Source organism: Amia ocellicauda, chromosome 8, assembly GCF_036373705.1.
Source record: "Amia ocellicauda isolate fAmiCal2 chromosome 8, fAmiCal2.hap1, whole genome shotgun sequence".
Taxonomy (NCBI): domain Eukaryota; kingdom Metazoa; phylum Chordata; class Actinopteri; order Amiiformes; family Amiidae; genus Amia; species Amia ocellicauda.
Window position 1 is genome coordinate 44,790,274 of NC_089857.1, and position 71,867 is coordinate 44,862,140.

A 71,867-nucleotide genomic window follows, 5' to 3' on the forward strand; every position below is an offset into this window, starting at 1 on the left:
ATAACGTCCAGCATTTCTAAGATGAAGCAGTAAAATAAAATGGCTCGAGTGGCTATAATTGCTTGTAATTCACTTAATCCTAATTAGGAAATGAATGGAACAACAAAGGCCGACGAAGGTGATTCATTGTTACTGAGGACTGCGAAGTGACAGGAAGTCGTTTTCGGGAATCTGCTGTAACAAACGCCGTGTGGCAAATATCCAAATGCAACGGATTGTTTTTATTGTAGTTGTTGATTGGTGTTTTTGTTCAAGTATTAAACTCCTTCTGTTAGCAAGCCATGCCACTTGATGCCGGAGAACCTCGGCGTCTCCAGTCCAGGTGGGAGTTTATCTCTATGCTGACGCCCGCGATTCAGATCAGGCCATAGAAGCCGATCACCGATCACTTTCCGTTGCTTTAAAAACACCTTCGGGTATTTGTTTTCACCTGTCAGTCTTATTTATTACACCACATATTGACTGAACACACAAATGCCACTTACAGTAAACACCAGCAGGCGAATTACACTTGTTTCGGAGGGTGTTCAGACTTTATTTAGACTCGAAGGTGAGAAGAAAACAAACAAACAAAAGGCGTGTGAAGGCTAAGGTCTGTTAAAGCGTTGGGCCTCGTTCCAAGGCATCCTACACCAAAGGCAATTTTAACATTTTGCCAGCATGCCAACACGAAAGCACCAATCAATCACATGGTCATTAGCAAAACCCGAACAGCTGGATAGACACGATTATAAATAGCAACAACCACTTCCAGGCCATCTCTTCCGTGAGTAACACACAAAATGCGATATGCTTGTCATTGCAGTGATGAATCTTCATTATTAATGAGTCATGATGTCTCCAAAAATTAAAACAAACAACATTTGATTCCACGTCAGTCAGGGTTTTCACTAAACAGACAACGGGGAGCCGCCACAATATTTACTACCTTCTTACACAGCGAAATCATTAAGTTTGTATTATTATATTTAAAGAATAAAATAAAAGAGGACAATAAATTCAGGTTCTGTGTGTTGGGTACTGAATAAAGACTGACTCTTTCTGTGGAGAGTAAAGTGGATTTAGTTGTCATGTGTTCTTGGTTAATCATTTAGGATGAAGCACAAAACCACCTTCACACACAGACCCAGAAACCAAACAATCACACCGTTATTTGCCTTGATCTCCTCGTTCCTAATTTTAATACACAGCGTTAGGTTTCATTTACCCCCCCCCCACACCTTCCATATCTTCCTAATTGCAATTCACCGCTCTATGTGTCTATGGGCAGAAAGCAGCCTTTACGGATACTTGGCTAACAAATCAGCTATCCCGGGCCTTGGAAATTGGTTTTAAAATGCTAATGATGTGCTATTTATTTGAAAACAGTCCAACGAAATCCCTCCATGGAAATTATTTCTGAGACAATGAAACAGACAGCAATCTGAGTAAACTGTTCACAGAGTAAACGTCACCCAGAGGCGGCGGGTCATGAAAACACAAGTCTCTCTGTGAAGTCAAAGACTCGATATTGAACACGACTGCATCGTATGGCCTAGAATTCATCAGAACATAAGAAAGTGTCCAATCGAGAGGAGGCCATTCGCCCCATCGTGCTCGTTTGGTGTCCATTAATAACTTAGTGATCAAGGATCCTATCCAGTCTGTTTTTGAATGTTCCCAAATTGTCTCTTCAGCCACATCGCTGGGGAGTTTGTTCAGATTGTGACGCCTCTCTGTGTGAAGAAGTGTCTCCTGTTTTCTGTCTTGGCTATGTTCTAAGCCCCACCTTGTGCGTGTTATATGACTCACAGCCCCTGTTAAGTTGGTTTATGACCATTGTCCGCAAGGCTCTTAAAGGATTCCTGCCTGCGATGCACAGACCACCCTAGACAAACATGTGCTCTTCCACTCAGGGAGCAATGTCAGCTCAGCTCCCACCCTGCCTTGTTCACACACTACATGTGTGTACAAATTGTAAAGGCATCACTGTTGCCTGCAGACACTCATTCGTGTACTGCTCTCCAGCCCTTCGGCAAACAAACTGCCTTCTGCTACAGCCAAATATTTCACATTTTGACTCATCAGTCCAGAGCACCTGCTGCCATTGTTCTGCACCCCAGTTCCTGTGTTTTCATGCAAAGTTGAGTTGCTTGACCTTGTTGCCATGTTGGAGGTATGGCTTTTTGGCCACAAGTCTTCCATGAAGGCCACTTCTGACCAGACTTCTCCGGACAGTAGATGGGTGTACCAGGGTCCCACTGTTTTCTGCCAATTCTGAGCTGATGGCACTGCTGGACATCTTCCGATTGCGAAGGGAAGTAAGCATGAAGTGTCTTTCATCTGCTGCAGTAAGTGTCCTTGGCCGACCACTGCGTCTACGGTCCTCAACGTTGCCCGTTTCTTTGCTTCTTCAAAAGAGCTTGGACAGCACATCTGGAAACCCCTGTCTGCTTGAAATGTCTGCCTGGGAGAGACCTTGCTGATGCAGTAGAACTGCCTTGTGTCTTGTTGCTGTGCTCAGTCTTGCCATGTATGACTTTTGACAGTAAACTGTCTTCAGCGACCTCACCTTGTTAGCCGAGTTTGGCTGTTCCTTATCCAGTTTTATTCCTCCTACACAGCTGTTTCTGTTTCAGTTAATGATTGAGTTTCAACCTACATATTGAATTGATGATCATTAGCACCTGTGTGGTATAATTGTTTAATCAGACACCTGACTATTTGCCTACAAAATCCCTGACTGTGTGCAAGTGAACCTAGAAGAACTGATGCTGTTATGAAGGCAAAGGGTGGTCACACCAAATATGGATTGATGTAGATTGTTCTTCTGTTCACTCACTTTGCATTTAGTTAATTGATAAATATAATCTAATAACATGCCTATTTTTGAAAGCATTCTTACTTTACAGCATTTTTTCACACCTGCCTAAAACTTTTACACAGTACTGTATATAGAGAAGAGAATAAGGTATGAAATACAGCAGCTCCACCAGCGTATTGACTACAATTGAGGTACAAAACCATTCAATTCAAGGAACACTTCGGGAAACGCAGGTTGTATAATGGCAATCTGATTCTTTCTGTTTTGCCACAGGTCTCTCTCGCTCTGTTTCCTGTGTGGGGAGCTCTGGTTATTTAGGCTTTGAAAGCACCAGCTTCTGCAGAGTCAAAGGGGTTGGGGGGGCAAAGCGGTGGGCCATCAGTGTGCAGCCTGAAGCTGTAGTTGAGGCGAGAGCTCATTTAGTTCGCTCTTGTCCTGCGGTCCTCGGGAAGGCAGTGCTCTTCTCTTGGATTTCATTAAAGTCATTCTCGTCTGGCTGTGTGTTTGGCCCCGCCGCTCGCTTGACCTGAACCCCAGATTAATGGGCTGATTAGGACCAGACTGGCAGGAAAACATGGCAGGAACATGCAGGCGAACAAAAACACCTTCTCTGTTGCGTTTTCCTTCCCAAAAGTTAATGGTGTTCCTCACGAATCTAAATCACTCTGACTCTGACTTCTACCTGTTTTAATTGTTTCAGGTGCACAGCTCGATTCAAGTCCCTGCCTTTTAGTCAGTATACATTTTTAGTGTGGTTATTTATCATAGGTTTTTAAATTAGTAGAAATATGTCAATAAAACCGTATCTTATCAGCTGTAAACTGTAAGCAGTATCTGCAGTTGTAAGCTGTAGTGTAAAGGTGTTGAAAGGGGCAGCAATGCAATTGATTTGCTTCCCGGGTTTCTGTCCTTTCAATCTTTCTGCATTGGGATGTGTCAATATGGTTTCATATTTGTGGCTGTTAGCCCTGGAGATGGTCAGGAATGCAGCAGCGTTGGAGGCATGGCTATTAAGCTGGCCGTGTTGCACCCATATGATCTGTGAAAGATCTGGTTTTATTGTTTACTGACCCTCATAGTATCATGAATGGCTGTTTTAAAGCCGCATTGACTCTGAACCTGCTGTATTATTTATGTGCGTCAGCCTCCCCCATATCTGGACGGTAACCTAGCCAGGAGAGATGTATCAACAGAGGGGGATCTGCTTACTTTCACAGAGACTTCTGTAAAAGTGCTTTCTTTCCAGGGTAATTGTGCTTTTATGATGTTTCTGTTTATTTTTTCGCTGTTGCTATTATTTGTATGATTATGATGATTATGATTACTATGGTTATTTCTCATTAACGGAGGCACTGTGATCACAGCAGGGGTGGCACACAAATGGCTGAACTTAACTCTTCAATTTCGAGCGATTAGAGGCCGGCGCTGGTGGAAGGGGACGTGCCCGAGGGATGGACTCCAGGGACACTAATAATAGACTTACTGAACCTCTAAAAGGTATTCAATTATGTAAGTGATATACTTTAGCAAGGAACTATACGGATGAAAGTGGCCGACTAGACATCAAATGGCTGTTTGCCAAGTAGCTAAGAGGTGTAAGAGTATACCTCGTCTAGCAGATGGTAGACTGCCTGTTCTGTTGTACTTTGTATGGAAAAGAGATTTGATGACTCCAAGATCTTCTTTCACTTCTTTTTGATGACTCTTATACAATACGTGTTCAAAGCACAGAACAGATGTTTAGCTTGCAGCTACCTTTTATTAAAAGACCAGAAATTTAATTTATTTTTAACAATGTGTAGCTTCATATTAAATTGACACAGGGGAGTACACACTTAAAAAACAAATGACACAAGGACTAATTTGCAATTCCATGTTTCTGTTTTGCACAGATTCATGTTGTAAATAAGCTGCTGTGGAAAGTACAATGTTTGTCTTTTCACATTTTAATAAATCGATATCAAAGTTGAGTTCGAGTGCAGGTACTTTTGAAAAGGAATTTGATCTTTTGACATCTTCCCTCAAGTCCTCAGGATCCCGCTACATTTTTTTCTGATTAGTCTTTTCCATCGATCACTGAATATTGATTATATATATATATATATATATATTTACTGGTCTAAATATCCACTGTTCATTTTAATATCCAGTGCCATTTTGGTGTGAGATTTTCTCATTAAAATATCAAACCTTATATTTAAATCGTGGTTTGTTTAAGCAACAGGTTTGTGGGTTTCAGTTGCCATTTTCCTCTTTTCTTTCTTACATCTCAGTCTATCTTAACACACTTACTGTCAGTCTCGAGTTGGAAAGCAAGATCTTTATCCCCAATGACCTTTGCATGCGACTGAAGAATGTTTTACTGTTTCTCCCTTCAGTTAATCATCATCGTCATCATCATGTCTTCTTTTAGTAAAGCATCGACCACTGTTTGCATCTGATAACTTCGTCCCAGCCACTTTAATTTCATTCAGTTTTCCTCAAACAGGTGCACAATGAACAGGACTGTCCCCTGGAGCGGTCCAGAGCAGACAGCCTGATGCTACAGTCACTTGCAGCATGTCCCTTCAGCACTGGCAAGGGCCACAGCTAGGCATGGCGACACCATCAACTGCAGTGAGTGTAATATACCTCACAGCCCACTTACTTGCTGTGCCATGGTCCTGAAGGCTCAAACAGATTTCCAACTGTCAACGCACAGACCACCCCATACTAGTAACACATGCTTTGGCACCGGAGGAATAATAAGTAGGTTTTAACACTGAGCTTATAACTGCAACTTTCTGCTTCATCCGTTCTGTCAAAGGTATCTCTCGCTCCATTTCCTGTTGTGTGGAGCTCTTGTTATGTGGACTTAAAAGTACCAGCTATCTGGAGAAGCGCTTTGCGGCATCTGAAGCTGCAGGTAAGGCAAAATCCCATTGTGTTTGCTGGTGCACCAGCTCCGGTACACGGTTCTGTACACAGTGACCGATGCGGGCAGCGCCCTGTCTAGAGGTCAAAAATATTGTATTCGCACCATTGTTACAGCAAGGTTGTGTAACCCACGTCTGAATGTAAGCTTTGTGTGTCGCTGCGGAGAGGTCGCCTGTTCTGCGGAGCTGATATTCAGAAAAACATTTTCATCCAAGGCCACAGCGAGAACAGAAGACAAAGGAGATGCATGTCATAAAGTTTGCGCTCCTCAGTGACCTCATGCGGTTGCCCGGCCACAAAAGTGATCTTCAGAAAAACTCGAGATGCGTCTTCACGACCGTCTGTCTGTGGAGAGCTCCGCTAGAACTGAATTAACAATTGCTGGTATTATTCTAATTAAATCCGGCCCTGAGTGTTCTATTGAGGAAGTAAATGTCTTCCTATCAGAGACCAAATAGGTCACTATCGTTATCAACCTTTCATGCTAAGTAGCAGAGTTCCTTATATAATCACATACAAACCTGTAATATCTCCCCACGCTTTCCGAATCGCTCTCACGTTCTCACTAATGAATGATTTCGCTCCCCTGGTTGCAGTGGACAGTGCTTTTTTTGTGCAATAGTTTTTTATTTTATTTTACGAAGAGAGAAGCACAATACTAGTTGGTTGTCAATATTCCAAGTAAAATAAACCATCAAGCACAGGTCCCACAATAAACATGTAATGAGAATATACATGGTATTGTAACTTTAATGTTGCTCTGAGGCAACTGGCTTTTCCGACAGTGTTTTCCCATATAATAGATTTATGCTTCTGTCATCAGAATATTGCGGGTGAAGCAGGTTGTCATTTCGGCGCAGGTGCGAGAGCACAATGCACTCACTCCAAAGACTAATACTAATGCATACACTTAGCTGATTCAGGGCTTTATGCAGGAGTATATACACAGTCTGCAGAGGCATATCTTTGTCAATTCTAATGCCTGAGATATGTTCTGTAAATAATAATCATATTCCAAGAATGCATTGTGAATATAACTAGGCGATAAAACGGTGGTGGCAGCCAAATGCAATTTAGTGTTTTTGGCCTCTAGGAGAGAGGTTGCCATTGCTCATTGGCACTTTTCATATTCAATTGATGGGGGATTATTATTTTATTTTCTTACACAGTTAATTTTCTGTCTGACTGGGCACTCGATTAGCCTTTCCCCTGCACTGCGATTTGGAAGAAATTGACTTGAACAATCTGCAGAGACAAAGGCTTTCTATCTCCACGTAAACAGGCGTCCCTAAAACTCCAGCCTGAATAATAACAGTCACAAGCCTTAAAAAGTTTACTTGCGCAGGAAGTAGTTTTGTTTCATAAGCACTTACAATGACAGTGTAATAGACAGCCTGTATTAATAGATATTAACGCCAGACAGTGTTGCTGCAGAAAAACAGCCGCTCAGCTTGACGCTCCGCTTCCACAGCGAGGGTGTTCTCTCTCTGGGGCCTCTTGCTTTATCGCGGCTCCACAGATAAAGGCTCGGACGGTTATTTATTTTCAGCGTTGGGCGGGAAATACAAAGCACTTGTGCTGGTTCTGTCCAGAGTGAGAAACTATTTGTTCGATCCTCCCCGTGAAATATGCGGCTCTCGAGCAGCCATGTGGATGCGTCAGGAGTCTGTGTTGGGTTGTTAGTATGCTGTGGGGTTGAGGTTTCCCACATTCGTTAAGGATGGAGGAACAAATTAAATGAAAACCCTCTGAAAACCCTCTGGGCCCACTTATTTCACCAGGGCTGGGCGGCAGAGGAAGGTTTGTAGATCCGTTCTGGATACCGGATACCCCTGGGGACAGAGCACCAGACACGAGGCCTTGACCGTCTGCTCTCCATGCTAAAAATCTCAATTTTGAGTCGAGAAAAGTTGCGTTGAGGTGTCAACCATGATACCCCGTTGCATCTCTTTTAGGATTGTTTGTACAGTTGCGGTATTTGCCGTCTCTCAGGCGCGTCCCCAGTGGCCCACAGCCCTCGCATTTGTCCGTTGCACATTACCGTCCCTGCACGCTGTAGTATGTGCCGTTTATGAATAACTCTGTAAAAAACACTCGGTTGTTTAACCTTGTGTTTGTATAACTCTTCTCTTTGAGATACTGGTGGAGATACAAGCGCCAGATGAGTATGTTATTTATAGGTTATTTTTCCGTTTTGTTTGTTTTGTTGTCCATTGAGAGAACTGGGATATATAAAGATGTAGGGCAACACAAAAACCACTCAGGCATTAACAGGCGAGTTGTAAAGGCAAATGGACACTGCCGGAATCTATGGAATAGCATTAACAGTGGGCCTCCCCTCCTCCCGGCCTCTATGCGATGTCAAAACCGGTTAACACAAACACAACCACACAAAACCTATTCATTATGAAAAGAGACCAAAATATGTATTTAGAGCTCTAATCCCCGGGCTTGTTGAAGGCTCTTCTCTCTCAGCGACACTGCAGATCTCTACAGCTCTCTGTCGTTGTGTTACAAAGCCTCTTTAAGAACATTAGAAAGTGCACAATTCACCCCATCGTGCTCGTTTGGTGTCCATTAATAACTAAGTGATCAAGGATCCTATCCAGTCTGTTTTTGAATGTTCCCAAATTGTCTCTTCAGCCACATCGCTGGGGAGTTTGTTCAGATTGTGACTCCTCTCTGTGTGAAGAAGTGTCTCCTGTTTTCTGTCTTGAATGCCTTGAAGCCCAATTTCCATTTGTGTCCCCGGGTGCGTGTGTCCCTGCTGATCTGGAAAAGCTCCTCTGGTTTGATGTGGTCAATACCTTTCATGATTTTGAAGACTTGGATCAAGTCCCCACGTGGTCTCCTCTGTTCCAGGGTGAAAAGGTTCAGTTCCTCAGTCTCTCAGTAGGACATTCCCTTCAGACCTGGAATAAGTCTGGTTGCTCTCCTCTGAACTGCCTCTAGAGCAGCGATATCTTTCTTGAAGTGTGGAGCCCAGAACTGTCCACAGTATCCAGATGAGCTCTAACTAGTGCATTGTACAGTCTGGACATTACTTGTTTTAAATTACTTCTCTTCCCTTTGAAAACGGTGTAAGATATTATTTGTTAGAATATATGTTTCTATGGGAAATTCTATACCATCTGGTTTGGTAGAGGAAACAGACTTCCTCCCTTTTCTCTGGTAACCTCTGGTAGCCTCTGGTAACCTTATCTGTATGTCCAGAAGACCAAAAGGGACCTGTCCTCTTATTGGCTACTAGTCAAATTCTAAATGACCCCCACTTCTAAATTACTTTAGCATAAGGCACCCAAGTCATGGTGGTGGCAAAATGCTATTGGTTGGAAGGAAACCTTATAAAAGGGAAAACAAAGAGAATTTGAGTTTCTCTTAACTTCTTCATCCTGCAACGAGACACAAGACAGAGCTGGAGAGTAGAGACAGAGAGACACACCGCTTCCTGCCTGACCAGACGGGCCTATAAGCTGTACTGTGAGGAGAAAGAAGAAAACGGGTATTATCTGTTTCTTACTGTAATCCAAGCTTAATATTACTTATTTTCAGTAATATATTTGAATGATATTAGTTTCCTATTTTTGTCAACATAAATGATTATTGCACATCTGTGACTTGACCGCAATCTCCCTCAAAAAAGAATCTTAAAAGAGAAACCAATTGACCTATGAGTTTTCAGTTCAACTATTTATTTAGATTGACTGTAAAACCAAGCATTCAAATTCTCTTACAACGGGATACAGTCTTGTGCGTACGGTCTATGTCTTGGGCACAACAGTATTAATTGAAAATCTGCGTCTCTTTACCCGCTTGGCTGGAAGGGTCTGAGGGAATGATTTGTGTTAGAAGATACTCTGGTGAGGGATGAATATTTTAGCTGGATATTCACTTCTACTACCTTCAATATGCTGCTGGTAAAAAGGCGTAACCTATATTTAATTGTCAGGGCACTTCGTCCATAGAATAATGAAAAACCACGACTTCAGATGCTAAAGTGCAGCCCAGTCTGCAGGTTTCTCTAAAGGGGATGTTTGCCCCCATCCCCTCTTCCCATATTACAATCGTGCTTCCTTTGATCTCGTCTTTTGTGCCTCAGCCAATTGAAACCTAATAGGACTAGCCAGGCTGGTTATCTGAAAAACACACGAACCTCATTCAGAAGGGAAACTTGATTAAATTAATGTAACTTTGTGTTGTGCTTTAGGAAGTTGAAGTCATTAAAGTCGGCATGAACTGCCAGCAACAGCCTAATTGGATCTTCTTAATAACGTCCTTGTGAAGCGACCGACTCCCTCGTGCGATTCTTGCCAGCAGATGTCGCTCTGGAGTGTTACGGCACGGACAGCTTTCAACAGCCCAGCGCAATTAAGACAATTAAATAGGCAGCATGCTCACTCTCTCTTTCTCTCTCACACCAAGATCCAAGTGTAATCAAACACAAAGCTCTTGCGATTTATTATTGTAGACGCATTTTATTTAACACTAATTATAAACTGCTCGAGGCAAAGTGTGAGACGACCGCCTGCGCCTGGATACACAGGAGGAAATACAATTTGGTTCGCAGTCCCTCCAGGCAGGGATTACATTCTCCACTCACGTGTGTAAAGTGAGAGTACAAACACCATCATAATGTCATAAAATAACCCCAAACCCTGGGCTGGAGTATTCAACTGATTTGCATGTTCAAATCCAAATGTGAATATATGGAGCAAGGTGACTTCAACAACAAAACAGCAACAGCAGCAACAAGCAAACACAAACTCTCTCTCGTGTGTGAACGAGGAACTGAGGATGGATCAATAGTGTTTAATTGTGTTAACTGAATAGTAGAGTAGGGAGTGATTTTACAGGTTAAGAATCCCTGACCCGTTGTTGGAGTTGCACAGCTCCACAATCTATCCTCCATTTGTGTAACTGGTTACTATGCTGATGTGAAGACACAATAAAACACACAACCCTGCCCGTAAAAGGGGCGAGTCTGTGGGGCACCGCTATCAGTTATTGCCACACGGACAATAAAGTTCACTATAAAAGCAGTATTGAATGGCATATTGTCTATTACGGACAGAAAAGGCCTCCGTAGGCTTGTCCACAGTGTGATATAGAGTAATAAACCAGTACCCAGATCAATTCTGCAGCACCCTAACCAGCACCACAAGAAGTTACGCACAAAAGCTACATGATTTCAGACATTTTATAGATCAGATTCGTTAAAAAATTAAAATGATAAAAATATAGTTTTTGAAGCATTCGATGTGGGGAAGCAATAAAAAGGCAAACACAATGCTAGGGTATATTGTCAAAAGTGTAGAGTTGAGAACAAGGGCAGTAATGTTCAGACTGTACAATGCACTAGGGCTCCACACTTCAGGAAAGATATCGCTGCTCTAGAGGCAGTTCAGAGGAGAGCAACCAGACTTATTCCAGGTCTGAAGGGAATGTCCTACTGAGAGACTGAGGAACTGAACCTTTTCACCCTGGAACAGAGGAGACTACGTGGGGACTTGATCCAAGTCTTCAAAATCATGAAAGACATCGACCATGCTTGTTATTGGCAACACAAGCTACTTAGAGTCTCCTCACAGATTGAGTGAGTACATGCCTCCTTATATCCAAATCTGCGATCGATTAAATTTCAGCTGATGCCTAAGGGAATCAGTCGATACTCAGCGCTGGGTGACGGGGCTGGTCAGCCACAATATGTGTCAAAAGTATGTTTTTTACAGATCTGTAGACCCAGAGAGTTTTTCCAGATCAGCAGGGACACACGCACCCGGGGACACAAATGGAAATTGGGATTCAAGGCATTCAAGACAGAAAACAGGAGACACTTCTGCACACAGAGAGGCGTCACAATCTGAACAAACTCCCCAGCGATGCCAGATCATGGCAGGTTGTGGGCAGAGGGTTCATAAGCTCAGGAGCCTATATCCATCACGTTTTCCTGTTTGTATACCGATCGCTTTACTATTGTACCTCAAACCCGCTGCACATTTGTTTTACATACACATATCGATGATACTGTTCCTTCCTCCCCTTATGTCCTTCCTTTCAACTAAAAACATGGCTTATCTTTTCAAGACTAGACTCTATCCATCTCTTCAGCACACTCAAAACACAACAGCAACTCAACCGTATATCATTGCAGTAAATATGCTTTATTTATAATTAGTTCAATATATATAAAAACATTTATACATTTTTGGCACATTTTTAACAGAGCAATTTATTACAGGAAACCGAGATCCAACCGAACCAGCAGAGAAGGGAAGTATTGCAATTCTGCTTCTCCAAACCCGATCCAAGAACAATTTCACATCCGTGCGTAATTCAAACTGAGCAGCGAGTGAATGCAGGACCAGGGGGCTGCGATCACAAAGACCCGACTGCTCTCTGACACACAAGCGAGACGGAGGAGGTCTGGATAAGAATAATTTAACAGCTTGACCAAGACTTCAGCCTTCGAGGTCTTTCCATTTAGACGTGGTTTGAGAAGAGGAACAAAAACATAAAACGCCCCCGACTGACTGGAAAAACGGTTCATTTTTAAACCTGAAAGAGCACCTCAACGATATTCACTGTGTTAGAAATGCAGCAAAGTGGTCTGATGGCGCGTCTCTGATTACAGTTCTCGTAGCTTTGAAAGCATCTACATATTAGATGGACATGAATTTCTGGCAATATAGTACTGCTGTGTAAATATAATTGAACATGCTTTAAAATCGCTAGTGTTGGAAAGCGCCCGGTCTCGTTTTAGGCCTTCCGTCATTGGCTTATGACATTTTAGGATCGATGTTAAATAAACAAAACTGCCGCGCAAAATGAGAAACGCACTGCGTGTGCGCCACTCACAGCCAGTCATTACACACTGATTTTATACCAACATGACATTCAAAGACAACCTCATCAGGATACAGGTAATCTCAAACACTGATGCATTTTGAATACGTACAGTTTTAGTACGAGCTCTGATGCGCGTTTGTTCGGAAGTGTGTTGGATACACAACAGTTTGCAATCCAGCCGTTTGAGAGAGACGGCGGACGCGTGGTTCATGTGGAGCAGACCTGCGCCGTTTTCATTCTCACACTATCATTCATCGCGATTTGACAAGGACGGCGTAGGAGAAGCAGGCAGGTCAGTGTTGTCCAGGAAAATAGGCAGAGATTGTCTGGGGCTTCCCTGGATTAGAAACCATGGATTTATTTCGTCCTGAAAAGGAAAAAAAAAAGGTAATATAGCAGGATCCCTTCCTTCTCGATTAGGAGAAGCGGGAGGCGTCTCAGGCGTGAGGAAGAAAGAAGTAAATCTGTTTTACACAACAAAGCAAATCTGCAAAGGAATCAGAGCGGCAGTGTGAATGTACCTGTTGATAAGGGGTTGGAAGGCTTGGCCAGTTTATCTGGAGCCGTCTTCTGCAAATACTTCATCGCCAAGCGCGGGACTTCACTGCAAGTGAGGATTCACACAGGTTTAGTAAATCTCCCCGGGCAGCAGCAACATCAACATCAACAACAACCACCACCACAACCAGCTTCCTTTGCTACGGGAGGAGTGGTTGGGGCTCCAGATCTGCAGGTTCAATTTCCAGGGAGACTCCCTTGAGAAAAGGTGCTCCAGCACAAACCCAGCTGTATAAATGGGCCCCATGCGAGTCACTTTAGATCAGCAAAGCATTACTACCGATAGGAATATGGCGACACAATGAAGACAGGAAAGCGATGCCGTAGTGACCCGACCTGCTGGAGGAGTGAGGCAGTATGGGAGTGGACGTGGCCGGGCCAGCTCTCGTGTCCAGGCCCCCGGGGGCCAACAGGGGGCTGAACCGCACCTGCGATTCAGGAAACAGGTATGAGACACAGCAACGCTTTAACACACCTTCCTCTGGCACATCCGACAAAAAAGGAAAAGTCTTTCCAAACGAGATGGTCTAAGCCACTTAAAAAAAGAAATATTTTTAGTTTTTAATCACAGGGAGATTCTGTTGTGGAAAAAAAAAAAAAACTTTTCATATCTCGTTCATTTAAAGCAAGTGCCCAAAAGGAAAGGAAAAAGAAAGGAGAGGGGTGCCTGCCTAGGGCCCGTTTCTAATCGCACTGGGGCCGAAAGCCAGGGTCTGCAGTTCAGGGAGGGGGGCGCGGGGCTGCGGAGACGGGCAGGGGCACCGGGGGCACGGAGAGGGATTGGGGGTGCGGAGCCAGGGGCAGCCGCTGCGGTTGAAACGGTACAGTTAAAAGCAGCCTCGATCGCTACGAGAGGCAAAGGGAAAAAAATCATTAAAATGACGATTAAACGTGCTGCATAGTTCTCAGCTCTGCACAGAACGGTGTAACTGTTTCATCTCTATTAAAAACTCCCGCCAACCTCTCGCCTCAACACACAAGTCCCTTCCAAACAAACCCAAATAAATACCCATCCTTCCTGTGTGGAGCTCATTAAAGGCTCTGTACGTGATGGCTGTTCTATGTTTGTATCTGTACAGCTGCGTATTCACCTCCCCCCCACTCCCTGTACCCTGGATCTCATCAACGCTCCTCAGTTCAACGCTCTGGGACGGCGTGAGGCGGAACGCCAGACCGTTTTCTTTTCTTGCTCAACACTGTTGTGATCAGCAGATATTCCTCAAATCCTGGCACCACAACTGCCGAGTCATCATTCGGGCTTTGGCGGTCTCATGACGATTAGATTTCAGTTATTAGGATTATATTACAGAACGCTGACTAAGCGCTATATACCACAAAATGCTTGTGTCATGGGTCTTTATTGTATATTGACTAAAAAACCCTTAAGTACTTCACTGACGGGATATTTTTGAAGGTACCGCTATCAGCTCCTGCAAAAGGTTAACCTCAAATCAATATGGACCCCTCCAATTATGTTTTTATTAAATCCCTGATAAAGCATAACTAGCAGCTGAAAAACTGTCAAAAGAAATAAATGTACATTCAGTATTTCTCAACCAATTGAGATGCACCTCAAAAACTTATAGCCATCATATTTGTATATACCAACAGCTGGTCTGTAACAATATTTCTGTACATGGTGTCAGTTGTGATCGTGGATGCAGAAGAGAGAAACCCAACTTCCTGTACAATATGATCCCCGGAGGCCCGCGCTGTTGTTCTGACCCCCAATTCATTACAGAACAGGACGTCCTGCACGTGTCCTGCGAGTGAGCGGCGAAGCGCCCATCTGTCCCACGCCGCTGTGGGGAATGTGTGCAGCGGATTACGTGCGGCAGTAAATCATGAAATCTCTAGTCGGGGGGGGGTTGGGGATAAAGCAGTATTTACAGTGGAATAATTTGATGTCATAAATTATATGCTCTTTTGTGGCACTGCCGTGATTAAGTGCTCTCAGAGTTAGAGACTCGTTGCTTACGTGGAGAAACACACATTAGTCATCGCAGTTAATTACAGAGCATTCTCGGCTCGGCTCTGAAAACTAAGAGATCCTGCGGGAGGATTTCCACAAGGGATGAAAGCAGCCGCACTGCAAACTCAGAGGGTCAGAGGTTTGTAAGTCACGCCCAGGAGCTGTCCATGCAACAACCATATTATACATTTTGATATATTATTTATATGATATATATATACCTTGATACAGGGTGTCATTCCATCCATCCATACTGTAGAACCATTTGTTCCAGTACAGGGTACGGGGTGTTAATGCGTTTTAAAATTAGCAATTACATTAGAAAAGTAGTGATCGGGACTCACACAGGGGAAACGCCAGGACACCACAGGATTCGTTACAGTAGGTAGATAGTTTAGGTTTAAAGCCGTAGCGCTGAAACTGCAGGGCAGACGACACAGACGCCAAACCATCAAAAACTGTGGACAATATCATACATTATGACAAGCCATTGTGACATTTAATCCATAATTGAGATCAAAAATACAATTGCTGATATCAAGAATGAACTGCTGTTGTCGATATCAACAATGCATACTAATTAACATGCAGTTTCCTTACTTTTGAGCAATAGATAAATGCCCCGCTGTCCAACGAGCTTTGGATCTTGAACGTGCGGCAAAGAGCTGCAGGTCGGCGGTTTGCCATGTTGAAGCTGCTCTGAGTAGATGTTAATAATTCAGAGCAGTTCCTGTTGATTTATTTGTGTGTAGCAACTTGATAGTCTGCGCCATATGCATTTATCTCATATCAAATGAAAGTAAAAGTTGTGGCCTTTCCTATTATAAGGGTTAATTGTCTGACAAAAAAAAAAAAAACACGCAGGCATATGCAAATTAGTCCTGACTGTACACTATGAGAAATGTGCGATTTCATAAGTCTGTAGCTCAGGACCTACATACACGAGTCAGATGTTGTTTCAAAGCTCCCGGTCTCTAGTTTATAACAAGCCATGAACCGTTTCTGCATATTTTGTAGTTTTTATAAAAATACAACTTATTTCTCGGATCGTGGATGATCTGAAAATAACGGGGCAGAGTGTAAAGGAAGTCACCGGATGTTAATTTGTATGCAGTTGCGATATCAAAAATGCATCTGTTGATATCAAGAATTGGCAGTAAATTCTTGATGTCAGCAGCTGTATTCTTGGTATAAAAAATGCATACTAATTAACAAGCAGTTAATGATTGACAGTCACAACAGTGTGTCATGAATTGCTGATAGCAGTAATTGTATTTTTAATACCAGTAATAATGGATTAAATGTCAAAACGGCTTGCCATAAGCATAGTAAAACAATTTGCTTTCTAGTCAAGTATACGACTTAACTGCAAAAATATAAAAAGAACATAAAAGTCCACTGCACCATAAAAAAAATATATAAAGTACAACATTTCAGAGTGAAAACGACAGCAAAAATAAACAGGGAATCTGAAATTGAACAGGAGCCCTAGTGTTGAGCACAGCCCCCCCTTGCATTTCAAACACCATGGTTGATTTGCTGGATTGGCTCCTACAGACATCAATCCATGAGTGAAGCACGCAGTCGTTTTATTTTCATTATTGACAGTGGTGTGTGTGTGTATTTGAACGTGGGCAGTGCCCGGACATGGCAGGGTCCAGTCACTTGCAAGCACAGCGCCCATTCAACACCAATCCCAGCTCCTACACTCACCAGGCTGTTCGGCAGCTTCGCGGAGCCACTGGACACGTTGGCGGCCGGGTTCTGCATGGCGACCATCTTGCTTTCGTTTAGCTGTTTGTGTAACCAGGATATAACTGCAACGACAGGACCGGGGTCACTCGTCAAACGCGACAGTTAGAGGAAAAACAGGCCGAGCGGACGAGGCCGAGCGGACGGCGCGCACACCGTTCTCATTGGTCTTCAGCAGCTGTCTGCTCTCGTCCAGCTTCTGGGTCGTAGCGTCCAGCTGTTCCTGCAGCTTCGAGGCCTGGAGGAATCACAGACTGAATGGGTAAACGGAACAGAAATCGTGGAATTTCATTTTTCATAGCGTTAACTTAACTACTACCAATATACTCGCCTCCTCTTCCTTTTGCTTCAGCACGGACTTCACACCGGCCAGCTCCTGTCTCTCCGTCTGAAGGCTCACTTCCCTCTCTCCTAGAAGCTTCTCTTGTTGCATGGTGACATTATTCTTTACTTTCACTTTGTCGACAAGCTTCTTCACGTCTCCTTGCAGCTTTTTTATAATTTCATTGGCCTGTCAAAGAAAGCATTGAACATCACAGGGAAACCCAAAACCACACTGAACGCACAAGCAGCAGAGACACGGAAACGACCGTCACCTTCAGCAGCTCCTCCGAGAGCGATTTCACCGTGGTTTCCAGTCTCCCGATGGCCGCCTGCTTCTGTTCCACTGAGTCCTCCAGCCTCTTCTGCAATGGTCCACAACCAGAGGAACATTTGAGAAAGCCATCCACAATGTCACACACATTTAAATAGAGAAGATGGACAGATACCATGAACACAGATGAGAATACAAATATACGTTCATACCATTTCCAATTTTTTATGTTTGGCTTTTCATTTAACTGAAGCACCATTATGCAGAACAGGTCCAAAGCAGAACTCAATTTTAATTTCAAACGCTGCACTCACAGCGAGGAAACTGAGCACTTCAGCGAGCCAGCATGGTTCCAATATAGTCATTAAATCACTATTACAAACTACCCAACTTCTGACAGGGGTAAGAAATACTTTAACAATATAGCCCATGATTCTTTGTGAATGTCGAGAGGAGGAAACTCGCGCACCTTGTGCTCCTGGGCGGTCTCGAGGACATCCGTGGTCCTGGTGACCACCTGCTCCTTGTCCCTCACTTCCTGTTCCAGGACAGCCGTCCTAGTCCGGAGCTGGTTCAGGAGTTTGTCTTTCTCGTGGCACTCCGAGTCCAGGCTGGCGTTTACCCTCCTCAGTGACATCACTTCCTGCTTAGATCGATGATACTCCTGACAAACAGGAATTCACTCTGATGAAAATTCTCCGCCGCAGATCTAAAACCAATACACTTGCACAAACTTCTTCATTTATATTTTCATTTCCTGGGTCAGAAACCCACGGCTTGGAACATGATGGTGTGATTATTTACCCATTACCTGTGCTTGTCAGTCCTAATGCTGAGGAAATGAGAACACGTTCAAGAAGGACTTGGATTACAATACGAGTTACCCAACTGAAGCCACGTGTGACACTGCATTTGTTTCCTAGATTTACAGGGCTTTGTTATTTATGTTAATTGGAGTAGTAAACATTTCAGACAGGAACGTTACTCTCCACTTTATCACTGGCTTTGGCATCATCGCAGACTGCCGAGTGAGGAGTGATTGGATCTCGTAGGGAAGGTAAATATAATAAAATAGATTGTAGTATTAGGAGAGAATCACCATTAACATATTTTTTTGTAACAAAAGGGTAACCGTACCCAAGAAACCGTTCCCGCTGGGCGAAATATGAACCCCATGGAAAAGCGGTTAGAATATCCTGATTTTGATGGTCCTGCATTATGCATTAACAGTCCCCCACTGAAAGAGACTGCAGAAACAGCGAAAGGACTCTCTGCTGAATCTTAATCCCAAACGGACGGCTCTGCCTAGCAGAGCACGGGGCTGTGCTGCTTACATCCTCCCGGCTGGCGAGTTTGGCTTGCAGCTCTCGTAAGGAAGACTCCGCTTTGTACTTCTTCTCCAGTAGCTCTTTGTTGGCGCCGTCCAGCTCCGCAGCTCTGCTCTGCAGGTGCTGTGTTGCTCTCTGGTGCGCGAGCTCCGTCTCCCTGCTCTGGTGCTTGTACTGGTGCTGGGCCTGGGACTGCATCTGACAGGGACCCATGCGAGAGAGAAAACATGCTACATATAGGAGCCCACGTACATGCGTGCAGCTGCGGCCACGGGGAGAAAGGGATCAGGATCTCAGGGCTGGTACTGAGTGCTCCAGTAAAAATACAATCATATACATGAGCTTTTGAATAGAAGGGTCAGCTAAATCAAGTAATAAATGAATGTACACAATATATACACTCACCTAAAGGATTATTAGGAACACCTGTTCAATTTCTCATTAATGCAATTATCTAACCAACCAATCACATGGCAGTTGCTTCAATGCATTTAGGGGTGTGGTCCTGGTCAAGACAATCTCCTGAACTCCAAACTGAATGTCTGAATGGGAAAGAAAGGTGATTTAAGCAATTTTGAGCGTGGCATGGTTGTTGGTGCCAGACGGGCCGGTCTGAGTATTTCACAATCTGCTCAGTTACTGGGATTTTCACGCACAACCATTTCTAGGGTTTACAAAGAATGGTGTGAAAAGGGAAAAACATCCAGTATGCGGCAGTCCTGTGGGCGAAAATGCCTTGTTGATGCTAGAGGTCAGAGGAGAATGGGCCGACTGATTCAAGCTGACAGAAGAGCAACTTTGACTGAAATAACCACTCGTTACAACCGAGGTATGCAGCAAAGCATTTGTGAAGCCACAACACGTACAACCTTGAGGCGGATGGGCTACAACAGCAGAAGACCCCACCGGGTACCACTCATCTCCACTACAAATAGGAAAAAGAAGCTACAATTTGCACAAGCTCACCAAAATTGGACAGAAAAATTTTGCCTGGTCTGATGAGACTCGATTTCTGTTGAGACATTCAGATGGTAGAGTCAGAATTTGGCATAAACAGAATGAGAACATGGATCCATCATGCCTTGTTACCACTGTGCAGGCTGGTGGTGGTGGTGTAATGGTTTGGGGGATGTTTTCTTGGCACACTTTAGGCCCCTTTGTGCCAATTGGGCATCATTTAAATGCCACGGCCTACCTGAGCATTGCTTCTGACCATGTCCATCCCTTTATGACCACCATGTACCCATCCTCTGATGGCTACCTCCAGCAGGATAATGCACCATGTCACAAAGGTCGAATCATTTCAAATTGGTTTCTTGAACATGACAATGAGTTCACTGTACTAAACTGGCCCCCACAGTCACCAGATCTCAACCCAATAGAGCATCTTTGGGATGTGGTGGAACGGGAGCTTCGTGCCCTGGATGTGCATCCCACAAATCTCCATCAACTGCAAGATGCTATCCTATCAATATGGGCCAGCTTTTCTAAAGAATGCTTTCAGCACCTTGTTGAATCAATGCCACGTAGAATTAAGGCAGTTCTGAAGGCGAAAGGGGGTCAAACACAGTATTAGTATAGTGTTCCTAATAATCCTTTAGGTGAGTGTACAAAAATAAATAGTAGTATTTTTTTCTTTAGAGGTGTCACTGGCAACACTATCTCAAAGTTATGACAACAAACTTTTGTTGGACCATCTGCTCAGGGTAACCGTCCAGAGGAGACACAAATGTATTCCTACGAGACTGATTGCATTTTCTCCGTTGGGAAAAGGATGGGAAAGCAGGCTAGACGTCTTTACTTCTTCCACACTGAAGACAAGTTTGACCTCTACATTATCCCAGTGAACTTGCTGTATTATTTACACAGCTGGCAACTGTGGAGATCGCCCACAAAAACATGCAAAGCATTTAATGGGCAGAGAGATCGCTCGTCATTATAGGAGCGTATAGACGCTGCTGGTAACGACACGATCATTAAATTAGACACAGAACTCAATCTGAACAGCCCTAATGACTTGAGCACCGTTGACAGTTCAGAACGGTGCCGTGTCAAATTGCAATGCCTTTTTTATTCAACACTAAAAAAATAACAATAATAAATATTTAGGGAAATAAAAAATGACGCATATTCCTAAATAAGCGTGGGGAACCGGCATACTTCTCTTTTCACCTGCATCGCTTTCTCCCTCTCAGCCGTGATCTCCTGCGCATGTCTGTGCTGCAGCTCGGAGGCCTGTGAGGACGATTCGCTGCGCAATCTGTCCAGCTCGGTCGTCTTTTCAGCCAACGCCTGAGAACAGAGAGTGTGTTTTGATTTATTAATGAAAAATGACTCCTGGTTGAGAGCACGTATATAAAGACAAGAACTTTACCTGCTGTGTTATGCTGAGTCTTTTAGACAGGTCTCCTTCTGTTAGGTGCAGCTTTTCCTCCAAGTCATTCCTTTCCGTCTAAAAAGTGTGAAATACATCAAGTTTACAAAGAGTCAGACGTTTAGTGTGTCCTCTTGCTCCAGTCAACAGAGCATGGGATTTGTATTCTGGACAAAGAGCACTGAAGCCCACCATACGAAATCTAAAGAGACTACAGAATGCTTTTTCCTGAAGCAAAACAATGCACAGAATCACACTAAAGCAGAATAACTGCAGGAACTTTATTTTTTCAATGCTGGAGTCATTGCTGTGCTGGAGAAGCATTCACATGCTCCTCAGGGCTCTTCACAGGAACAACAAGGACTGTTGCTCAGTACAGTAGACCGCCGCTAACGGTTGACCATGCCTCCTGTGGAAACACCTCCAGAACGTATTGCAAGCCAAATCATCATTCAGTGATATAGGTTTATTTAAAGATATTTTCAAATATTTCAAGATCTCTAAATCATTTAAAGATATCTGCAAATCAATTAGAGATCTCATTTAAAAGTACATTTAGAGATCTGCAAATCACTTAAAAGATATCTGCAATTGACATCCTGTTTAGAGATCTCTAAATCATTGAGATATCTTCAAATCACTAACTTTATGTAGCCCAAGATTATCACTTCCTGTTAACTTGTTAATTCATTTCTATGTAACTGAATGAGGAGACAGGAAGAGATAATCTCAGCCAATCTCAGACATCATTTGAGGAGATCTTGAACTGATTTGCAGATATCTCTAAATGAACAGGAAGTCATTTGCAGATAGAGATATCTTCAAATCATTTAGAGATATCTTTAAAAGGCATCTTATTTAGATCTGTAAATGGTTTGCATTGAAATATTTGGAGATATCTTGAAATGCATTTAGAGCTCTCTCTAAATGATAATTTGGCTCGCCATACAGAACGTGTCTGTTACCAATTTCACAGAAGGGAGGAGAAGAAAGAAAAATGCAAAAGGTGTTAATCGATTAAATTGATGCCTCTCTGCTGGACCTTTATTCTTTGGAGGCAGACGGCCAAATACTTTTTCACGTCGCCGTCGTTTCCCGGGAGCAGCCTCAGCGAGAGGTGGGTCAGGTGCTTGAACGGGTTGGTTTCGATGACATTCAGGGCGGCAGGGCGGCCGTCCAGCAACGGGGGGGTTTCCAGCTGCAGCAGAAACCTGCAGAGGATTACATTAAAGAGAAACCAGTCGTTCACCACTTAATTTCTCATGGTCTCCAAGTAATTCAAATAATTCTAGAATATGCACACCTTTCTATCTGTATACATACACACACACACACACACACACACACACATCTATAGGACAGAGCGATAGATCTATACACATGCATACACGCAGACACACAGTATTCAGTAACATAAAAGAACATTTGGTCCTCTTATTTGGTCTGTAAATCACTTCATGGACATGCGATACAAAGTATGGTTTGATCACAACATGCCCAGTGTTGCCTTATTCAACAAATCTCTTATATCTGCAAATATTTACCCAGAATCTAAAAGTATCGGTAATTTAGATTTAATGGATTAAATATATTTACCCCAGGCTTTTTCATCACTGAATACGCAAGTGTAACTTAATACAAAAACAAAGAACATTTCAGTCCTGCTATCCTCACATTACATGACTGCCGTGTTTAACAAGACCTGCAAATATGCTGAATCGCAGAGCCCAACACATATCAATTAAAATTTAAATGTAAAGCACTCTTTGGAAAGCTAATGAGGTAGGCAGTTGTGCATGATGAATTATCTATTCAAACTTAATCCATATACCATCTCCTGAACCTGAGCAAATCATTAACTATTAATATGGTATAAATAAATACATAAAATTGGGATTTTCAATTGGGCCATTACTACTTGGCTAAAGGCAACACAAAGATCGAATTAACACAGCTTTACATTTGCAGCAGCAGCGTTAATATGCGTCCCTCACAGCCCATTTCGAACGACAGCAGCGGGAACAGCAGGAGACGGACAAACATCAGAGAGCAAAACATGTTTGTTTTCCCCACAGAGAGCGAGAAATTATTTTCTAATATGGAAGCTTAACAATTCAGTTAAATGTGTCTGCATTTAATTCACAGTCTCTTCTCCAATATCACTAGCAAACTATGGTTTTAACTCAGACCGTGCCTGGAGTAGATGAGGAATTTATTCCCCCAAAAAACTGTGAAAGTCTTTATTAGATGCAGCTGTCTGAAGTTAAAGGAATCAACACTTTGAAAGCATCCTATGGAAGCCAGCAGAAGAGACGTACAGATCGGTGCGGTGTTAAGAGACGCTGCACACAGGGGGCACGTGGGCCTCAGAGAGTGCATTTAAAAACAGAATAAAATAGACCAGGATCAATAACAACAAAGGCTTAACGCTCTGCTCAGCTGTAAGTAACATCCTTCCGCGCTGACGTGCTGAAAGTGTTCGTTGCCAGATTAATCGTGAAAAGGATGTGAGAAGAATCCCATATCTGCTCTGCAAAGGCCATTACAACGTATTAAGCTTCCTTTTGTCTTTTCCTTCTTCGAATCGCAACAGTACGAATCATTGGTGGATACAATATGAACAGCAGCACATTCTCAGGTTCTCTTCTCGTCTGACAGGAAGTCAGGTCGTTATGATCACAGGGTGCATGAATCACCGATTTATCAGACAATATGCAGCTCAGTGTTGCTCAAAAAGAACATAAAGAAACTTTGCAGATTTACAAGAATAGTAAATCTATACATGTACAACAAATGGCTCACAGAAAAGGACCAATCGCACCAATCAAACCCACCTCGGTGTTTCCTTCGCCTGCTCTGTGATGCACTGTTGCAACAGGTCTATGAAACGCTGAGGGAAGGCAGAGAACTCGACCAGCAGTCCTTGCTGGCATTTTAGACTGAAACAGGAAACAACAACACAATAGTAACACAATAGTAACACTACAAAGGTGACACTGAAGAACAGCATCATTATGCCTTTCGTTTTTTACTGATCTAGTCAGACACAGACCGCCGTGACAAACAGTACAGATGCGTTTAACTTCATCTTCGAATCAAGGGTTTACTTTTGTCCTGACACTGTGGCTTAGTGCAAAACATTACAAAGCACAGACCTGCACTCTTTCATACATTTAATCTTTTTATATCAGAAATGGGCAAGAAATGGATCCACAATAGGGAACACATTTGTAGGGTAGGTAGGTCCAGGTCTCAGTAAGAAACATGTAGCCATTCAGCTTTTCTTCGGATTAGTAAATAAGCATACATTGGTTTCGAGTGAAATGGGATTTATAGGTTCGTAATGCAGGAGGAGTTGGTGCTCAAGTTCTACAGACATTAAGTTACTGACAAATAAACATCTCCAACATCAGTGACCAACTGATCGCTGCATACAAGACCAATAACCTTTGTTGATACATCACCGATTTCAATTTCTTTATTGGTTTGTTTACTTTATCTTGCCTTTGCCATCAGCTACGCTAATGAAAATATAATAAATCTGTCATTTCAGTATAGAAAAATAAATAAAAACAAATGCACCCGAGTAATTATTACTGGACACTGATCTGTATTCTGTACTATAATCTCACCTCTGAAAGTCCTCTTCGCCAATCGTGAGGTTATACAAGAAGAAAGGGTCCGAGTCATCAGTGAGACACACGGCCAGATCCTGTGCAAAGAAGATCACAAATGCCAAAGATAAAAATACCATTAAAAGATACAAGGCAATTTAAAATAACATCTCTTGGAATGAAAGGGAAAGACAGCCCTTGGCTTGAATCGACTACTTTTAAAAATACTTAAAAAAAAAAAAAAAAAAAAAAAAAACAACTGAAAATTGGACATAAACAGTGTCCAACGATGACAGCCCACCTTCAGATCTCAACCAATCACGAAAGCCAGCTGTGCCACGTCAGTCTTTTGCAGGATAACTTCAGAGTCACGCTTATAACAGCCCCCCATGTGGCGTCACGCAAAGGGCCCGTGCCGTGGGGCTGCGGGTCAGAACGTGACCCGGCGTGGAAGGAGCGCTCAGTCGCTGTGCGCCACATGAGGTGGTAACAGAACCAGAGAGACCACAGCACCGCGGGGCGAGGTGGGGAAGAGGACTTTCCAGCAACAGCAGCTCATGCTCAGGATTTTAAAAAGGGCCAAACAGGGAGGTGAATGAACCATTTGACTTGCATAATGGGGTCAAACAATAAAATGCGATTAGTTTTGAGTGCATAATTCTGATAGGAGCCAATACATCACAAAGTCACATGACCTTCGAGGATCATTTGTGATCAATTACAGATTTGGAGAGGAAGGAGAAGGGGGTCAGACTGCGTGCCAGAGAGTGAACTGTGTGGCAGAAAGATAAAGCTGCGTGGCCACTTTCTTTCACTCAGTTCTGCCACTGAGCCTTCGCACTCTTCTGAGATTATCTCCCAGATGCCATTTTCAGTGAAGTAGGGTGAACTCACCCGCTTACCAGATATTACAGCCCTTGAAAGAAGGTGCGTACCTTTTTGTGAAGTGGATTTGAAGCACTCCTCGTCTCTATTGTTAGTCTAATGCTGGCTCTCCTAAGAAAATATCAAGGGTACAGAAAGAAAGATTAGCTCTATCTATAAAGAGTCGTAGGGAAATGCAGCACTTACCTGCAGCTTCTGAGTTCAAGTGAGATCGCAGAGTTTAAAAATATTTCTATGTGCAGAATAGTTTAATACATTGATGAGTGGGTACTTATACCTTGCAAAGAAATAGAAATAAAGACATAATCCTCCATTCAAATATACATATACCATCTTGATCCCATAATCTGAGCTTTGGAATTCAGAAATGCTCTTGATCGGGAGGGTAGGTACCGAGACAAAGTTTGCGTCAGGTTTACAAAGCCGTAGATCGCTACTGCACCTGAAAATGAGAGTTTAAGAAGCCCACACACTTCCTGGCTGACAGTGGTATAACAGTGCTTTGCTGGGGGGTTACCTGCTCTCGTGTCAAGATTTTCTGCATTTAATTACTGGGATGCTATTTAAGGGGGGGTTAATTCAGTATTAAATGAATGATGTGCGTATTCTGTCTTTTCTTTAAAGAGGCAGAATGCATATTGTTACCTAATGATCCTTTTGCTTCGCCAGAGTTTTTCAGCTTAATTTAATTGAAGTCGTTTTAATTGTTTGACCCCTTCATTAAATATATTGCACCCTTTTTCTCACTTCTTATCAGTAATATTTCACGGTAACTGTTTAGGAGCTGGAAATAGCTATGAATATATAATTAAAGACATTTATTAGGTTAAGTAGCTGAGATCTCTGTGGAAGTAAAAAAAATGAAATTAGTCAAATATGCTAAAATGCATGTTCAATTAACAGTGGAATAAGGTTCAATTTATCTTAACTTTTTAATATAGTTCTTGGTTTCTCATTAAGGGAAACAAATTCAGCAACACATTACACACAAGACCTATTTTTCTCCTATAGTGTTTAGGATGTATGTTTTTGTTTATTAAGAGTAAAAAATCTTCATTAAATGTTTCTCTTATTATTGGACAGAAACGTGTGTATTAAACCTTCACAGTGGAGATGATCTGCAGCAGATATAATCGTGTGGCAGATCACTCGTTTCAGTACATCAGCGCAGAGTGTTTCCATACATAGTGCATGTGCTCTTCAGTGCTCTTGGCTTTCCAATATAGGATTCGTGTTGCATTATATGCTGTGCGCATTTCATCACATGATGTATGCATTTGAAAACAGTATGCGTTGCAATGTTTTTTTTCTTATACTCTATGCGTTGCACATCATGGTGTGTGTGTATTGTGTATTGTGTATGTGTGTGTATGTGTGTGTGCAGCTCAGAGTTAATTAACCAGGCGCAATACTCGCTGGTTCAGCTGGAGGATCAGAGCTCAACAGTGCAGCTGTGAACTGAAACGTACCTGACATGTCACAGGTGTGCAATGGCAGCGTGCTTTACCTTTCTAACAGGGATAGACAGACATTTTGAAGGAAACCAGGAACAGCCCCGTAGACAGCGTTAATACATCAGAGGAAACTTCATTTTTGTTATTTGTGTTGCCTTTTCCTGTTACATCGACTAAAAACGTACAAGAGAAAGCTGGTCGGGCCCAGCTATGGGGTTCGGTATTCATATTCTTATAATACATAGCATGTTAATTTGGTGTATTTATTGAAGGTGCTTTTGTTCTCCCCTTGTCTGGTTTTATTACAGTCCGCGTTTTACAACTATTCGAGTAAATCATCCCACTGAAGGCCCTGCATGAGAAACCAACACTCACCTGTCCTCGCAGTCCTTGCTTTTTATAATGAACTTCACGACTGTGCAGAACAGCTGATCCGCCATGATGACCCGGCCGGACCCGCAGCCCGCACCTGGGGGGCTGGACAGCGAGGCGCTTCTCTGTTGTTGTGCTGTCGTTTCTTTCTTTCTTTGCTTCAGTCTAATAAAAACACAGCCTCTGTAAGTATCAGCCCCTCTGATGCCAGTGATGCTCCACGCATGTCTACGTGTAGATCCTATAAAAGCCGCGTCTCCGGCGCACCCAGCGGCTGCTCTGCTTCCCTCGCCTGTGAGGAGCGTCTCCCCTGTGCAGCCGCCCCGCAGAGACCAGGTGTTTCAGCGCAAATGTTTCATCCACTTGTTCCCTGCAGGTAACAGGCGTGTGAACAGGCGCATAGGGTCTCATTATGTGTGCAAGTTTAATTACGGTTTGACACAGATATCTGGAATCAAGTACATTCATTTTACAACTATAATATTTTCAAATCAAATATTGGGACAGATGGAGCAGCCTGTGGGGTAATCTTTATGCATTACGACTGGATGAGCTGACATTGTTTGGGAATATTTGCTGCTCCCTTGCTAATGTAGTGGTGGTGTGAAGTTGCCAGTCGATTCCATGTGGCCGAGCTGCTGGTTTGACAGTGAGGTAGCAGTTATTGTGTCTTTTAATACAGAGACCATTTGTGGAGTTCGATGATGCAACCAGACATGCTTTTTAGCAAACCAGATATTAGTTTTGGAAGTTGTACTTTGCCTATTTTTTTCTATAATTGTGGGACAAATTGTATACTAGTTTTGATCATCAATAAGCCATATGGGAAAGTTGTCTTGCACTCCAGTCACTCTACTAGAACTCATGTATAAGCCTAATCTCTTTCTCTCACACGACTTCACGTGACTCAATTCACATTTGACTGTAAACCATTTTGGGGGTTGGTTTGTTTGTTTTAAAGTCCACCTTTAAGGTAATACTTTATAAAGCGCAATGGCAACACGACACGCCAGCGCGGGGACGATCATGTGGAGATTTGGCCTGACCTCACCGGCCATTTAAACTGTGTGGCTGCTTGTGCCAGGGAGAGGAAACCCAACGCCCAGATTGATCACCGGCCAAGACCGGCAACTTGACACATCTAGGTGTCCGAACATCAACAGCCCCCTAGCAAGACTCAGACCATCCATGTTAAACATTGCCTTCTTTAAGACGGTTATTTGTGAGAGTGTTTAGGTGAATGTTTATCAATAATCATAATCTTGTGTTTCTATGAATATAAAAGGAAATCTAACATCACATTTTAAATCAGTCTGCCCTACTGGGGCGCTGCAGGGTGTATTACTAAGGTATGATAATTATAGGAGAAATGTAATCTCTTGCCGTGGGTTTCGAGCAACAAGAACCTGTTTTGAAGGCCCCTCTCCCGATGCCTGTGTTGATCTTGCTCCTCTCTCGCACTCCTGCTTCGCCCTGGATATATGAGGCTACCCGAGGAAACTGCAGGCATGGTAAAGCTCTCCTTCACAGGACTGGACACACAGACATGACAGCGGTTAAAGACCACAGTTCAGCGTTGTGGCGAGCCGGTGCCTCTGCAGAAAGCCCTGCACAGGGCTCTAATGCCCCGTTTATGAAGGGAGGGGTGCTCATAACTGTGGCTTTTGTGTCCCAAAGCAACATAGTTTAGCAACCGCTGTAGTGATGCTGCTCAGTTAGAGAATGGATTGACTCGGAAACGTCTGGAAGACTTTCTTAGGCGACTGATTAACCGTTCTGTTCCAGTAGGACAGTGTTTTGTGTTTTGTTTTGTTTTTCCCCTTGTGATTTTCAGATTTAAAGGATTACTGGGGCTCATAAAGTGATTAACCTGTATACATTTATATATAATGAAGAATAATGAATATATATACAGTATATAGCACATATAAAATAATGATTAGTTCATAGGGTCATGTTATTATGTTGTGTATTGTTGTTTTGCACTGTGTGCCAATTGCTCCCTTAGTTTTGTAAAGAAAATATTGCAACTATAATAACAGTGAAACCACTCAGATCTTTAAAATGCATTAAAGGGGAAACTGTGCTGCCCTTTTCAACGTGAGAAATGCCTTGCAGAGCAATCAGTGAGGATTTCCTGGTGTCATCTAGATCTGTAGTAATTAATCTACCATTTCTGTTACTTATTAAATTGAGCCTTTACAAGTTAGTATTTAAAGGAGCAAAATAGCCTCGCCTGAACTCTCACTCTCTAGCACTGTGCTGCACTACAGTGTAATAACTGCATTGTATAACACTGCAGCATGTATATATTACAATAGCAATATTGACTGAATATTGGAGAGTTGAATAAGAATGGAAATCCGCACAATGACAGGTCTTTGTGAGTCCCCCATGTTGGCAGTTGTGCTTGTCTACACCCTGTCCCACTTACCCGAGCTACTGTTTTGTTTTTGACTGATTATGTGAAATTAATTGCCTCCGGTTGAGAGTCTAGACACGTTTGGGACCGGAACCTGCACATTAGCATATCCTACTGATTCTCAAGTGACTGGTAATAAGGCCAAGAGACACCTTGAGAATGTAAAAGCATCTCGATTGAATCTCCCAGAGAAGGCTGGTCACCACACAAGCTCTTCCTGCCAATGCAATCTGGGTGAGCGATGCCTTTCACCGGGGAGAGGAGCCCACCCATCCCTTGTCACACAGCAGGCAGCGAGCTCTCCGCTTCGGGCAGCTCACCGAACACAATCGGAGGCATAACTACAGTTATGAAGAGAACAGCTTCAATGCTCTTGGCATAGTTTCTCCGAGTCTCTGGACTCTACTGGAGGGATGGACACCATTCTTCCAAAAGATATTCCCTCATTTGGGGTTTTGATGATGGTGGTGGAGAGCGCTGTCTAACACGTCGGTCCACAATCTCCCATAGGTGTTCAATTGGGTTGAGATCTGGTGACTGTGAAGGCCATAGCATATGATTCACATCATTTTCATACTCATCACACCATTCAGTGACCCTCGTGCTCTGTGGATGGGCATTGTCATCCTGGAAGAGACACTCCCATCAGGAGAGAAATGTGTCACCATAGAGGTGATCACTCAGAATCTGTCATGATTTGCAGTGACCCTTCCCTCTAAGGGGACAAGTGGACCCAAACCATGCCAGGAAAATGCCCCCCACAGCATAACAGAGCCTCCGGACCCCCTCACTGTAGGGGTCTAGCAGTCAGGCCTGTCCCGTTCTCTTGGTGTCCCACACATGCACTCGCCCACTTGTCCAGAATATGTTGAAGGATGACTCATCATCTCTGTAGACCAGTGTCTATGGTTTCTGCACAACTGAACTCTCAGATGTGCAATTGTCTTTGTAATGAGGGGTTTCTGCACTGCAGCCCTACTATAATACCCCTCTCTGTGTCGTTCTCGAGGGACTGTTCTTGCTGACACAGTCTGATCACGTCCTGCATTGACATTCTCAGTCACCTGGGAAAGAGCTGCTCTTCTGTTTGTCCTTACACATCGCAGTAATGCACGAGCATCACGGTGCTCGAATATGTGCTTTCCACCTCTATGTCCAACCCTATTGACTGATGTCTTTCCCATAGATCTCAATGCAGATGTCACGTTCCTATTGAAACACTAGTCATAAGAACATAAGAACATAAGAAAGTTTACAATCAAGAGGAGTCCATTCGCCCCATCGTGCTCGTTTGGTGTTCATTAATATTTAAGTGATCCAAGGATCCTATCCAGACTATTTTTAAATATTCCCAAACTTTCAGCTTCTACCACATCGCTGGGTAGTTTATTCCAGATTGTGACGACTCTCTGTGTAAAGAAGTATCTCCTGTTTTCCGTTTTGAATGCCTTGAAGCCCAATTTCCATTTGTGTCCCCGGGTGCGTGTGTCCCTGCGTAGTCAGTTGAGCGTCTGTGTGACTGAAGCTCCTGCCATTTGTGCCCCAATAATGACCCCTCTTTCAAAGTCACTGAGATCCTTTCCTCTTGATCCAAAATCGAGGTCAGCTTGACCTGCTCAGCAGTTGTATACATGCCACAGAGCCTGATAGGGTGTTAATTGCTTAATTGTATCATGCAGTACACCTGTTTGGAGGCATCTGCATTCATTATGTTTATTTACTCAGGCTTACTTAATTTGTCACCCGTCTTTATATGTGTGAATTTGTTTATTATTTGTGTGCAGTGTTCTTTAAAATGTTCACAATTCAAACCTATAGCGACTGACAGGCTGTGTCTGAGGTCTGTGTGGTAATGGGTTTTCAAGATGGGCCTGAGACAGACCAGTCCGGTCGAGTCCCCATCCCACAGTCCATTCAGAAAGCCCAGATAATTTCTACTTTCTTCCAGTGCAGCTCTTTCGAGGATCAAGCTTTGAGATCCAATCTGCTTTTCCACCGGCTGCTCCACACACCAGCCTTCCTGCTTCCCGTTTTGTGTGTGTGTGTTTGTACACCTTGTGAGGTTGTGCCCGTTTGTTTTTTTGAAGTTTAGATACTTTACTTTACACCCTGCTAACACGAACCCATATAAACCAAACATTTCAGTGACTGCGCCAGTGTCCCTTACGAGTAACAGTCAAGGGTTCAATGGGAGAGAATGTTAAATAGTTAAAGATTTTACCTTTTTTGTTCTATGTCTTTTTGATTTAAAATGAACCAAAGTAAAAAAAATGATAGCACAAACCCTTGTTTAAAAATGTAAAGGAAAGGTGAAAGTTTCCAAATACAACTTTATTGTCTGTATCAATTGACACAAAAGATGTACAGAATGTGTGGAAAAGCTCTCGTCTAATATTGTAATAATTCCATACAGTGTCGCGTGTTTTTGTGCAAAAGCAATCTCAGAGGAATATGAAAAACAAACAACACAAAAACAACACGCTAACAAAACCAAAAACTGCCATCTAATGTCCTCTAACAAGCCATCCCTGCACAATAACAAGTGTTTGGTCATATTAAAACAGCATCACAAACTGCACAATCATTCGTCCTTTTCTATGGAATCGCCTGTAATAAACTGTCTTCTGAATCGGCGAGACGCTTCCCGGGATCTGCCCCCGTGGCTCTGCACTGACGCTCGATTAGGGCTCCTCTCGCCAGGCCAGTGCCAGGCCCATCCGCGGCGAATGAGCACCAGGCATTTGCACGCTACACACAGGCAGGAGAGGGAGCCGTCTCTCTCCTCGAGTCGCTTGTTTCCTCCGAAGGTGGCGAGCAACCGTGGGAACAGGTTCTCCCTCCGTATAGCACAGTGAGAGAAGCCTCTCCACCCGGCACGCCAGAGGTAATTCATTATAGTAAATCAGCCAGGCGTTTGCAGGGTTTTTTCAGACAACCACACCATGTTGAAATATTTTACTCACCTTGTCTAAAAAAAATCAGGAAAGCTAGTTCATTTGCAGAACCTCATGCATTCAGTGTGAATATACTGAACTGATTTCACAGCTTAATTCTTCGGGGCTTCATATCTGCAGCCCGAGAGGTGAATACACGATGACGCCAGAGCGGTGCTTTTTAACAGCCGGGTACAGAGCTGGCACCATATTAAAATGAGACTTTGATCAAAATTCACAGGATGTCTTCTATTGATGTTATTATTATTTCAGGCTGATGACTTTGTTTCCTTAATGAGACACCATCACAAGCTATCAGATTTAAAGTGCAAAACAAATCCATTATCCCGACGCTCCACCGCGTGAGGAAACGCATGCTTTAACCCACTACCAGGTCGGACAGAGTCGGACCCGCCCAGCCACAGTGCCACCTTCCTGAGTCGAGTCAAATCGTCCGTGGAACAGCGCCAGGTTTTCTGATTACAACTTCGCCGAAACAGGAATGAATGTTTGGTTGTAAAGGAAGTTGCAAGCGCCCCGAGTCTGAAACTGAAACTGAAACATGGAGGACACTGACTCCCACTCCCACTCCAATCCAGACACCAACATGCAGTTCTTTTGTACAAAATGCTTGCTTCAAAATCAGCTGCATCAAAGCAATGTTTGTATTTAAAATGTTTACTCTCCCCAAAGACCTCGAAACTTCACGTAACCAGAGAGCAGGTTATTATATAAAAAAGCATTACAAAAAATAGAAATCTCCACCACCATGTGCCAGTCAGGATCCTGCTTCTGTCCTCCGTCGTCCAGTGACTTCACCTCACAAGTGACAACTCAGAGACACTTTGGTCGTGTAGACTGGAGCAGTGTCTGAAATTAAATGAACAGCTCACTTAGCGTCCTCTTCTCTTAGAAAAGGACAGGATAACAGAGTAGATCTATTTATAATATAGACCATGCTTTACATGGCCTCCATTCCAAACCTGTACGATCAAGCATTAGTCATTAAACTGTGTGCATTTCACACTTTTGAGTCACCCAGTCATTACGCTTACTGTTCCTGATATTCTCCGAACCAAATGTCAGCTTAAATATAGACACGGTTCTGACACACAACACGCCGGAGACCTTTAACAATCAACACAATAATTACTAGTGAGGTAACGCCAGTTGAATACTGATCTGCGCAGTCAAGTGTTTTCATCTGCCTTTTGTTCTCATGAGTTTGTGTGCCATCAACATATTCAACATGAACGAGATCAGGACACGAGTCTGGTTTGAGTTCACTTTAAGCTTTTTTCTGAATGCAGAAAATGTGCAGAATTTGCATCTATGACAGAAATAAACCTGCCATCAACCTAATTAAATGAAGTGTGGGGAGAAAGTGTGTCCCCACGCCCCTTCATTGTAGACACTGATGTTCAGCAGGTCACCGTTTGCTCTCGGCAGAGTCGGGCAACTAGTGCTCGAGTGAAATGATCCAGCCAGGAGTGTCTATGTCCGTTTCCCCGACCCACCTGAGCGTGTAGAAATTGGCCAGATTGTTTGCAATGAACCTCACATTCTCGAACCCCTAGCAAATCTCGCAGCTCATGGGGAAAAGCTGCTTCACAGCAAGAGAGTGTGAAACATATAGTTTTATTTATTTATGTTGAGATTTTTCTTGTTAGAAATTGTTCAGGTTGTTCAGACGTCTCTGGTCATTTGTGAAGTTGTGAAACATCCTGATCTACTGAAAAACCTCAAAGCATCCGGCCAATTAACGACACATAGCCATGATATATTTAATTAGTAATTTTCTTTGTGTGTGTGTGTGTATACATACATATACAACTGTCCTCTTTCCAGATGTGACCCCAGTCCCTTGGGTGGGCTGCTGTCTTGGAGGTGTTATAAAATGTGCTGAACTATTCAACTGTGTGTCGAAGTGAACATAAGATTAAACTAAATTCTAACCACGTTGTGTACCTTTTTAAAAACATATATACAACTTTACAATATCTTTATTCCAACACAAAGCCTTTTAAAAGGAAAACGATGCGTCTGATCTGTCAGACTTCGCCAGATAGGCAGGAGAACCGGGCGAGGGACAGTCAGCCTCACCACACAGAGCGCCCCGCATCTCCCCACATATCTGGAGAGCTGTCAGTCGAGATCGATCGGGCTTTGTGTCTGGCTTCCCTTCTGTTTTACAACAAGATAAAATACTCAATCCAATCCTCTCTCGATTATCCCAGTTAAATCTGGGAAGTGTAGATATAATTTCATCCTTTTAGGTCATAACGGAACTGGAGGGCTGGACATTTGCTCCAGTCTGGCCATCACTGGTGCAGTTTTGCGCCGGTGACCCTGGGTGTGATTTTCTGCCGTGTTTCCTTCATCGCTGCTTCTCTGCGCTCAGAGACAGCGTGGTGTAATTGAGACGGCTCACAGATGTGATTGGGGAGCTTCTTCACGAAAGCACTTCTCTTACAGAGGAACACAAAATCATTAGAAATGACAGTTTGATAAGGGTAACGACCAGGCTGAGAGTGGAATAATAATGATAAAATATCATTAGCACTACACGGCTTGGACAGAGCACACTGTTGGGTCTATAAACTCAATATTACCTGCCACTGCCTGTCAATGTCCCCAAACTCTCGGAGACCAGAAATGCTCGATAGCACTAACACAAATGACCAGCGGGGGGAAAAAAGTACCCCTGCATTTGAAAATCACTGTTAAATTAATAATGCTTTCAAAGTTAATGTTGTCATTTTTATCTCTACATCTCAGACAGATTAGAAACTTGACCCTCGACTGTTTCACGTGTGAGAGACCAATGAACATTAAAAACATGTTGTAAGACTTAAAATTAGTATTTTCTGTTCTTCCACATCCCCATTTCTCATTTTGTTAGCTTGTTTTACCTCTGTCCTTGAGGGTTTCGATGTATTTCTCTATAAACTCCTTCTCCTGTTCCTTCTGACTTTCGTCTTCCTCCAGTATCTCCCCGTGTGGCGTCTCCGCAGACTCGAGAGGGTTATCAATCAGACTAATGTATCTGAAAGACATGATTTCCCTCTCAGTGAACGTCCTTCATAGGAAAACTTGAAAACTGTTCAACAAGAAAAGGCTTGTAATCTGGTAATGTGCTCATGAACAATTTCAAACAGATATGAAAGGAAACAAAACATTTAACAAAATATCCTAATTCGTATTCTTGAACTGTCTTTGCAAATGCCATACTTCGAATCACTTACTTGGTAATCGCCTAATGATTGGTACTTAAAATGCAACATTAGAACAAACACAGCTCAAGCACATGAGCCTAATCAAGCCGCTAAGAGGGCAAAACAGTGCAGAGACGATTGGAAACTAGATGAATCCTACTGCGTCCTTTTGAAATGTCTGCGCTCATGCGAAATTATATGACGGATAAGGACACTCCTGTGGGCTCATGTCATTTCCTGCCTGCCCTTCTTGCAACCCAAGGCGGTCTTTACAGAGGAGGACGATGGAGAACAAAGCAACCCGATCACTCTCGAAACCGCCAAACAACTCTGAAAAGGCAGCATCAGCATGTGAACAGTTCTGGGCTCCACACTTCAAGAAAGATATCGCTGCTCTAGAGGCAGTTCAGAGGAGAGCAACCAGACTTATTCCAGGTCTGAAGGGAAAGTCCTACTGAGAGACTGAGGACCTGAACCTTTTCACCCCGGAACAGAGGAGACTACGTGGGGACTTGATCCAAGTCTTCAAAATCATGAAAGGCATCAACCACATCAAACCAGAGGAGCTTTTCCAGATCAGCAGGGACACACGCACCTGGGACACAAATGGAAATTGGGCTTCAAGGCATTCAAGACAGAAAACAGGAGACACTTCTTCACACAGAGAGGCGTCACAATCTGAACAAACTCCCCAGCGATGTGGCTGAAGAGACAATTTGGGAACATTCAAAAACAGGCTGGATAGGATCCTTGATCACTTAGTTATTAATGGACACCAAACGAGCACAATGGGGCGAATGGCCTCCTCTCGATTTGACACTTTCTTATGTTGTTCTTATGTTCTTATGACCTTGGAATCTCTGGGACTGCTCTCACCTGGTTCTCCTCCTACCTCAATGACCGGACCTACCAAGTGACATGGCGATGCTCCTCATCCACCCCCCAACCTCTCCTCACAGGCGTTCCCCAAGACTCTGTCCTGGGCCCGCTCCTGTTCTCTCTCTACACTCGCTCCCTGGGCTCCCTCATCACATCCCATGGTTTCTCCTACCACTTCTATGCAGATGATGCCCAGATCTTACTGTCTTTTCCCTCTTCTGACCCTCTCATCCCCTTTCGCATCTCTTCCTGCTTGTCTGCTATCTCCGCCTGGATGCACTTGCACCATCTCAAGCTCAACCTCTCCAAATCTGATCTCTTTTTCCCCCACTCTTCCTCACCTTCTGCTGATCTCTCCATCTCGATCCCCTTGGAATCTACGACACTCTCTCCTTCTTCTTCCGCTAAGAACCTAGGAGTCACCCTCGATCCTGCGCTCTCCTACACCCAGCACATCACCACGCTGACACGCACCTGTAGATTCTTCCTGAGCAACATACGCTGAATCCGTCCCTCCCTTACCGACTACTCGACTCAGCTGCTCGTCCAGTCACTGATCCTCTCCCGCCTGGACTACTGCAACTCCATCCTGGCCGGCCTGCCTGCATCTACTACCCGCCGCTCCAGCTCATCCAGAACTCTGCGGCTCGTCTGATATTCTCTCTGCCACGATTCGCACACGCTACTCCACTGCTCCACTCCCTCCACTGGCTCCCGATAGCGGCACGCATTCAGTTCAACACTTTGACCCTCACCCACCGCTGTCTCGACCACACTGCACCAAGCTACCTTCAGACACTCGTCTCTCCACACATCCCCTCCAGACCACTGCGCTCCTCCAGTGCCAGAAGACTAACTCTGACTCCTCTCCACTCTCCTTCCTCCAGAGCCGCTCCTTCTCATCCCTGGACCCTAAATGGTGGAACGACCTGCTCACCGAAGTCAAAACAGCAGAGTCTCTGACCTCCTTCATGCGATTACTCAAGACACATCTTTTCAGACAGTACTTGTAATTTTAGTCCTTTACTCTCCTGTAGGATAGCACTTTACGTTTTAACATACTTCTTGCTTTACTTGTACTCATATTATTTTGATTTCCCCTATGCTCCCTTTCCCATAGCCCTTGACTGTGACCTAACATCTTGTCCACACTTAGCTTTTACTGTCCAGGATGTAAGACCTCATTTATTGTATTCACTTGTGTAATGTATTATGCTTTGAATTAAAATAAATTAAATAAATAATAATAATAATAATAATAATAATAATAATAATAATAATAATAATAATAATAATAATAATCTGTACAGAGAAAAGCTCCAACTGCGGTTATTTTTTAATGATCGCAGTTTATAATCATGGTGTGAGGAAACATACATTTACTCTGGTCCTGGACTGGACAGTCTGAGAGTCTGACTGTTAAATGTGATCCATGGCCCCAATCAAATCGATTTCTATATTTCCCTCAATGATATAGAAAGGAGCTGGTGTTACTATACAATCAACCATGTTTGACCTTTTCTGGAGGTAATGTCACAGAGCCGCACTGTCAGGGCTCTTTTGATCCTGGTAAAGCGATGACCTTTCTGGCTGAGAGAGCTCTGGTCAGTGTTTCATCACAGTCTAAAGGGCAAGACAAGTTTTGTAAATGACATCGCATCACGAAAATAATTGCAAACACGCAGCGGACCACCCGGGGACGGCCAAAGTCAAAGTTTTACCGACATCTATCGATGTGATAATGCAGGAATTCGTCTCAATGTGTCACTTTGTTTTGTTTTGTTTTCTTGTTGGTTGTTTGTTTGTTTGTTTGAGTGCCATAAAGTGCAAGTCTGCAATCCATCTGTGAACTATGAGAGTCACTAGGTGAACATTTAAAGCACTGTGACCTTCAGAGGGATCATTTTACATCGAGTCACAGCTCAGAATGATCCATCTTCAGATTCAAAACCTTCAACTGTGGCTTCTGGTGTGGGGATTCGTATCCTTCTGTAACTTGTGTTGAGTGGGAGGGCTGCTTTACAAATGATTAATACATGATTGGTAAATAGTTTATAAAACAGTTAGAAAACCTTTATAAGATATGGGAGCTGCCCAAAACACAATTTTCTTTAAAATCGTTATTAAAAATGATAAAAAGTCTTATAAAGTCTTATTGATAATTTCTCAATTGAATTATTAATGGTATATTAATTACACCTTAATATAAAGTGTTACCATTTTGTTGTGCTATACGCAATTACACAAATGATGGAGAGACTGTGGAAAGCAGGCGAAACATTGCTGTCTGTGGAGTCCGGGCAGCTTTGCTCATGTGACCATTGGCACTGTGGATAGTAGACGTGCTGCTCTTCGCAGGGAATAAGTCGCCTGTACAATTAACTGCACACTTGGTACTTTACATTTATTTTAAAATGCAGCTTTCAAACACAATCGGGCGCCTTGATTGCTTCTTGATACGGCAGTCCTACCTTCAATCACATCTAGCAGAAACTCACCCTGGGTTTAATTGGTTGAGTCAATCATATCGCTGCCTTTTCTGGAGTGTAAATTACGGCCACCGATGGAAAACTTTTTTTAAGGAAGGTAAAAAAACCAAGAATTTGTCCTGTTGTTTGTGTTGTATTATAGACGGCGAGTGACATTTCTGCCATTTGCACAGGGTGATTAAAATAGCAGACGGCTTTAGAAACACAATCACGTTGAAGTTTGTCTGTCTGTCTGTCTGCCGTTGCTCCTCCGGTGCAGGAGATCTGAAATCTGCGGCCGCGCTGCTTATTACTCTAAAGCCCCTCATCTCCCCGATCATGTATCACAGCCTGCAAGTTGAGACGGCGAAACATGTTCAATTACTGACTTACTTAGAGAAGCCTTTTGCCCCAGAGACAAAGAAAAAATCTTTACAAAACAGCAGCAAAGTCAAAGGATTAGATAACCTTTTGTGGTAAGTTAAGCCAGTGTGAAGAACAGCGTGTAAAACTAATTTCATTGCTCAAGCAAGATCAAACAATTTGTGCACATAAAGTGTTTTATCTGAGAGGCTGACGTGGGAGGGAAGGCACAGAGGTTCAGGCCATTTACTGCAGTTCTGCTAGACTGCCGCTTTAAACTGTGGCGAGCCGGGGGCCGGGGGCCAAATCGGGCTGACAGCCGCTCGTGTGGAATCGAAGTCTGCTACGCTTCTCCCAGCCTAATTACAAAATAAAATTGGGAATTATCGTCAGCCCTCACAAGGCACTTGTGCACTACACTCCACACGGCCCGGAGCCATGCGGGTTTGTGTGTCTCTGTAAGTGATCGCACTGGGAAAGATCTGGGAACAGGGTTACACCGGCTCGCTTAAAACAAATCATTAGTTCTCCCGTGTCAGTGATTTGTTTATTTATTGATTTATTGTTGTGCCATCAGCTGATTGTTTTTGATTGATATATATATTTGATCTAGCGTCACGTTAAAGATGAGTGAATGTGGGTCCAGGGTCTCGTCTGTAGATCTAACTCTGATCAGCGACACCAGACAGCATCTCATCTGTCCAGTGAGGTTTATAGGGAACCCCTAAATCGGCAGATTCGAAAGACTGGGAGCTCATGGAAGTTATACTGACCAATGAAGCAAGTTCAGTCACTTATTAGATCAGTGCCCAGAGTTTCCTGAGGGGCTGAAGGATGTGCAGTTGTGTGTTTCAAATAATCTCACCTCAGCTGCTGAATTTACCAAAACCGCTTAACTGTCCGGAATCGTGCGGAAGTCTTTAAAAACGGGCTCGTCCAGGGTGGGATCTTACACCCGTTCACCCGTTTACCGCTGCAAGACTGGTGAGAGAAAAGGCTAACGTGGTTCTGGAGCCGATTGTATTATTTACTGCCCCCTGTCCTCCAATACTTTCAATTAAAACTTTTAATTCCCTCCCCGACCCCAGGTGGTGTACAGAGTCTCTGCATCCCCAAATCCCCCAGCTACATCCGGAGGATTTTTTAATTTAGAGATTCGAGGAGGTAGGGGGGCCGCATCATTTGCAATGCAAAAGACGTTCGGGTGGGAAGCGATTCCGGTTTTCTGAGGGATTTGACTGACTGAGAGGTAAAAGTGTGCGAGCGAACTGGAGTTACACCTCGTCTCAGACTGAAGTTAAACCTTTAAAAGGAGCTGCTTTCAAGAAACTTCTTAAAATGCATTATTCACTAGGATATTTGCAAATGCCTCGCTGAGTCACTCAAAGTGTAAAGTCAAATTGCAGCTCAGAGATCCTTTTTTAAAGAACTTTAGCATTCTAGGTTGTCAAGCAGCACCCTTCGTCGTCTTAATTATATCTGACTGTGTTTACAGTAATCAATATGCTAATTACTGAGTGATCAAGTTACAGTTTTTCAATGCTGGGTAATTTAATATATACAGAGACCACTCCAAGTTCAGAAATCTTCATTTTTTTCCAGAGCTGTATATGTATGTGTGTGGGTGTTATTAATGTATTTTTAGCTTCGTATCTGAGGTGTTTGGTGGTTTCCCCGTCAAGCCATAAGTCAGTGTAATTTGGTCTGTTAGATACAGATACAGTCTGGGACCCTTGTAATGATCAACCCTCTCTCAGAACAATGCGTAGAGTTTTCTTGTTGCCCTTATCAGAAATCTAGTCAGAAATACATACATATTGTGCCTTCCCCAGTCGGCCTCTGAAATTAGAGAGCTGACAGCCCCATCACCTAGTTATTAATGGACACCAAACGAGCACGATGGGGTGAATGGCCTCCTCTCGATTGGACACTTTCTTATGTTCTTATAACAATAAGAAAATGATCTATGTATTGCTATAAAAAAGGACATAACCATAGCCCATTCATACTTACTTGATGCTGGGGCTGGAGCAGATCTTGGTCGGGACGCAAACCAAGTGGTCTCCACTGACAACGATCATACTGAGCGTTGAAATATTACACAATGTCAGCGGCAGGTATGTGATTTTGTTCTTATGAAGGAAGAAGGAATCCAGCTTTTCCAACCTAAAATAAATACATACATTATTGTGTTACTAGTTGATACACCAGACAGCTGATTTTTAAACGGTCTTAAAATGGATCACTTAGTTATTAATGGACACCAAACGAGCACGATGGGTGAATGGCCTCCTCTCGACTGGACACTGTCTTAAGTTCTAATAAGGATTAAGACATAAGTGGAAATCTTGGAGGGATCTTTCACAGAAAAGAATAGTGAATATAAATAAGGTATATGTTTTGTTAATGGATGCTACATGTGTGTCAGATTAGAGAGAAAATGTCAAGTGTTTCAAGTGCAAAATGTTCTCCTGTGTTAATTGGGTTTAGCCACTTCCCTTGCCATCTGCGTGGGTTAATTGTTTTCCACGGAGAAGGGGGGCAATAAAAGACCAAGAGGACGGACTGTCAGTGAGTGTTTCAGTTACCTGTCAATATCCTCTGGCAGTTCCTTCAACCTGTTGTTGCTAATATCCAGCCACTGCAGACTTGACATCCGGAGAACACACACAGGGATGCTGGGGAATTTATTAGCCGATAAATCCAAGTATATGAGTTTTTTCAGATTACTGAGCTGAAATGTCACCATAAAGAGAAATTACTTGCATTGGCAACCACAATAAACCTTGCATAGGGTAAACTGTACAGCACTAAGCCAGGGTGACAGTCTGTCCCGGCTGTGCGGAAAGAGCAAATAACCCAAAGCCTTTCTAGGGTGCGTCTGTCTGATCCAAAAACACTCCTGGCAGTGAGGCTTCATAAACACGTTGTGATATTATCACCTATCATGACCTTGAGCACCAGGAAGACTGAGGTAAAATATAAGAATTGTATGATAGGCAAAATGTGCAGAATTATTACACAGAAAACCTGCTAATAAATAATTATTGGTTAAGATAAAATGATTAGTTTTAAGCAACACGTCGAGTGTGTGGCAACATCAGGGCGTGTTTAATAGTCTGGTGCTTTCACTGCGTTCCCCAGCTGAGTGGACGGACACAGGGCCTCTGGATTGACTGACACATCTGATTTATGCCAGTACATTTCAGCCACAAGTTGATACACTTATTATTCACTGACATTTACTGAAAAGCCTTGCTAGCTGTAGTACTTTGTAACAACTATTTCTTAACCATCAAATAGTAGCAAGTGAATCGAGAAACCAAAGCTTTGAAATCCCTATTACTTTACAGTACAACTGAAGATGAAACATCAAGCGGGATAAACTACACATCAGTACCTTTTCAACAGTAAATAAACAATAAACTCTGCCATCATATTTAAAATAACTGATATATATCGTCCAAAGAAAAGAGCTGGTAGTACTTGCTCCCTCTCTCCTTCACCCTCTCTCTCTCTCTGGAAAAAACAAAACAAAAGAAATTCTCTTGCAAGAATAAAACGTTTTAGCAAGCTTTTGAAACTTCGTCTCAGTTCTTTCAAGCCGCCGTCAAATTATTCTAATGTGAAGCTTTAGATTTTCCTTTCTGTGCAGCTCAAAAAAGGAGATTCTTTTCAAGTACGCCCTGGCAATCATACGGAGCATTATCACCGCGGCAGACAGACAGGGGAACAAGCTCAACGACAGCGGTAGCAGCTGTCTGAGGAAGCACAGGAAGACAACAGATGTGCCTTATTTATCACTCTAGTCAGACTTTATTTCATAAACTGTTCTCCGTTTCCCGAAAGTCGCCCAGGAAGCAGATTTTAAGGAGCAAATTTGGTTCATTTGGCCTGTGTCATGCACTGTGTGAGTACTTTGCATCTACCTTGCAGAAAGAAACAAAATTGATCCAGATAGAAATCCAGGTTTTTAAATAAATCCAGGTAGATACAGCTTTGCATTTAACTGTCTCGAGAATTCAGATGTATCTATTCGTTTTATGCCCACAATCGTGGAGGAGGCCATGAAAACGATTCATGTAGGGGATACGTTTCTGTGAGGCGCACCGTGTACAGTCATCTGTGTACGATTCTGCCAAGCAAGAGTAAGTGAAATAAAGTCTGTATCTGTATCTGCTGCTGCCAAACGACTCAGTACCGCCGAGTACACACGAGTCTATACCGACAGCCTGCATGACTGGCTCTCTCATTTTGGTTTATGTTTAGGAAAAACTCACACAATCCAGAAAGGCACAGAAGTGTTACTTGTTTGCTATTCAAACTGAATGCTGTTCCCTCTTTTACCACAACAAGGTTTCCCGTTTGAAATCAGAAAACATTGATACGCCCGGATCTGGAAAGCAGACTGAGACGCTGTTGTCTCAGTAACACACATGCAAGACTTGAGGCACAGACGTGAAGGATTTAAACATTAGCACCGTGAAATAATTAATCGGCCGCATCTGGATTCTTCCGCCGCTCAAAACCGTTGATGCTTTTGTTTGTTTTCTTTGATCTGTTGTAATTATGATATTCTTCATCCTAAAAGTGCAATTCATACTTTCCAAATACTCAAAGACAGTGTTGTGTAAAACAGTTTTGGTACAGTAATGCAGTAATGTTGGCGTTTTATATTCCCCAGAATGCAACAGTCTCCCTTCATGAGATGAGAAAATAAAATGCTTTTACTAACGGAGGTCAATCGATCAACAGCAGTGACACAAAAACTCCACGCACAGAGCATCCAGCATGATTCTGATCCATTTTCATAAATATCACGACACAAATGAATACAATGACCAATAAAGGCTTTCTGTCTTGGCTCATTACAATCTCCAGGTCGATAAACATACAGCGACAGGGTGTCGTCGTTGTCTTTTGATTGTGGGCCGTGCAGAGTCCTGTCTCTCAGACACATGAGAGACGCTGTGTGTGTGTGGAAAACCTCTGAATAAACTTTGTACAGATAAAAAGACTGAAGGTTAGAGGGAAACTGAGTCACACAATTAGCTGACGGATTGAGAGTCTGTTTTTTGTTTTCTTCGCTTAAGTACCAGGTCTCTACTGCCCCCTGTTGAGACCAGATGGAAAGATGGTGACTTTCCTTGGCTTAGGACGGAGTGGTGTCAGGTGATGGGTCAGGTGACTGCCTTCTGACGCTGGATTGTTTTCAAAGACCGTATGTGTTTCTGCTTTACTGGCACATAGTGTTACTGGAATACACCGCCTCCCTAAAAACATCATCACCTTGGCTTCCCTACACGGCAAAGCAAACAGACTTCAGATATCCATACGCCTCCCCTGCTTCTGTGTGCACTCTGTCACAGTGTGACCTCGGCAGCGTGCTTTCGCTGTGTGTGTGTTGTGTGTCAGCCCTGATTGTGGATGTGTGTTTGTGTGCCGCATCGGTCTCAGACTCTGTTTAAACTCTGTTTAAACTCTGGGAAGCAGGAACCTGGAGTCTAATTTATCACTCTGGGTGCTCCTCTGGCATATTTGGGAAGTGATAACAAAATATTTAGTTTTGATAAGTAATGCTTTGTAAAACAAAAAATTGTGAGGAATATACACTGATCAGCCATAACATTATGACCACTGACAGGTGAAGTGAATAACACTGATAATCTTGTTATCATGGCACCTGTCAGTGGGTGGGATATATTAGGCAGCAAGTGAACATTTTGTCCTCAAAGTTGTTGTGTTAGAAGCAGGAAAAATGGGCAGCGTAAGGATCTGAGCGACTTTGACAAGGGCCAGATTGTGATGGCTAGACGACTGGGTCAGAGCATCTCCAAAACTGCAGCTCTTGTGGGGTGTTCCCGGTCTGCAATGGTCAGTACCTATCAAAAGTGGTCCAAGGAAGGAAAAGTGGTGAACCGGCGACAGGGTCATGGGCGGCCAAGGCTCATTAATGCACATGGGGAGCGAAGGCTGGCCTGTGTGATCCGATCCAACAGACGAGCTACTGTAGCTCAAATTGCTGAAAAAGTGAATGCTGGTTCTGATAGAAAGGTGTCAGAACACACAGTGCATCGCAGTTTGTTGTGTATGGGGCTGCGTAGCCGCAGACCAGTCAGGGTGCCCATGCTGACCCCTGTCCACTGCCGAAACCGCCTACAATGGGCACGTGAGCATCAGAACTGGACCACGGAGCAATGGAAGAAGGTGGCCTGGTCTGATGAATCACGAGTTCAAGGTGTTGACTTGGCCTCCAAATTCCCCAGATATCAATCCAATCGAGCATCTGTGGGATGTGCTGGACAAACAAGTCCGATCCATGGAGGCCCCACCTCACAACTTACAGGACTTAAAGGATCTGCTGCTAACATCTTGGTGCCAGATACCACAGCACACCTTCAGAGGTCTAGTGGAGTCCATGCCTCGACGGGTCAGGGCTATTTTGGGACCTACACTATATTAGGCAGGTGGTCATAATGTTATGGCTGATCAGTGTATATTTATATATAGGCTTCCTATTCTGCAGGAAATGTTCAGCTGGGTACAAATCGGGAACACTGAGAGATATTATTATTATTATTATTATTATTATTATTATTATTATTTATTGTTAGACACCCTTATCCAAGGTGACTTACAACATAAGCGCAAACAAAAATATTCTACCTTTGGGATTTTTAATGCTAAATACTTTCACCAAATCGAATTATATTGTTTATAATAAGGCTTCCCTTCAGATTTTTCAGTTTTGCTTTTCATTTAAAAAACCACTGATGTTTATATGCATCAGTTTCCCATGTGATTTTCATTATGCATATATTGGAACTAAAAGACAAACATCCTGGTGAAAAATGAGAAGAATGCTAAACACGTCAGGCGCAAACAGGTGCTTCATCCCAGGTTTTCACAGACGTGTGAAAATCCTCATGTCACTCTGCTTCAACAGCCACTTTGTTGTTCGATATCTGTTTGTTATATAGTATCAAAGTGCCATTAGAGACTCTAATATACAAATAGTAAAATACATCCGCATTGAAGGATGAGCTTCAAAGGACGTCTAATGAGATTAACATTATAACAACCGGCTTCTTCTCATGTAAAACTGAATACATCATTTCTAAAAAGTACTAACTGATGCATTTACAAATGGTCCGATAAAAATGAGATTTTAGAAAACAGTTGAACTGGAAGAGAGTTACATGGCCCTGGGGGCAATTGCTGAACGTGTAGTAAACATCATCATTGGTTAGAGAGACATTATTAAAAATACGGATGCTTCCTACCTCAAATGGTAGCTCCCCAAGGTCCAGGTTTGCAATTAATTCAAGCTTTTCCAGGTTCTCACACTCGCCCAGCTCTGGGGGGATGCTAGACAGCTTATTATAACTCAGATTCAGTTCCTTAAGGTTAATCAGTTTGCCTATTAAAAAAGATAAAGAAAGACAACATTATTGAGTGAAATCCAATTTAACATGCTGAAAGCTACATGTAAAATAAAGTTGAAGTTTAAGCAAGAACTGTTGTACTGTAATTTATTCTCAGCTCCTCGAAGGCTTGAGCTAGACTTCTGTTTGCCGGTTTCTCGGTTTCCTTTCCAAGCCAAACAGCTGTGTGTGCGTGTGTGTGTGTGTGTGTGTGTGCGTGTGTGTGCGTGTATGCGTGTGTGTGTGCGTGTGTGTGCGTGTATGCGTGTGTGTGTGTGTGTGTGTGTGCGTGTGTGTGAGTGTGTGTGTGCGTGTGTGTGCGTGTATGCGTGTGTGTGTGTGTGTGTGTGTGTGTGTGTGTGTGTGTGTGTGTGTGTGTGCGTGTGTGCGTGTGTGTGTGTGCGTGTGTGTGCGTGTGTGTGTGTGTGCGTGCGTGTGTGTGTGTGTGTGTGCGTGTGTGTGTGTGTGTGTGTGTGTGTGTGTGCGTGCGTGTGTGTGTGCGTGTGTGTGTGTGTGTGTGTGTGTGCGTGTATGCGTGTGTGCGTGTGCGTGTGTGTGTGTGTGTGTGTGTGTGTGTGTGTGTGTGTGTGTGTGCGTGTGTGTGTGTGTCTGCCACTAGTGCTCATTAAAATAAGTCTGCGCAACTACACCTAGTTTTTCTATATAAAGAACGCTGACAAAGCTGATCGTAACGAACAGGTCGGTGCTGTGAAACTGGAAAGCAAAACAAGCCAAAGTTTAAAATAAGTTTCTAACATGGTCGGTCTACAAAAAATAAAGTAATTACGGTCAGTCCAGACACAGCACTGTATCCATGGAGAAATGGCAGACTGTCTGTGATAAATGTACCATAGGATTTTGGCACTTTAACTGGTTGTACGTTACAATAGGTTCCCATGGGTCCAAGCTGCCTTCTGTGCTTTGCTACACTGGACAGAAAACACAACACAGCGCGGTATAACATGCATTATATCATGGTTTACTCCAGTATAATAAAGCACAGCTGAGACCTGTCGGACCCAAGGGAAACTACTGCAAAACAGTGAGTGAAATCCATGTTAGAAGTGTCACAATTCTACTGTAAATTAACCAACGACAAGCTTGTACAACGTGCTCGACAGGCTGCTTTCCGTATGACTCCAATATAGAATATAATTAATATTAAAAATGTATCATTTATTAACCCGACCAACACTAGATTCAGCTCTTGGAGTCAGAGGAAGCAACTCTGGATTGTCAGTCTTAGATGAAGGACTATCAGCTATGGGGACCAAGCCTGAGAACAATCAACATTGTGTACGATCAAATTACTTTAAATAAGTAAATAAATAAGTAATAGAGCGCTGTCGAATTCTGAATTCGCTGGAGGAATCTGACTTATGTATGCGAAGCCCGTCACGTGATTATCTCTCCAAAGAGAGCAGACACCGTGCATTGTATGCTAAAGATTGACAAAATTACTGATATGAGAGTTACAAACGAGAGGTCCATGTTTTTCTCTGGGTGACCTGTTGATCACATGACTTTGGCAGTCTGCCACTAAACATCTGCCTAATATAGAAATGATCCGCTTGGATTTAGGATTCTGCGGGCTGAGAATCAGACACACTGAAGTGCTGTGCGATGCAGGTATGTCAGCACGGGGATCTCCTTTAATGAAATCGAGGAGAGAGAAGAAGGCAGAGGAGATAGCATGTGTTGCTGCGCTGTACACCGTGGCTCACGCAGCTCTGGTCCCAGCGATGTGAAACGGGCCGGTGGGAATCCGCGTCTCTGTAGCGCAGTGCTGCAGAGTGGCTGTGGAAACGTACCAGGATCTTTCCGCAAGTGTTTGTGTGCCGAGATAAACACAACTCCACAGCAGTGTAGAGCGACTGCCAGCGCCACGGCGGGTACGACTGGAATCTCATTACGGAGTGCCGTACACATATTTGTTGAGCTGCTCTGCCTTGTGCATCTCTCTCACAACACAGATAGGATTTATTTGACTGTGTTCAAATAATATATCTATTCCTCGAAGGAAACCAATCATTAATCCCTGTGTGACTGCAGGTGAATGTTAACTACGAGGCCATCAATATCATAGGCATCATATTTTGTGATTTGTTTTCTTAATCTCCTTAAAATGTAAACAGTCAGACATAATCCTATACATATTCAAAATAAATCTGCGTTCTGTGGCGTAAACTCTGTACTGTTGTGTATTTCAATGTAGTGTCATTATTACTGGCTGTTTGGAGTCGTCTTCCTGCTCAGATGTGTATCTGTCGAGAGGAAGGTGCAGGATTGGCCTGGCTTGCCACGACGCACTTCACTTCCCACTACAGCTGGAGATAAAGCAAGGGCACAATCACCTATTTCCAGCGGGAGCTCCTTGATGCCGTTGCGGGGCAGCTCCAGCACTCTCAGGTCCTGAAACAGCTCGATGTACGCTGGGATTTCGTGTATGCTGGTTTCCTTTATGTGCCATTCGCGGAGGTATGTTTTCTCTCTCGTCGACTCTGGCAGTTCCTGAAATGTGACACGATAAATAATCCATGCTCGTCAATCACCTCTGCCCAGATGTGCTGAAGTGTCTCCTAATGAGGACAAGTTGAACCTTCAAGAGTTCATGAATTAAATGCTACAAGTAGTTTAAAATAGATCTTCTCTGCTTTATAAGGACTATGCTGAGCAAAACAGGTCTAAATTGCTTTCATGCATTGAACACACACACATATACTATATGTACACATACATACAGAGCTGTAGTAACACTAGTTAAATAAGTATTCACACACTCTATTCACTATGCTTTTCTGTGTTTTGATTAGGTTTGATAAACATATATTGATGTGTTAATTAAAGTATGCTTATTTATATATAAGTCTGTGTAACATTAACTCGGTCTGGATAAAAATATAAGGATTGTACTTGACTGCTTGCCTTTTCACAGCTCTGTGCATATTCAGAATGTGTTTGTCTGTGTGTGCTGTGTATCAAACACATCGGTAGTGTGTGCAGTGAGAGCTCCTTCAGATCTGAGCTGCTGTCCCAGGCACACCTCCCAGGACCTGATCCTACACAACCCCCAGATGAGCGGCCGACCCGCAATGCAGAAGCTCTGGTCCCGCGGCGCAGGACGCTCACATGTTCTGCCAAGTCTAAAGGGAATGACGTCACAGTAACAGGCTTCTGTGACCGTGTGACTCACAGTTATGCCACATGAGAACCGTATGTGTGTTAGCTTCATAATTTATTCAGTAATTAGTGATTTGGGTCAACATTTGTGAAGGTGCTCTATAGCCAGTGAAGCTTGAAGCACGTTGTAGGTGTTGAATGCACTTTGCAATTGCTATAGCAAATATTTATTCCTATGAAGTATCACACAGCCCTGCTTTAGTGCTGTATCTTTCTTTAAATGTAATTAGCATTCTGCCCAGCAATGTCTCTCCTGCCAGGTGGCCAACTAGTCTACAAGAAACAAGAACATCACATCCATAAATACCTGCATTGGAGCTTGGCTTCCCCCCCACCAGGCTTCTGCATCAGTACCACATCTTTTTAATGAGTTTGAAACTGATGATTGTCTGAATTCTTGGTTGACCTACTTCGGTTTGCTTTTGTAAGTGGTCTTGCTTGGCACAAATTACCAGCACACGGAATCCACAGGTCAGACGGAGATGACTGCACTTAAAATGCACCGGGTGCGAAATTGGGAAATTATGAATACACAACTCATTGCCTTTGATTATTTTATACGATATCATTGTATGTTCAATTCATAACAGAATAGGCAATAGAATATAAAGTATAATGAAGTGTAGAAGCTTATCTCCACATAAATATAGAATTAGGAAAAGGTTACGTTTTCACACTTTACTCCAACATGCACTGTTTGCGTAGGAGAGAAAAAGAGAGAGGCTAGAGAGAGAGAACAAGAATAAAATACCTTCCAGGATTCCCCGATTAACTCCAGAATGAATCTCTCTGCCTCGACAGCGGCCTCGGCTCCGTCCTGTGGAGGGCTGCGCTCGTCTGGCACTAATTTTGTTCCTCCTCCCTGATAGAGCTGGAAGTCTGAAAGCTCATTTGTGGCTCCTTTCTGGTATGATAACTGAAGTGCTCTCTTCCTGCACTCGAGCCGAAATTGCCACTCCTGGTTTATCCTGGGAAGAAACCCAGCACCTCAACATCACTGGTCCCACTAGTCAACCAAAAACCCTCACAATCAGACCCACCCCAATAATTAACATCTTTAATTAACATCTGTCTTAAAATGTATGTTTCACACATCTGTGACCACTGTATATATCAGCAGTGCCACTGTCCCTCATGCTGACTCCTCCCATTGGCTCAGTCACTGACTCCTCCCACTGTAATTGACTCCTTCTATTGACACTGGCTCCTCCCACTAACACGACTCCTCCCACTGTCTCCCACTGACACCGACTCCTCCCACTGGCTCACACACACCTCGCTGTCCAATCCGCAATCCTGATGCAAGTTTAATTTTTTCTCCCCCAAAGCATATATTTTTCTGCATTATATTCCAATAATACAGATTGTCTTTAACTGTGAACTGGGATCGTCACTGTTGTAGAGAATCGTCCACCATATTTGTTTCCTTCAAGTGTCAAAATTCCCAGAATGCATTGTGTGATTGACTAAGTAAGACCAGTCTAAGGAAAGACTGTTTTATTCGACTGTTGAATCTGAGTGTCTATCGTTAGTATGACGTTATAATTATACTAAGACGAAGATGGTCGGTTTCGGATAAAGGCGTGACGTTCTCAGCCCTCAATCAATAAACATGTTTCAGTCGCTCGTTCTGTACGTACTTTTCCAGTGCACTCTTCTCCTGCCGCTCCTGTTCCTTCCTCTGTCGCTGCTTGTACTTCTTCACTCTGAACTCCCACAGGCTCCGGATCAGCGCCAGATCGTACACGACTGTAGGGCCCATGTCTTCACGCCGGTCCCGTACTGCTACAGCTGTCGGTCAGGACAGACATTGTGTGACCCGGTGCAAATTTAAAACAGGTTAAAGGTGCAGGAACGGGTTCTTAATTGCCACTTAACAAATAAACAAGGATTTCAAACCTGAATACTGGGATAAGGCCCTAACCTTGAACTACTCTTGAACTATGTGTCTCACAATTGTTTCAAATATGCATATGAAAGAATAAATAAATACATTTTCCTGCACCTGAATTTCTATATAGATTATGAATGGATGAGGGATTTATATAAGAAATACAAAGAATTACATGTTTAGTGTCTAGACAGGCCAAATGACTTAACAGAGATAGAGACGAATTATAGCTCTCTCTCTTGATTATTCAACAAATCGCCTTATTAAAACATAATCCACCTGGCATCTAAAAACTGTTTGTACACGCTGATGTTCTCATGCATTATTAAACATGCTGTGAAATTAAATCCTCACCCGGATATTAAAAAAGTGAAAATGACAATAAAATAACACCCTTCGTGGGTGAATATAAGAATGTAACTCTCAGTCGTAGGAAAGGTTTCACTCTTTTGATGATGGGTCACGCAGCAGTAAGCGGTTTATCATCGGAGTTGAATGATTAAGGGATAATTTCAGCAGATTTTATAAACAGAGAAAATTACAATGTTTCAACAAAAGGATTAGTTCTGGACGCGAAAAAGCCAGCTTGTTACAGCTCACTCTGCCTGAACCACCTAACAGGCTAATGTGGGGCGGTTTCTCTTTTTTAGCATCAGATAAAATTTTGTGATGCATCCTCCCTGCTTTAGCATTATGGGATTTTAATAACCGTAAATGTTATGGCTGCTATAAACACACCACTCGAAGAATGGTTTCCTCAAGGTCTGCTTTTATTAGTTCATAAACTCTCATATTCATTAAACTGTCTGAGATTGGGAGAGATGCTGGCTTCAATCTACTTCAGGTAAGCATTATTTCAAATATTATATATATATATATATATATATATATATATATATATATATATATATATATATATATATATATATATATATAAGAGAAGCTGTAGATCGAAGCAGGTGGAACCATCTTGGGGAGGCCTTCATCCAGCAGGACACTGATATGGGCTAATGGTGATGATATATACATACACACACACACACACATACATATATGCATGTATGTATATAATTTTAAAAAGGAAGAAACATGTTGCTTCTTTCTTTTGTACTGTACACCAGGCCCAGGTATTTAAAGCAACACAGGACTACTTGATCTTAACTCTCTCTCTGTACATATAGATAGAAACAGATTTAAGCAACAACAACAAAGAAACTACAAAAGAATACTGATCAGAATCCCAGAACACTCGTGTCCCAGATCAAAAGAAAACCTCGAACCGCTCGCCAGCCACACATGATTACAGTGCTCAGTGGCAGGTGTGCTATTGTTCAGTAGAGGGACTCACAGACAAAGCCACCATCACGCTGAGGAGCTGTGCTGCTCTGGGGGAGGGGGCAGGTGAAAGGAGTGGGGTCATCCTTATGGCTTTGATCTGGGCCAAAAAACACATTAGGGTCCAACAAGAAGGATTCTCAATTAGTCCAGAAAACAGAAAGAGCAGGTTCCCCTTACCTTGACGTTGCGTTTGCTCTCCCTCTCTGCTCTCAGCCCACTCTCGGCGCCTTGTTTACACCGACACGGATCATGTTTAGCCCCGTGAGTCAGCCCGGTCCACGCTGCCAGTGTGACCACTGTCTGATATGCGGTGGTGGGCTATTTATACAGATGGGTGATCTGACTCCCGGCTCGGTCCTGAGCACCGTGACATCGAGGGAATGCGAGGCATGTGCGCCTGGCTGTTCGGGGTCTTGTATGAAAACATCCTATTTCAGTAGGTTGATATCAGCCCCGAGACCGTCTCCCAGCCCCCCACAACGACGTCCAGACACAGGCGGGCTGAGGACGCTACGCCCTGCACCGCACACATGCAGGCAGCCACCTTGAAATGCATTAAGTCCTCACCGCAGCAAGGTTGTCAATCTGGGTCTGAGCATTTCCCTCCAGTTTAGTAAAGCACCTTGAGCTGTGCGACAGGCCTGCTGTCCCACTTCAGAGGCTTAATTAGTTGAGTGGCGTCTAGCCTGGAGTCAGTTAATTGATTGATTGACTGGTTCAAGGATGTAGCGCTTTGCCTTGCTCTCGTTTTACGATCAATCGATCAACTGGCTGCCCAGGTGGACACCATCGCTGTATGTAGGGCTCTCGTCACTTTGACAGGCTGCAGGAGATCACAACAACATTTAGCAAAATGAAGACTGTTCTGCTATTCAATCTTAATAGGTGCACTGCAAGTCTTTGCTTTCACGTCATCTCCTTCTGTGCGGCCCTGTGGACTCTAACCAGGGTGCGCTACAGCCCACTTCCAGCTGGGACGTCACCGGCACGCGTGGTGACAGTCTGAACGCACGGGTGCAAATATAGATATGAATATTCCTGATCAATCTGAGGAGAAGATAACAAGATAACAGCGATGGCAAGCTGGAAGCAACAATCTGTCACTCTGCTGTGCTTGTTCAAGTTCACCGTCATTCAACACGCTGCCAATTCCCGTTCCTTCTACACGACCAGGATTTTCAAGCGCAGTTGTGATCTGGGTATGCTTTGCTGCCTCAAACACTCTGTGAAGCTGCAGGCATCCTCCTGCACCACATTCCCACCGGGCTGCTGCGCGTGTGCCTTTACTCACCACGTCATCCTGTTGCTGCTGTTGTCCTTTTGTTAGGTTTCTCTTCTCTGCCTCTGAATCCAAGCCCATGTGCCTGCGGTCACCTACTGTCTGGACTCGGCCGAGGCGTCGAGGGCCGAATAGACGGGCGGTGATGGGCCGCCTCTGCCAGCCAGGGCTCTCGGCCATCACCCCATCGCGCAGGCGCGGGCCGTTTGTGCCGATGCAGCAGAGAAGAGAGGGGATGCTACCTGAAGGGGTCAGGGGCCAGGGGCCCCGTTATCGAAACAGCAAGGGAATCGCCACAGACTCTGACATTTACCCCTGTATTTCTCTGTTTCTTTGTATTCTCCCATAGGAACCGCACTACAGGTCTCTCTTTTGCACTTTATAACTCTTATTTGTGTTGTTGGCCATGTTTGGCCCCAGGGAGATATACAGGACAGAAGCATGGGCTTGGGGTAACGTTCCCAAAACCGGGAGAAAATTCCAGGCCCAGGTTTTTGGAGTTTCAAATGTATAAACCCGAGGTCCCTGGGGCACCCGGGCTTGATGACAAATTATTTAATAGGCATATAAATAGGAAAAAGAAGCAATATGGAAAATAAAAAAACACACTAAGGTCACTCTAAGCTTTTCCAATGCCGCTTCTCTCTCTCTCTCTCTCTCTCTCTCAAATGCCACTCTTTCAGCACAGCGTGCGCCACGGCACCTTGCAGGCGCACGCCTCACCCTGTCACACACTGTTGGACACATGAAACGTATTAGTTGACTGAACTCCTGAAATCTTATTTTTTCCCCTTATTGTATTCATTAAACTAGAACCCCTACTAAATCAGTAAAATAATAAATGCCTTTTTTGTGTCTGTACTTTATGTGGAGCTGAAATTAAACACAAACTCAGTTATACTGCATTATTATTATTTATTATTTCACATATTTATGATGTATTGATCATTTGTATAAACTGAAGCGACCTTGTAGAGCCCCCAGCTGTTTGCAATACCTTGTTTGGATACGTTTTTCATTTGGCTGATTGGCCGTGCACTTCTTACGTTATCTAGCTCGGATCGGAACATTTTTCTTGAAGTCCTCGTATTTTGCAATGGTGCTCAATTATATTGTAGGTTTTTCTGACAGGTTACTGAATGATCATTCCGGCTTCAATCTTCTCATCGAATGAGAAAATACACAAAAGTATACAACCGTTGCGCGGTGCATGCAAGTATGATTTTTATTTTTATTTAATTTTCTTCGTTTTATACCCATGCCAAACCCGGGCTTGCAGGGTTGAGAAATTGTCCGTGTTGCCTGGGTTTTCGGTGCCCCGGGTCCCCAGGCTGGAAACACTAGCCAGGGGGGCACTGGTGATTTAAAAATATTTACCGTATAGCCTTGCTTCCTGCGGAAGAACAAACGATTCATTCACATTCCTGGTTCAGTTGCTATGGCTCTTTTGACTTGCCATTCATTTATTTGTTTGTTCTCACTAGACGGATTATGAAACAGTAAGGGATGAGACCGGGACCGGAGGAGTGCAGGTGTCAGACGGTCGGCGTCAGCGCAGCAGGCTCACGTCTCCAGTGAGCCGATCCTCTGCAATATCTGTGTGCGTCACCCAGGTTTATAAATAGCAAACTTCTCGCTTGCCATTGATAAATCATTCCCACTTGATAACTTTCAGTCCAGCATGTCAAGGGTCCTTCTTCTCAGAGAAGGTGAAGAGGGAGCTGGGCTAGGGATGATGAGTTTTGCAGTTTATTGGTGTGTGTGTGTGTGATGGGATTGCGAGAACTGGGAGGGAAACAGCTGTAAGCATCATGCTGCACCTGAAGCTGCTTTCCCATTTTTGCCATAGACCGGACAGACAGGAGGGACAGGGAGAGAGGATGGGACAGGCTTTCACTGACAGCCAGGATGGACAGACACATGGACACACAGAGGGACAGGAACACACAGGACACAAAAGTCCCCAAATCAACCATTTACATCCATCCTGGGCCACTCCTCTGTCCACAGTCCAGTAAAATTCATTGAGGCTAATTTTTACCATGTTTTCCCCATAATATTACCCTCAATCTCTCCTGGATCCTCTGCAATCTTGCTTCCGCACAGCTCACTCCACTGAGACGGCTCTCCTGGCAGTCACTGACTTCCTCAGCTGTGCTCGGGCGCCTCCCTCTCCTCAGTCCTCATCCTCCTCGATCTCTCCGCAGCATTTGACACCATCGATCACTCCATCCTCCTCTCCTGCCTCACTGAACTTGGGATCTCTGGGACTGCTCTCACCTGGTTCTCCTCCTACCTCAGTGACCGGTCCTACCAAGTGACATGGCGAGGCTCCTCATCCACCCCCCAACCTCTCCTCACAGGTGTTCCCCAAGGCTCCGTCCTAGGCCCGCTCCTGTTCTCTCTACACTCGCTCCCTGGGCCCCCTCATCGTTTCCCATGGCTTCTCCTACCACTTCTACGCAGATGATGCCAAGATCTTCCTTTCTTTTCCCTCTTCTGACCCTCTCATCCCCTCTCGCATCTCTTCCTGCTTGTCTTCTATCTCCGCCTGGATGCACTTGCACCACCTCAAGCTCAACCTCTCCAAATCGGATCTCATCTTTTTCCCCCACTCTTCCTCACCTTCTGCTGATCTCTCCATCTCGACCCCCTTGGAATCCACCACACTCTCTCCCTCTTCTTCTGCAAAAAATCTAGGAGTCACCCTCGATCCTGCGCTCTCCTACACCCAGCACATCACCACGCTGACACGCACCTGTAGATTCTTCCTGAGCAACATACGCTGAATCCGTCCCTCCCTCACCGACTACCCACCTGGACTACTGCAACTCCCTCCTGGCTGGCCTGCCTGCAACTACTACCCGTCGCTCCAGCTCATCCAGAACTCTGCGGCTCGTCTGGTGTCTCTCTGCCGCGATTCGCACACGCTGCTCCACTGCTCCGCTCCCTCCACTGGCTCCCGATACCGGCACGCATTCAGTTCAAGACACTGACCCTCACCTACCGCTGTCTCGACCACACTGCACCAAGCTACCTTCAGACCCTCGTCTCTCCATACATCCCCTCCAGACCACTGCGCTCCTCCAGTGCCAGAAGACTAACTCTACCTCCTCTCCACTCTCCTTCCTCCAGAGCCGCTCCTTCTCATCCCTGGACCCTAAATGGTGGAACGACCTGCCCACCGAAGTCAAAACAGCAGAGTCCTTGACCTCCTACTGGCGCTTACTCAAGACGCATCTTTTCAGACAGTACTTGTAATTTAGTCATTACTCTCCTGTAAGATTGCACTTGTTACAATGTTTTATCATACTGCTTGCCTAGCTTTACTACTCGTTTTGTTTATTTTGATTGCCCCTATGCTCCTCTCCCTCAGCTCTTGACTGTGACCTAACATCTTGTCTGCACTCATCAGCTTTTACAATCTAGGATGTAAGATCCAATATATTGTGTACACTTGTGTAAATTGAATTTGTAAAATGTATTATGCTTTGAATTGCTTTGTATTATGTAAATTGGAATTTGTAATGTTTCATGTCTTGAACTGAACTGTATTTTTGCACTTTTAATTGCACCCTGGATAAGGGCGTCTGCCAATAAATAAATAATAATAATAATAATTGATTTTACAGTTTAGTTAAACCATGTTTTACCAATTGTTTACTGTGCTACACCACAGTACGATTAGCAGTTTGTAACAATTTTTTTTAACCACAGTAAACTTTACTGTGCCTTTGTGTTTACTATGCTACACACTACGTCTTACTGTATTATTACCACAGTGTACCACACTTCAATCTTGTAGGGAACAAAAGTATAACAGCCTCATATTTGCCCCCTGGTCCTTGTATGACATTTCTTGTTCCCTTAAGACACATTTGAATTGTCTTCTTCCTTATTTGGATTGTATTTGCATATTATAAATTACTCTTGGGGCTTTTCCATCATATAATCAATAATAATAATACTTAAATATACAAATAGTAACTTACATACTGTCATGAATATGAACAGACCTGCTATTATACTGCAGCTACTTACTTTTACATACTTTTACTGTTGCACACGACTCATAACCTCAATTCTACTGCTTCGATTACAAACCATCACTGATATTAACTTGCATATTACCCAAAAAATAATATATATCCAGTAACATATCATGCAAAAGATACTGTCACATGCAAAGTATCATCAAACCAGAGGAGCTTTTCCAGATCAGCAGGGACACACGCACCCGGGACACAAATGGAAATTGGGCTTCAAGGCATTCAAGACAGAAAACAGGAGACACTTCTTCACACAGAGAGGCGTCACAATCTGAACAAACTCCCCAGCGATGTGGCGGAAGAGACAATGTGGGATCATTCAAAAACAGACTGGATAGGATCCTTGATCACTTAGTTATTAATGGACACCAAACGAGCACGATGGGGCGAATGGGCTCCTCTCTATTGGACACTTTCTCATGTTCTTATCAGATACATTTATTATTTTTTCAACTGATAATTCAAGACCAATCTAAGCTATTTTAGAAATGGAGACAGACGACAGGGAACACGTGCCGGGAGATGGAAGTCGTCACCTTATTGAACTTGCTGCACTGTCTATGATTATCAATCATCTTAAATTAATATAGCTCTACTTTTAAAATCGATACAGTGACTGCAGCCCTCATGTGTTTGTAGACACCAGACTCAGGGCGCGAACAGAGGACAACTTCCACCCTTCTGCGAATTGCAGAGAAACTGTATCCTTTCGTGTCCAAATGTATTGTCAGAAGCCACTCACTACTACTTATACATCAGATTCGTGGGCAGATACAGATTTTGAGGAGAGCTGACGCTTTCCTTTGCAGAGCTGCTGAAAACCTCCCATCTGTAGGCTGAGCAAATCCTGCCTCACGCCATCGACGCGGTTTATAATTTATCAGGCCTGTATCGGTATTCTCATCTTGAGGGCTGAGATCTATAGCTCTGTCCTCCTGAGAGCTCGGATTATTATTTATACGAGGTTTGCTCGGGAAATGGACACTTTTTACTGTGCTCCAGTGCAGGAGAGCTGGGGTTTCCTCTGCACTCAACTCTCCACAGGACACAAAAGTGCTCGGATCTCCTCTGTGTTGCTCACCGTACTGCCATATTTTTTTAATGTTTTGGTGCTAAAAAACATCTTCTACACAGGTACATCAAAATAGCAGTTGAAAAAGATCTAGTATTGTGTGCCATCAAATCGACACAACAGAGCCGACACAAGCGATCAGTGGCATGAAATAACCTCTCCACACGCATGATGTTTTTATCGTTTTGTGGTTTGCGTACGTCTCGTCCAGTGTCAGACTGAAATGCTACAGGAAGCCCTGGAAGCAAGACTGGAGAGAAGACAAAAAAAGATTGCAGGGAGAACAAAGCTTGTCAGGACGGAACGGACAGACAGGGATGTTGTGACCTTGCACGGCTCATTGCAGGGAATGTGTGCAGCTGCAATTGCTAACAAGGTGCATGGGGGGGGTGCTGGGAGAGGCCTGCGCAGGGCATGCACAGCCGAACTCCTGAGCAGGGAGATCGTTGTGTATACTGACCCTATTGCTTGATTACAGTAATTCTGTCCAAGTCATATATAAGTCCAGATTTGTTTATTTTAAGAATGTGCATGATCTGTTGAGTTCAGAGACTCAAAAGTGAATACAAATGGCTGTATAGTATTGATATTGTGCACTGATATTCATCCTTTATATTAAAGGTATGCAGCTGCACTGTCACACCTGGAGTTTGCTTAATCATACTGGAGAAACGGAGCATGTTAGGGTTTGGTTTAAACATGACGTGCAATTCATTTGGTGCTGTAGGTGTGCCAGTGGACCAGTAGGTGGCAGTAATCTGTAAGTATTGGTTGTTACTCTGGCTTGATTAACGGGAAGTCGCATACTAAGACTGTTTCACATTCCAGTTACACTGCTGTTACTCAGGCACGGTGGGGGTCTATTACAAAACCAGACTGAGAGTAAACTGGGTTCTGGGACTATCCATAAAGAAGTAAATAAATATATATGAACTGGTCTGTGTCATTTCCTCTTTACCCTGTAGTTTATTCTGAAATATCTTTCAGTTTACTTGCGAACGCTTCTGATCTGAGTCGTTGCCCGAGTCCAAAAGGAGACTTTAGTTCAACAGATGATTGTTTTCATCTCAAGAATGCAATTGTGAAGGTATTGATACAGATTTTTCCCTACAATGTATCCTGAAAAGAGAAACATACTGTGCTGTGTGAGGATAACCTTTATCTCCGTCTTCTTTCAAAAAATATGGTATTGATCCCATGTGTGGTCTATGCTTCCCTAACAGGTAACTCAATACTTGTGAACGCCTGCCTCCCACACCTGCCACTCGAATTATTTCCTATATGTACTTGACAGGGAACATGATTAGGTGTCAGATTTACAAAGCTGAACTGCCCCTGGTTCAAGGTGATGTTAACTACCTTTGACATCCACTGACAAAACTGGATTCCAGTGCAGTGGAGAGAGAGACAGACAAAGAGAGAAAAAGAAAATAAGAAAATAAATGCATGCATCTCGATTAAACACTTGCCTATCCAGCACCTAGTTGGTCTGATTTGAAAGTATGTGAAGACCAAGGAGTGAGGAAAAGTGGAATAAAATAAAATAAGATAAAGTTATATCAAATAAATCTCGCAAACAGCAAATAAAACGTGGGGCACGTGTGAAGGATGTTGTTGTGGAGAATGGTTTCCTTGCCGTCATTTATCTTAAACCCCTTTCATCCACTAAGCTCCCAATGCAACGGAGGAGAAATTGAATGAAATACAGAGAAAGAAAACAAGACATAAATAAGGGAAGAGAATTACTGTCCGAAAACACAGCTGATCCCCGGCATTCCTCCACCTGATTACCGTCGTTCCCTCTCTCTACTAGAATAGACCTTGAATTATTGTGTGTGTGGTTGGCATTGAGTTGACAATAATAGGGGCATTTCATGGCAATTTATAATGCAGCCGTGTCATTCAGTCGGGTATTAGAGAATCTCACTGTCAAATTCCCCCTCGTTCTCCTATCAGACAAACCAGAGCATTTGCCGTGTTTTGTAACCAAGTAACGGAGAAAACCTCACTGTTGAGACTCTTAACTGCCGTGTGTATAAAAATAAATTGCCAATCAATTTCTCTTCCTTGATATACTCCAGAATTGCAATGTTATATTTCTAACAATGCGCAACGTGCATTTCTCAACACTGCACATTTTCTCAACTATATTATATATATTTCAATATTAACGTTATAAATCAATATATGTACGCATACACGCACAGTACCCAATTCTCTCCGATTACTGAATTGCAAATGGTACATTGAATTGCGTTGCGTTTGAGGTTTAATTTTAAAACACTGAAACAAAATCAATTACTGTGAGGTGACATTGGTTTCATGTTGGGAAATATTTGTAAGAATTTAAAAACAGAAATGAGCTCCTAGCATAAGCATTGAACTGCCACACTTTTTTTAATACAGCCACCTCGCTGCAATAAGAGCCTGAAGTCTGGTGGGGTAGGTATGTACCAGATTTGCACACTGATTTTAGCACCTTTTTCATGGCAGATTTGCTCCAGGTTGTTTGGATGATGCTTGTGGATTGCAATTTTCAAACAGTGCCACAGATTATCAATGGGACTGAGATCAGGACTTTGACTGGGCTGCTGTAGGACATTCACCTTGTTGTTCTTGAGCCAGTCCAGCGTTGCTCTGGCCTCGTGCTTGGGATCACTGTAGCTCCTTCACAGTGGCCATTGGCCTCTCTGTGGCTCTCCCACAAGTCTCCTTGTCTGAGCGCAGTTTTGAGTAACAACCTTTTCTTGGCAGTGGTGTGAGCCAGCTTCCACTTCCTGATTATTGACCCAGCTGTGCTCACTGGGATACCCAAACACATGGATATTATGTTGTACCCTTTTCCTAATCTATGCATTTGTATTACTGCTCTGTGGCCTTCATTTTCCTTCAGATTCACAGCCTGACCAACACTCCTTCAACAGTGCAGTTTTTAACAGCTATATTAATGGTTCACAGGTGGAGGCCATTGATGAGGCAACTGTGTCCTCGTTAGGGCAATGTCTTTCATCTGTGTAAACTGGGAGCTTCCACAGCACAGGGGTTGAATACTTAATGCAAGCAACATATTCCAGTTTTTTATTTTTCCTAAAGATATTTCCCAACATAAAAACAATGTCACCTTATTTGAGTTTGCGTTTCAGTGTTTTAAAATAAAATGGCAAACTGAACAAAATTTGAATGTACCAACTGTAATTCAGTTATATGAGAGAATTGGTCAGGGGTCTGAATTCTTTTGCAAGATTCACAGATGGGAATCAGACAGAAAATTAAGGAAACACATTACATTTCCCTGATTATGGGACGGATTCAATTAAAAAGCTGACCCACCCGCTAATAGAAAACTACAAAACTGTCCATCATAGCAGTTACATTCATGATTAGCAGAAAACAGCATCTTACTGGCAACGAAGCTGTGACTGAGTTCAGTTTGTATTAGCGCACGGGTCAACACTTTGATTTGATCCCAGCCTAAGAATGCGTTCCCCTCTGCAGCACCAGGGGTAGAGCACAATTAAATGCGACTGGCGGCCTGCTTACTTGGATGCTTTTCTTATCACATGCAGGAGATTGCCCTGATGCGTGCTTTATTTAGTTCGTGTTGCAGTGAGGCCAATGACAGCACTGCTGTACTGGTACTGCTGAGAGATAGTGGGACACAGAAGATGTGTTCTGGCCAAGGTCTGCTTGGACAGACACAGATCATTAACTCAACTATAATCCATATCTTCCCCTGCAAACACACTGATGTATCAAGTTGTCTTTATGAACTAAACAAACTTAAAAAAAAAATTAAATGTAATATAATAATGTGAAAAATATGCAATACTTCATCTATTTTAATGTCATACTAAATATATTTATTAGCATTTAAACATGCATTTATGTTGTTCTGTTTTTTTAATTACTTCAAAAGCTTTCAACTACATTATCTGAAACATGTAAATACTGGAAATCAGAGATTGCCCCACTTCTGCTGCATAATTCAAACTGTTTAGCATGTGTTGTACAGTACTTTATGCACAATTCATCTGTCCCCCTGTACAGAAAAGTATTGTCTTATATGGGCTAAAGCTCTCTTATTGGAAGCTTTTCACAGATACTTCGCAGGCCACCAGCTGCGATCTCCCAGCTGCACAACAGACAGGATGGACACTTAACCCACTGCACTGTGAATAAACATGACTCGGACCCTGGACTCGGGCGTTTGCTGCACAATCCACTATCGGCACACTCAGCCTCTTTTCAGATACTTAGAGAAACTAGTCTAACGTCTAACGTAATTCTGCACGTCACTGAATCTCATGATTTGTTATGCTGTTAAGGAATGTGAAAGTCACCCTCCTAGGAATCTGAAGTAAAAAGCAAACACAGCTTTCATAAATACATCTTATTGAAATAACATTTGAACTTTACTTCCCCTTTACTTACTTGTGGGATTAATTTAATACAAGACAGGCGTGTAGGAGGAAGACTAGAGGAAGACTGCCGTGCTTGTGTGAATGGGTATTTAGCCAAAGTTTCAAATTAGCACAACACAAATCTTCTTTTTTGTTTATAAGCCGGGGGACTGTGACAGGTTTCTGAACTCAGTTGTTGTGTGGTGCTGCTTCAAGGACATCCAGCCCCCGGAGACCAGCACTGCACAGACTGACTGCTTTAAACTGGGGAAGCAGCAAACTGTTTCAAAATACACTTAATGAGGAAAATGTCTCAATCATGGACTCCCGGGTCTGTGAGGATGAGACGGGTTTGAATTGGGTTTTTTAATAGTTTCACTGGTTCAGTCCCCTGCCACTCATGATCAACATTAGCAATAGTAAACATTGGTACTTCTGATCAATACCAAATGAAAATAAACTCATCTAGAGCCCTGCACTGTAGCAGCACTCGTCACACAAATGTATTTTATTTCTTGTACAATACAAGGCTCTGATGCATCAGCCCAAGCATAAGATACCACAAAGAAAACCAGCACATTTCACCCTCAAACACAACGACACACTTTACTGAGTCAATCCCATAATGACACCCTTCATCAGAGTCTGTACGAATGGCGGTTCTGTTGAGGTGAGGTGTCTTGGGTGGGAGATCCTGTGTGTTGATGCTGATGTCAGTGCGGGGGCGGGTCTGGGGGAGGGGGTGCTAATTGGGTGTCAAAGGCTGAGCCGGACAGGGGCGGCAGCGTCTGGGGGAGCACATCACACTGTGGACATCATCCAGAGAGGAGCACATCACACTGTGGACATCATCCAGAGAGGAGCACATCACACGGACTCCTGGACACAGACACACTGGACATCACCCGCACAGCGCGCACACGGACCTCCTGGAGAAACAGCCCCGGCTTGGAGCTCCGCTCTCCCGATGGCCGCCGCTCGCTGGCTCCGGTAAGGGGCTCTAGTCCGGCGGCAGTGAGACGCTGCTTTGTGTCGCTGCAGTGTCCGCAGGTGTCCAGTAACCCGTGTTAATGTCCTCTCTCACTCAGGCGCGTCCTGTCCGCGGCGGTGGCTCTCCAGGCGCTCCTGCTGGGCTCAGGTGGGTCTGCGCTGCTATTTCCACACCTCTTACCTGGGAAATGTGCGGCTTGTAGCGCCGGTATACTTGCTCTGTGTCGCGGCGCTGGGTGCTGAGAAACCCCTGTGTGCTTGATTGACAGGCTGCGCCGGACCGGGCCGTGACGAGAGGAACGAGTCCCAGGAGCCCGGGCCGCACCGGGACCGCTTCAACGCGCTGGCCGCCCGGGAGCAGAGCCGCAAGGACCGGGGCGCCGTGCTGCCCTTCACCGGCCTCACCGGGAGTAAGTGCCGCTGTGCGGGCGGGTCAGTGTCTCTCGGCTCCGGGGCTGCAGGAGCGGCTTCTGTCGCTTCATTGCACTGCGGTTTAGTCGGGTTTGAGTAGCGTCTGTGTGAACGCTGTGTAAGTTCATAGCCTTGACCTGGGCCGGTCAGCCTGTGTGTTCAGTGTTATTGCTGTCCTGACATTTAACCCCTAGACAAACACCAGGCTTAGTTTCACACCCAGTCAGGCAGTAAACTTCAGCAGCCCTTTGATTGAAGACTCAGCTGGGACAGAAAAGAGGGACAGGGACAGAAAAGAGAGAAAAGACCAGTACTGCAGATTGACCGTCTCAAGCTCCTCTCTTAATTCTAGCACCCTGTCCACAGTGCTATGACCTCATGCGTTGAAATGGTTTCATTGTGCAGTTCTGAAATCCAGATTAAACCTGTTTTTTCTCCTCTTCGAATGATGAAGGTGCCAAGCTGAACCGGGCCTGCTGTCAGAACGGGGGCACCTGTATCCTGGGCAGCTTCTGCACCTGTCCCAAGCACTTCACCGGCAGGAACTGCGAATACGATGAACGCAAGAGGTAAACGAGTTTCACCTTTCATATCCACACCCACACTTTTTCATGTAATGCTTCAGTTGTGCTTTGTATGAATTACATTCCTGCACTTTTGTGTCGTCCTGGATAAGGATGTCAGCCAAGAAATGAAAGTGTAAGCACGTGTAACTCCACAACCACTGCATATTGCATTAAATGTATATCTGATGAAATGTCGTTTATTAGCTTGCCAGACAGCACTGGCTCAAACGAAGGGTACCAATATTATTGTCTTGTATTTACGTCGGCTTCATTTGTATTTTAGCCAAAGTATTGGTCGCTCATTAGATTCTTCCAGATGTAAACGGTCCCGGCTGTGTGTCTGAATTAACCCTCTCTCTGTTGTGCTGCAGGGCATGCGGTCCTGTTCCCCACGGGGAGTGGGTCCAGCGCGGCTGCTCCTACTGCCGCTGTGGGTACGGCGTTCTCCACTGCTTCCCCAAGGTGTTTCACGAGGACTGTGGTAAGGACATCCCAGGGGTGGATTTGGTTTACCATCTTCAGTCACAAGTCCAATATATGGGCCGTGAAAAAGGTCCCGAGTGCAATCCGGGTTTAGGTCCAGACCTCTATATGTACTTTTAACTTGCTAGGTAGTTCCTCCAACGTCTGGTTCAGCTGAGTACTGTGTTTGGGTAGGAGGGGTGTGCTGTGTGCTTTAGTAAACCTCTCTGATCTGTTGGTTAACCAGAAGCTTTGGAACCACAAATCTTGACTGTTTAAACCTTTTGAAGCTGGAATGCACACAACACTGAGTGGCTTGACAGGGGAGGTTTCCCTTGGTTCTGTATGATGGACTTGCGCTGCTATAGGCTCAGATCATTGGACATGGTCTCAATGGAGTAGTAGGGTTGTTTTCAAGATTTCCTAGAGATCTTGACTCGTCTGCCCCTCCACCTCGCCCCGACCTCATTTACATTCACAACAAAGCCTGAATCGCAGGCCAGATGAGCGGAGATCAGCCCTGCAATGCCCCGGCTGGCTCTGAATGGGTTTGCAAAGCGGTCGTTCTCGCCTCCGTGGCCCAGAGGGTGGAGGGCAGTGATTGTCCCAGACTTCTGCTCAGCGATGAGGATTCGTTTCCCGAGTCTGAATGCCTGTGAACGAGCCGTTGTATTGTGGCACTTAGCCTCTGGGCGGCACCGACTGACACAATTTGTCTTCTCTTTCAGACGATTCCCAGGAGGTTCAGTGGTTCCCGTCCGGAGGTGTCGGGACGCAGGGTCCCGTGTGTTTGGTGTGTCTCGCCGTGCTTTGGCTCCTCTCTCTGTGACCTGCGAGGCCGTTCTCCGTTTCAGGGCTTTTCTAGGAACAAAACTTGAAACCGCGAGGAAGACGCAACATCTTTCCCAGAAAACAAAGCTGAGCTTTTTACACGTGTAGTGAAGAACTGAAATGCATCTTTCTTCCAGTGGAAGGTGGACTGTTTTATTTTCTAAAACTGTATGTATAATAACTGTAAATAAGAGGCTTTTTATCTCTTTTTTTTTTTTTTTTTTGTATTTGTATGCGCTCTATCGGGGCTTCAGCGCTACGTGCTGATCCCATGGTGTTGTTTTTTACTGTCCTTGATGGTGACACTGGTGTTTACCTGCACAAAAGGTTTGATTTGTCAGAAAATGTGCAAACACTTTAGAAAACACATCCTCATGGAGGCTCAGACCAGATGCAAAAATAATGGTCCCATTTGCCAAATAACTTATTAATGTGATACTAGATGACGGTTTTGTTTTTGGGACCCGCCTCCAAATGAAACCACCGACGTGCTGTGGAGTTCATTTGCAACAGGCAAGCGGGTCAAAGATCAGGTCTGAGTCTGTACTTTGGCCGATATTGTTACGGGCTTAAATTGATAATTGTATGCTTTAATATTGATGGTTTTGTGCTTCTGCACTGATCAGTCCATACCCTCCTCTTGGACTGCGTTTGCAGAAATCGTACAGCAGTGTTGTCTTTAATTGTGCCTCTGATGTATAAAGCAAGTGGGTATTTCATTACAACATCAATGCATTACTACTACTGCTGATCAATAAACACCTCTAAAACCTACACGACAGCTTGCTTTAAGCTCAAACTTCTTCTTATAGGTTAAAACATATTTAAATGCATAACTTTCCTTGTTGGAAGGGGAGAGAAATCCCTTGCCCACAGCTTCAATGAGCTGCTTTATTCAGAGCCGATGGGCAGAGTTCACCAGATTTGTTTTACTGTGCTGAATGGTCAGATTCAATAGTAAACCTAATGCTTTTGTTTTCAGAGGAGCAATGAGGAATGGAGCTCTGCTTAATGTTGCCTGGAGGTGCTTGTGTCTCGGGCAGTCTTCGGCCGCTGCTATCAATACAGCAGCTCTGATAAAAGCGGCCCGACCCCTGATCTGTGGTGCGCTCATACCACCGGCCGCATCAAGCCCCTCTAACACACACAATCAAACTGGCTAATAGTTGACTGATTGCTGTGGGCTAGCGGTCATTCTCTGGTCATTTTATGGCCCTACGAGATAAACCGAGGTGTTATACAGTTAAACTGCGTGGCATAGCTTGGAATCAGTCAGCGGATTTGTTTGTTTTTGTGGAGAGGAGGGAGAGGACGGGCAAGCTATAAAACCCATTACGAATGGCTCATTTTGTTTATTGTGGGTATAAATAAAATCTGAAGATCTGTTGTTCGATGCTAAATGATCTAGTTTCTTCCCAACCCTTTGATAAATCTGGTGCGTCAGAAAAGTGACTGGGTTTGATACTAGTTTTAATGCCTCACTGGCAGATCACTGCCTGGGTTTTCTCCTCTTGAGGGAGGCAGTCCTGAGCCAAGCTACCTGGTGTGTGAATTACTGGGACGGGTCGATATTGCTCCTCTGTGAGAGCGGATGCGTCGCAGTCAAATAAGCCCCCTGCCGGCAGCGACGGCTATTGAGCGTTTATCGGTCTTTCAGGGGATCCTCAGCGCCTCAGTTTAATTGTGCTGAGCGATGTTGAAGGCGTGTTGGTGAAAAAGATTGAAGCTTTGGTTTACAACATGTTACACAGCAAATATTTACCACTGGAACGTTAACCTGTATTGATTCCTCATATAAATGTAGATGCGGTCATTTTCTTTCACCCTCCTTGAATAAATCCAGTGTTTCGGAATAACTCCAGGCTGGAGTGGATTTGGCGCCGATTAATACAACAATACAGTCTAAGTGGCGTTTCTATGTAAATCAATCCTCAATTGTCTAAAAGGGCTTCCAAGGGTTTTTCCGAATACTGATTTGGGGAGCAGCGAGGCGCTGAACAAATAGAGGTGTCTGCTGTGAGGAGCTCCTTTCTCATTGAAATGGATGTAGTTAAAGTCTTTGTGCAAGCGGAGGGCCGGGCTGGGTGACGTATCCTGAAGAGTCTCTGCTGCCCTGAGGTGATCTGTGGGTCTCCTCGAGCACCACAGTGATGTCCAGGACCCCAACTGAAACCAATCAATCAGATCATGAGTTCAGGGTCATGTGCCACTTATTAAGAGTCCTTCTTTTCCTCCCATGAACAGGTAAACTAAAATAACTGCTTCACCACACTCTCAACAGCTGTAGTACCTGAGGAGGGAGTTTCCTGGTCAATGTAATGAGGTCTTATCAGTCAAAAACTCAAATATACACGAAGCAAAATAAAGCAATTGAAAACCTATTCATTACACGTGAGTCTGTATTGTGTGTACTTCTGTCTGATTTCCAGTTTTGTGTATTCAAGGATGAACATTGTATGTAAATACGAAACGTATGAGGGGGTGAATATCGAGATGGATTCACATCAGATGTAATAATAAAGCTTTGACAGTTCATAAAACAGAACCACTGATCTGCGGTCACAGGGGCGCTCAGCTGTGTTGCCCACGCTGGAGGGCTCGGCTAGCTTGAAGACTTAATCCCTGTATCATCAACACAGACTCACCCAGTGGCTTCTGTGGAGCCCCCCCGAAACTGCCCAGGCCTCTGCTGAACGATAAAGGCCCGTGTCGGGAGAGGAAAGTGTGTTCGGTGTCACCTGTCGTTTCAGTCTGTCCCTGTCCTGAGCAGAGACTGGGTTGGCAACAGCTGGATGAGTGCACATCTGCTCTCCGAGTTTAGCCAGAAAGGAGAACTTTTCAAATGGAGTTGATCTTATTATATGGATTAATACACAGCAAATGCACGACTGCTGCTCAGATCACAACACAGCGTCTGAGTTCACACTGCTGACACACACGTACTGTACAGTCATGAATTGCTGGATGGTGAATGTTTTTGTTTTTGATCGTAGAAGAAAAACGAGACTTATGTCTTAATGTCTTAATGTCTTTTGTCACTTATGTCTTAAGCAGTTACTTCCACTAAGGATATTTAAATCAGGTACAAAAGAAACAAATCTGCGAGCTTGTAAGCCCCTAAATAAATCCCCTGTCGAGTCCTCGTGTGTCGGTGTCTCTCGCTCCCCGCCGAGACAGGGCCCACCGGGATAATTAGGACAAGCCCGGCCCCGCTGGTTCACACCAGCTCTGAAACTCCTCTTTAAGAAACCAGGAGAGTGAATTACACCAAAGGATTATCTGGATGTAAAGCTCTCGTATGCATGACGGTGCACTGAGGGATTCTCTCGCTCTTGTAATTGAATCACACAAAGCACATCATCACGTTGACCCTGTCTTTGGTGAGATGACTGGCACAGGCACAGCCCAGTCACACTCGCTCTGAGGCGGCGCAGCCTGGTGCTGTGGCTGAGTCTTTAAAGATCAATATGTATATTTTACTCATAGCTGAAATCTTTGCTTGAAAAAAATGGTTTCGAGAAACAAGAGAAGCATGAGGGACCAGCGCGTTGCAGTCCCTCTCCCAGAGGTGTGACTCGAGGTCAATGAGTGAGATATTACAGAACAGGCGTGATATTACTATTCTTATTGCTGTAAAAGTAAAACGTCAGCTGCCTGTAACTTGCACATGGCTGCTCAATGGCGTTGTGTTTTTGCATCTGCAGAATTACTTTACATACTAATTGCTCCTTAATCCCGAATCCCACAATAAACAGCAACAATCTGCTAATTTCACTAAAGGATAAAAAGCCTAAATGAGAAAACCGAAGTGAACTGAAGGACTTTCCAATAACGGTGTTGATTTTCCACTGGGCGTCTTTTCTCTCCTCTGTGGTGGGACTCATGCAGCCCCGTGTTGAATAAATCATGAGCAGCTCGTCATTTTTAATAGTGCAGTGATTAAGCGCTACGTCACATTGTTTAACCGGTTTGGTGTTTGAGAGTCAATATTAACAAAATATCGAGCTTTGACTCCCGAGCAGGCCCTAGTCTCATTTCCGTAATTGGTACAATTCAGGGTTTTTCAGAGAAGTGATTACGTTAAATTCACAAATAAGGAAATCTTTACATCCAACATTTTCTATTCATTTATTTTTTATGAAATGTTACCTTTTGAGCTTGACTTCTCCAGGGAGCTAATTCTACCGTTTACAGACATGTCAATTGTGTTGCATTGTGTTTGAAA

General features: G+C 43.8%; 3 protein-coding genes across 4 annotated transcripts; 1 reads left to right on the plus strand and 2 right to left on the minus strand.

Moving 5' to 3' along the window:
* Window positions 1–11,859: 11,859 nt before the first annotated feature.
* On the minus strand, window positions 11,860–27,818 carry LOC136755303 (spindle assembly abnormal protein 6 homolog). Its single transcript, XM_066711772.1, has 16 exons — window positions 27,473–27,818; window positions 25,694–25,754; window positions 24,777–24,856; window positions 23,979–24,083; window positions 22,187–22,355; window positions 21,145–21,222; window positions 20,943–21,062; window positions 18,777–18,968; window positions 17,912–18,106; window positions 17,444–17,533; window positions 17,179–17,358; window positions 17,004–17,085; window positions 16,809–16,912; window positions 13,460–13,551; window positions 13,087–13,169; window positions 11,860–12,932 (listed from the first exon to the last, which is right to left on the minus strand). Exons 1-16 carry the CDS (start codon window positions 27,535–27,537, stop codon window positions 12,859–12,861), a joined length of 1,770 nt encoding a protein of 589 aa, XP_066567869.1. The 5' UTR covers window positions 27,538–27,818; the 3' UTR covers window positions 11,860–12,858.
* A 4,385-nt stretch (window positions 27,819–32,203) lies between these two features.
* Window positions 32,204–53,901, minus strand: lrrc2 (leucine rich repeat containing 2). 2 transcript variants are annotated; one of them, XM_066711630.1, is made up of 10 exons: window positions 53,760–53,901; window positions 53,593–53,679; window positions 51,994–52,144; window positions 51,105–51,321; window positions 49,528–49,684; window positions 47,033–47,169; window positions 42,338–42,483; window positions 41,763–41,915; window positions 35,737–35,870; window positions 32,204–33,694 (listed from the first exon to the last, which is right to left on the minus strand). In XM_066711630.1, exons 3-10 carry the CDS (start codon window positions 52,113–52,115, stop codon window positions 33,645–33,647), a joined length of 1,116 nt encoding a protein of 371 aa, XP_066567727.1. In that variant the 5' UTR covers window positions 52,116–52,144; window positions 53,593–53,679; window positions 53,760–53,901; the 3' UTR covers window positions 32,204–33,644. The 2 variants fall into 2 exon arrangements, with proteins under 2 accessions (XP_066567727.1, XP_066567726.1); XM_066711629.1 differs by lacking the exon at window positions 53,593–53,679.
* An 11,273-nt stretch (window positions 53,902–65,174) lies between these two features.
* tdgf1 (teratocarcinoma-derived growth factor 1) lies at window positions 65,175–68,416 on the plus strand. The gene is made up of 6 exons (XM_066711734.1): window positions 65,175–65,372; window positions 65,471–65,520; window positions 65,642–65,782; window positions 66,238–66,352; window positions 66,721–66,830; window positions 67,540–68,416. The coding sequence occupies exons 1-6, from the start codon at window positions 65,350–65,352 to the stop codon at window positions 67,638–67,640; spliced, it is 540 nt and encodes a 179-aa protein (XP_066567831.1). The 5' UTR covers window positions 65,175–65,349; the 3' UTR covers window positions 67,641–68,416.
* The last annotated feature ends 3,451 nt before the right edge of the window (window positions 68,417–71,867 follow it).

Bases quoted from the DNA above. Each gene is read 5' to 3' on its own strand.
- LOC136755303 (XM_066711772.1), bottom strand. From the start codon at position 27,537: ATGGCGGATCAGCTGTTCTGCACAGTCGTGAAGTTCATTATAAAAAGC. The intron at 24,857-25,693 runs GTACGCACCTTC...TTCTTTGCACAG, and splicing joins CAAATCCACTTCACAAAAAG to GATCTGGCCGTGTGTCTCAC. The intron at 16,913-17,003 runs GTGTGCGCGCCG...CTGTCGTTGCAG, and splicing joins GCTGAAGACCAATGAGAACG to TTATATCCTGGTTACACAAA.
- lrrc2 (XM_066711629.1), bottom strand. From the start codon at position 52,115: ATGGGCCCTACAGTCGTGTACGATCTGGCGCTGATCCGGAGCCTGTGG. The intron at 51,322-51,993 runs GTACGTACAGAA...GTTTCTTCCCAG, and splicing joins GAGAAGAGTGCACTGGAAAA to GATAAACCAGGAGTGGCAAT. The intron at 41,916-42,337 runs GTAACTGAAACA...TATTTATTTTAG, and splicing joins CTGCCAGAGGATATTGACAG to GTTGGAAAAGCTGGATTCCT.
- tdgf1 (XM_066711734.1), top strand. From the start codon at position 65,350: ATGGCCGCCGCTCGCTGGCTCCG. The intron at 65,373-65,470 runs GTAAGGGGCTCT...TCTCTCACTCAG, and splicing joins GCCGCCGCTCGCTGGCTCCG to GCGCGTCCTGTCCGCGGCGG. The intron at 66,353-66,720 runs GTAAACGAGTTT...GTTGTGCTGCAG, and splicing joins GAATACGATGAACGCAAGAG to GGCATGCGGTCCTGTTCCCC.